Source organism: Aedes albopictus, unplaced genomic scaffold (genome assembly GCF_035046485.1).
Source record: "Aedes albopictus strain Foshan unplaced genomic scaffold, AalbF5 HiC_scaffold_6, whole genome shotgun sequence".
NCBI classification, from domain to species: domain Eukaryota; kingdom Metazoa; phylum Arthropoda; class Insecta; order Diptera; family Culicidae; genus Aedes; species Aedes albopictus.
In genome coordinates this window covers 5,657-77,745 of record NW_026917420.1, presented here as the reverse complement: position 1 = coordinate 77,745, position 72,089 = coordinate 5,657, and the positions used below count along the sequence as shown (strand labels likewise).

The window sequence follows — 72,089 nt, the reverse complement described above, 5'->3', positions numbered from 1 at the left end:
GAAGCTTTCCAAGCTTCTCGCTGGAAGCTTTCCAAGCTTTTCGCTGGAAGCTTTCCAAGCTTCTCGCTGGAAACTTTCCAGGCTTCTCGCTGGAAACTTTCCAGGCTTCTCGCTGGAAGCATTCCAGGCTTCTCGCTGTAAGCATTCCAAGCTTCTTGCTGGAAGCTTTACAAGCTTTTCGCTGGAAACTTTCCAAGCTTCTCGCTGGAAACTTTCCAAGCTTCTCGCTGGAAGCTTTCCAAGCTTCTCGCGCTCTTCTGGAGGGACTCAGGGACAATCCCTGGAGGGATTCCGGGAGAATCCCTGGAGGGATTCCGGGAGAATCCCTGGAGGGATTCCGGGAGAATCCCTGGAGGGATTCCGGGAGAATCCCTGGAGGGATTCCGGGAGAATCCCTGGAGGGATTCCGGGAGAATCCCTGGAGGGATTCCGGGAGAATCCCTGGAGGGATTCCGGGAGAATCCCTGGAGGGATTCCGGGAGAATCCCTGGAGGGATTCCGGGAGAATCCCTGGAGGGATTCCGGGAGAATCCCTGGAGGGATTCCGGGAGAATCCCTGGAGGGATTCCGGGAGAATCCCTGGAGGGATTCCGGGAGAATCCCTGGAGGGATTCCGGGAGAATCCCTGGAGGGATTCCGGGAGAATCCCTGGAGGGATTCCGGGAGAATCCCTGGAGGGATTCCGGGAGAATCCCTGGAGGGATTCCGGGAGAATCCCTGGAGGGATTCCGGGAGAATCCCTGGAGGGATTCCGGGAGAATCCCTGGAGGGATTCCGGGAGAATCCCTGGAGGGATTCCGGGAGAATCCCTGGAGGGATTCCGGGAGAATCCCTGGGGGGATTCCGGGAGAATCCCTGGAGGAATTCCGGGAGAATCCCTGGAGGGATTCCGGGAGAATCCCTGGAGGAATTCCGGGAGAATCCCTGGAGGGATTCCGGGAGAATCCCTGGAGGGATTCCGGGAGAATCCCTGGAGGGATTCCGGGAGAATCCCTGGAGGGATTCCGGGAGAATCCCTGGAGGGATTCTGGGAGAATCCCTGAAGGGATTCCGGGAGAATCCCTAGAGGGATTCCGGGAGAATCCCTGGAGGGATTTCAGGAAAATCCCTGGAGGGATTTCAGGAGAATCCCTGGAGGGATTCCAGAAGAATCCCTGGAGGGATTTCAGGAGAGTCTCTGGAGGGATTCCAGGAGAATCCCTGGATAGATTCCAGGAGAATCAATGGAGAATCGTTGAAACATCTTTCTGAAACCCTTCTGATGGGATTTTGTCATCGATCTAAGGACTTTTTTCTTTTTGATGTAGACACCTGTAAGACTTTCTTCTAGGATTCCTGCAGGACCTGCTTCCGACTTTTTATAGGGGTTTCTTCTGGGATTCATCCAGCAATTCATTCCATGATTCCTAATGAATTCTTTACATGATTCCTCCAGGAACTCATTCAGCGATTCTTTAAGGAATTTCTTGTGGACTTTATTCTACGAATCATGTTGGAGTCCCCGCAGATCTTTATTCTGTGATTACCCCAGGAGAACATTCTAGGTTTTCTCCTAGAATATTGTCCGGGATTCCTCCAAAAATTGCTTTCGAGATCTCTTCAATCAGGATTTTTTTTGGGAGTTTCTCCAGAAGTTCTCCCAAAGTAGCTCCCAGAACTCCCTCATGTTTTCCTTCAGCCGTTCCTTCCAGGATTTTCGTCTGAGATTCCTCTAGGAAAGCCTACCGAGAACCTTCCAAGAACTCTATAGAGAAATCTTTCAGGAGTTTTTATTTCGGCATTCATTCTGAAATTTCTCACTGGTTCCTTCATAAGTTTCTTTCGGATGAGCTTTCCGAACTTCTGTGTAAGTTCTAGCTCGAAACCAAAGTAAGATTCATTCCTGGATTCAATAAACCACGATCAGATGATGAACGGGAAATCTAATTCTTCAATTACTTGCGCTCTGAAACAGCGTCTTTATATCACCAGGTCTCAGTCAATTCTGCCTTCCAAGTAGGTCCCCGACTACTATGACCGTTTCTTCTCGTTGCCCCCAACCCCCCCCCCGTAACTTGACAGATGAGCTCAGTTTCGCGTACCTACTTGCAAATCGCAGATGTCGCTACTGTTCGTAAGCAACGGGTCCTTCCTTCACTGACGCAACAATTTTTGTCCATGCGAAAACATCTTTTTGTTTCGTGGTGAGTGGAAGCCAACAAAAGGCTTGCGCTTCGAATCAAAAGGACGTATTCAACAGACGTGCAAAAACTAATGTTCATTAAATTGAAATTATTTTGATTTTTCTTTTTGGTGTTGTAAAAAATGTTATAAAACACATGTTTAAACGGTCTTCCATATTAATTGGTGACTGTGCATGCTAGACTCGGAGTTTTCGAGCGACGGGTGCTAAGGACGATCTTCGGCGGTGTGCAGGAGAACGGTGTGTGGCGGAGAAGAATGAACCACGAGCTCGCTGCACTTTACGGCGAACCCAGCATCCAGAAGGTGGCCAAAGCCGGAAGGATACGGTGGGCAGGGCATGTTGCAAGAATGCCGGACAACAACCCTGCAAAGCTGGTGTTTGCAACTGATCCGGTTGGCACAAGAAGGCGTGGAGCGCAGAGAGCACGATGGGCGGACCAGGTGGAGCGTGATCTGGCGAGTGTTGGGCGTGACCGAGGATGGAGAGCTGCAGCTGCAAATCGAGTATTATGGCGGCAAATTGTTGGTTCAGTATTATCATGAATTTGATGTGAACTAAATAAATGAATGCATGCTAGACCAAACCGATGAAGATCAAACTCGAAAAAAAAATCTGCAAATGATTATTTTTAACTTCCATTTTGGATTGGCCACCAGATATGTAGCTGTAAAATGTTAGCACAAGTAACCTAATTTATTACTTGCTGGTGCTTAATAACCGCGCTAGAAGAAAACACGAGTTTCTTATTAATTTTATAAAAGCCGACCATTTTGCCTTTACTTGTTTTATAGATATAATTTTCGCTTCTAGTAAACAAATTCATCATGCCGCACTTAATTTGCATTCACCTACAACAAAAAAACGGAAACAACAAATGTTTAATGTTTTAATATTTTTTTTCGGTTTGTTATTGTCGGTTTTCGTCCTTATCAAAAGTAGCGCTTGCCGCTTTGAATCTGACAGTACCACCAGGACCAACATTTTTAGGTACGCTGACGTTGTTCGGCAGCTGTCAAGTAGCTCCCGGGTTGGTTGCCCCTAACAACGAGCACATGTCTCGGGACACCGAAGCAAATAATCTACTTATTATTTTAGAATAACATTATCAGTTTCCTACATTCTGCAGATACTTCTCTCATGACTTTTCCAGAAATTCCATCAATTATTCCTGGTCTCCTTCAGAGTATTCTTCTTAGTATCCTCCAAAAGATTTTTAAGGACTCTGCCAGGAATTTCTTCTTAAATTCCGAGACTTTTCAGAATAGAATAAAAATTGAATTCCTCAAAGCATCTTTTTAAAGTTTGCCCCTTCCGGATTTCTTGGAATCTTTTATGCATTCCTACTTTGTTTCCTCCTAGAATAACTCCAGAAATTCCTCCCAGGACTCCGCCGCAAATTCCTCCAGGAATTTTCTTCAGAGTTCCTCATGGAACTTGCCCCGGGAATCCTCCAAGAATTGCTCCCGGAGTTCTTCCAGGCATTTCTTCAGGGATTCCTGCAGAAATTCCTCACGGGATTCCTTCAAAAATTTCCTTTATTGATTGCTTCAGGGATTTCCCTAGGAATTCCTTCCAGGCAATATCGCCGAGATTCTCCAGGAGATCGTTTTGAGATTCTTCCAGAATTTACCTCTGAGATTTCTTCAGGAAACTCTTCCAAGAAATCGCTTCATGATTCCACCTGGTGTTCTTTGCTAGACTCTTTCAGAAATTCCATCAGTACTCTAACAGCTTCTTGCTTGATTCCTCCAGGAATGCCTTTCTGAATTTCTCTTAGAGTTTTCTCCAGAATTCCTTCAGCAAATCAGTTTCTGCCAAAATTTATTGAAAAAATCCTTCAAAAATTTCTCTATAAATTCTTTTATTTTTTTTTTCTAAAAAACCTGCATCAATATAAGAAGGATCTCACAGAGATGTTTTGGTTTAACTCCAGGATGAACTATAGATATCATTTTTTTCAAAATCCCGGAGGGTCTGGAGATTCGGTGACTCTGTGAGTAACTACGGAACGAGCTCTTGAAATAATGACGGAAGGAACTCTCGGCGGATTCAAAGAAGGAATTTCTGGAAGTATCTCTAAAGGCTTTTCTGTAGAAATCCAGGAAAGATTTTTTATGAGGAATCTTGGAAGGAGCTCTTGAGAAATTGCGGTACGAACTATTGGGGGAAAGCCTTCATAAACTCTTAAATGGGTCTCTTTATGGAAGCAGGGATTCCCGGGAGGAAATTCTGGAGAAATTCCGTCAGCAACTCCTGAAGAAATCCCACAAGAAATTCGTGGAGTCCTATACGAAACGCTTGGAAGAATCCACGAGTGAACGGCTGGAGGAATTCCGAGAATAGTTTTTGAAGGAATCTTGAAAGGAACTCGTGGAGAAATCTTGAATAGGAACTCTTGAAATACTGTCGGAGAGAATTCCGAGAAAGATCCATGAAGGCACTCCTGCTGGAATGTCGGAAACTCTTGGAAGATTCCTGGAAAGAAATCTGAAGGTACTTCCGTAGTAATTCCCGGTAGGAATTCCTGGAATTCTAAAGGAATTCCGGAAGAAATTCTTGGAGGAATCTAGCAATGAAAACTTATAAAAGTTCCGGAAGGAGCCAACCAGGGAGAATTACGGAAGGAGCTCCTGCAGAAATCTTGTTAAAAACTCCTAGAATAAACTTCCGAAAGAATCTTGTAAGAAACTCCTTGAACAATCCCGTGTAGAACTTCTGGGAAAATATCGAAAAAAAAATCTTTAAGAAATCCTAGAAGAAATTTGTGTGAATTATGGAAAGATTTGTTATTCCTTCATAGGATAAACTCAGAATCTCTAAAAAATATACTAATGCAGAGATTTTAGTTATAAGTCTGAAGTAGCCCTTCTGTGATACCTGGCTGGGGCCTGAACCACATGCTTTGTTGTCCTTTGTTTTCCTTTTGCTTCGGAGTTAACACTCGTGAGGACGTGCCATTGTAGTCGTATTCGGCGCTAATAATTCGCGAATTTCCACCTGCTATCGCCCATATCGTCTCGGAAATACAAAGGAAGTGGCGCGTGAACTCCAGGGGTGGTGAGCTCTTTCTATATTGTTTCATACCTAATTTTTTGCATGATTTTAGTTTAGAGTGGGTTTGAGTACGTGCTATTCGATTTCTACCCAAATTGATCAAGTGGTGAGTTCGTTTCATGCTATTTTTCTTTTATGTTTTTTATTATTCAGCAATCGGCATATTAATCGAAACATTACTTGCCCGAGTTTAATACATAGTAACAAATTCAATAATCGCAAGGTACAGATAAAGTAGATGGATCAGGTGCTTTTCCGTCCCAGACGCCACATTACCCAAGCCGAGCGCTCTTCAGGGACTTCACATTATTCAAACAATAAAACCTTCATAAAGCCCTTCTTCACGATCACGAGAAATGATAAGAAAAGTGCCAAAATTGAGAGCACTTCCGCTAATAAATTACCCTCTTTAAGGAACATCCGCTTCAATTTCCCTCCCTCTTCGGCTTCAAAGCATATTGAGAGAAGCGGATCTTCACCGCCTTCGACCCCTATCTATCAACTAAACCGCTCACCTTGGCAGAAAGATAGCTGTAGCTGGTAAAGTGAGGCCGCCGGCCGCCCCGTCTGAAGAAGATTCAAAAATTGCCAGAAATTGAAAAGTTTTCCATATTTCGCTGCATAGCGCTTCGCGCATCACTCTTGCAGAGTTCTTTCCTCCAGCCCGCAGGATAAGGATGATGAAATGGGAATCTATTATCAGCTCATTTTGTGCTTAACTGCCTCCAGCGCATTGTGCTCATGAAAAATTGAGCAGGTCAATTTGAGGGAAGATTATATCGGCATTATCTTGATTAGAGCTGGAAAATTATTGTGACAAAGGGTGTAAGCTCAAAGGATGTGTGTTGATTCACGCAAATTAACAGACAGCTACAAGCGCTAATCCAATTACTCGTACGAGTTATGTGCGGCTACTGTGGCAATGGCCATTGTAATTAAGTTGATCGCTCTTCAAAATCCACTTAAATGACACCGGCAGGCACACACACCCATCAGTCCAGTCCAGTCCAGTGCGGCGTCTGGGAGCGAGTGTTTAGCTCATTTACCTACCCGGGCACTATTCCAGCAAGCTGTCACCATCATTAATCCGGCATTTAATATGAGGGATGTACTTTAAATCGCTCTGCTGAGAACTTGAGTCGTCGGAAAGGTACTTTCCAACTCGAACCGACTCAACTCGACTCGACTCGGCTGCACTATCGGAGAAAGGGAAGTCTGAGAAACTGTCCTTAATTTATCAACCATGGCATAATTTATCATTTTCAACGTGGCACCGGCGGCGGTAGACAGGATGCCGCTTTTGTTGTCGGTTCGCAGTGGTTTAGAAAGCCTCTCTATCTGGTTTTCGTGTGCTGTTTTTTTTTCTTTATTGGAGAGATTTTCAGCCCGAGGACAGTTCATCTCTAAATCTTCTGTTTTATATCTTCAATCTTCAATCATCAATCATCAATCATCAATCATCAATCATCAATCATCAATCATCAATCATCAATCATCAATCATCAATCATCAATCATCAATCATCAATCATCAATCATCAATCATCAATCATCAATCATCAATCATCAATCATCAATCATCAATCATCAATCATCAATCATCAATCATCAATCATCAATCATCAATCATCAATCATCAATCATCAATCATCAATCATCAATCATCAATCATCAATCATCAATCATCAATCATCAATCATCAATCATCAATCATCAATCATCAATCATCAATCATCAATCATCAATCATCAATCATCAATCATCAATCATCAATCATCAATCATCAATCATCAATCATCAATCATCAATCATCAATCATCAATCATCAATCATCAATCATCAATCATCAATCATCAATCATCAATCATCAATCACCAATCATCAATCATCAATCATCAATCATCAATCATCAATCATTCAATCATCAATCATCAATCATCAATCATCAATCATCAATCATCAATCATCAATCATCAATCATCAATCATCAATCATCAATCATCAATCATCAATCATCAATCATCAATCATCAATCATCAATCATCAATCATCAATCATCAATCATCAATCATCAATCATCAATCATCAATCATCAATCATCAATCATCAATCATCAATCATCAATCATCAATCATCAATCATCAATCATCAATCATCAATCATCAATCATCAATCATCAATCATCAATCATCAATCATCAATCATCAATCATCAATCATCAATCATCAATCATCAATCATCAATCATCAATCATCAATCATCAATCATCAATCATCAATCATCAATCATCAACCATCAATCATCAATCATCAATCATCAATCATCAATCATCGGGAATAGGAAGCCATGAAAATTTCTCACTTATGAAATTTCCAAAGAATTTTCCTACAACTCCATACAGAATTCTTCTATAACTCCCAAGAACGCTCCTATATTTCCAAAATTTCGTCTCAGAGTTTTCCAATAATTTTCAGCGAATTCTCTACGAATATCTTACGGAATACTCCTCGAATCTCAACTGAAATTTCCAAGAGATCATTCCAGAGCTCTCCTGGTATTCCACATAAGATTCACAAAAAAATGCCACGAAAATCAGCTGTGAATAATTCTTCAAGAATATTCGACAATCTCCTGGAGCTCCCTTTGGAATTCTCTTGAAATTCTATATGGAATTCTACTTGAATTTCCCACGAAATCTTCTTTCACTCCCCAAGGGAATGCTGCCAGAATAACGTACGGAACTTTTACGATTATGGAACTGCGCTGGAATTTCCTTGGGATTTCTTTTCAGAACTCCTGAGAACTTCTATGCGCAACTATCCCATGAATGTTGAAGAAATTATCTCAGTTTCCCAGGCAGATTCCCCAAGAATAACAGGGAGGTTAAGCTCAGAACTCAACTAAAATTCTTTTAGAATTTCTTTGGGGAACACTCAAGGGAACACTCCAAACATTGCAGAGGAAGCTCTTTTAGAGAGTCATCTTAAAATTCGAAGAAGAAGAATCATCATTCAGAATGATCCACTGTTGATGTTCTGAAATTGGAGAATTTTTCACAGATTTCTAGAAGAAAGCATCTCAAAATTCCAAGAAGAATTTTCCCAGAATTCCATAGCGAATTCTTAAGAATACTAGAGAAAATTGTTCCGAGCTCCAGTAAGAATTCTATTAGAATTTCATAAAAGATTCTCCCACAAGTCCAACTGGTATTCTATTAGAACTTAAGATATGTATTTTCAGCGATTATTCTTCAAGAGTACCAGCAAAAATCTCTGTAAGGATTACAGCGGGAGTTGCTCCAGACTTCAATAGAAATTCTCTAAGAATTCCAATGCAAACTCCCTCAGAATTCTACGAAAAATCCTTCAAAACCTTATATGTTTAAAATTAAAGAAAAAAAATCTTTCAGGCTTCTAGATAAAATCGTCACAGTATTCAACGAGAAATCTTTCAGAATTTTAGCTGTAATAAATACTATAGGGTCATTAGAATTAGAAATTGTGGAAATTTTTTAATTGATCCCAGATTTCAACGGGAAATCTCTTTGAATCGCAGTGCAAGTTGTCTTAGAATGCTGGAGCAAATAATCAAAAAAGAAAAATCATTTTCCGATTTTTTTTTTCAAATTTCTGATGATTCTTTCAGAACTTGCTATTCTTAGAATCCTAAAATAAAACCTCTCAGAATTCTATAAATAAATATTTCAGAGATCCAACGAGAATTCTTTTAGAACTCACCAGTAAATTCTCACAGAATGCCGGAGCAAATTCTCTCATAACTTCCGAAAGAATACTATAAGAAATCCAGAAGGGATTTTCCCACAGCTCCAGAGGGATTTTCATTAAATTTTTAGAAGAAATTTTCTCGGAATTTCAGTGGATTTTTTTTTCAGAGTAGCAGCGCAAACTCTGTCAAGGTTCTACCGAGAATGGTCCAAAACCACAAAAAAAAAAATCTCTCAGAATTCAAGGTCAAGGTCTCTCAGAACTCAAGAGCAATTTGTCTCAGAATTCCAAGCCAAATATTTTTCCTGATTCATTTTTTGAAATTTCGGAAAATGTTTTAAGATCTTTCTAATCTTAGAATTCCAGAAAAAAGTCTCTCAGAATTCTAGACAAATTTCCACCGAGATTTGTTCAGGATCCCACAACTTATTATCACAGAATTCCAGAGAGAATTCTCTTACAATTCCAGAATTTTTTCTCTTGTAACTCCAGAAGGGTTTCTTCCACAATTCAAGAGGGTACTCAATCAGAACTTCGGAGGAAATTTTATCGGAATTTAAGAGAAACATCTTCCAGAATAGCTGTAAAAACTCAGTCGGGATTCCAGCGCAAATTATTTCAGATTTCGAAAGTAATCATGACAGTGCAAGTTCACTCAAAATTCTGGAGCTCATTAACTCAGAATTCCGAGAAGAATTCTCTTTCAGATTATATATTAAAAATTTCTAAAATTTCTATCCGATTCTTATATTCCTTGAGTTGTACAAGAGAAGCTCTTAGAACTCTAGAAAAAAAAATATCTCAGAATTCAAACGAAAATCGAATATTCTCTCAGAACTAAACAGCGAATTCTCAGAGGAATTCAAAGAATATTCTTTTGAAATTCTAGAAAGATTTTTTTAGAACTCTGGAAAGGATTTTCCCACAATTCCAGGGGGTATTCTGTTAGAATTTTAAAGTACATTTTCCCGGAATTTTAATGAAATTTCTTCCAGAGTAGCAGCGAAAACTTTCTCAGAATTCTAGCAGGAATTCTCTCAGAATAACAGTGGTTTTTCCCGAATTCCAGCGAGAATATTTGCATTATTCCAGCAGAAAATCTTTGAAAGATTCCAGTGAAAGTTCTCGCAAAACTCCAAGAAGAGTGTTGGAAGAATTTCTGAAAATTCTTTTGAAGCCTTGTATTTTTAAAATAACGAAACTATCTCGAAAATCTGGTGGAAATTATCTCAGAATATCAAGAACAAACTTCTCTTAATTCCAACAAAAAATCGCTCAGAGTTCCAGAGCAATTCTCTCAGAAATTCCGAAAGAATTCACTGAGAATTCCTGATGTGACTCTTTATCAATTACAGAAGGTATTCTGCTAGAATTTCAGAGATAATTTTGTCGGAATTTCTGTCGAAATTCTTCGAGAGTAGCAGTGGAAACGCTGTTATAGTTCCAGGAGAAATTGTACCAGAGTCAACGGGATTTCTCCAAAAATCCTAGTTCAAGCCCTGTATGAGTTCTAGGAAAATGAGAATCCCTATTAACATGGGACAACTATGCTGAACACAAGAGACGAACCAGTCAAGGGCTGAGACAAATCAATCAATCAATCGATATGCTGAACTCGGCCGATTGTAGACTTTCCGTTATTACTCTGACAACTTCATTGAGTTTTTTTTTTATTTCCTCTACTAATTCTTTGGAAATTCTTTCCACAATTTTTCGGCAATTCTATTGAGAATTTCTTTAGTATGTTTCTTTGAGTTTTTCTTCGGCAATTTCTTTGCAACCTTTCTTCGGCAATAGTTTTGATAGATTTTGATTGGTTGAACTTGCTCATGGATTTTCTACGAAAAGTCGTAATCAAATGTTTTGGAAATTGTATCCGCTGTTCTACTTTTTTTTTCTGGAAAAATTGATCAAACATTTTTTGAGAATTTTTGCGGTGTTTTGTTCGGATATTTCTTTAGAAGCTCCTCTGGGAAAAATTTCAGCATGTTTATCGGAAATTACCTTGGGATTGGTTGATTTTCGACCGTCTTGATAATTTATGGGATTTTTTTTGGCGCTATTTCGGTCTTCGGGTTTCTTTAAAAAACAATTATCTTGGGAATTAGTTTGGTAATTATCTACCAAATTTCCTAAAACTTCCTTCGATAACTTATCTGGCATTTTTTCATTCGTTTGGTTATTCCTTCATTAATTTATCAAAAACTCATTTTGAAACTTACCTGGCATTGTTTTGTTGAATCGATATGGTCAATCCCACTGGTAACGCTTTCGGAATTTCTTTAGAATTCTATTTGCAATTTGATGAGATGTTTTTTCGGCAATATCTTTAGAAATTCCCCTATGACTTTCTCCGGAAGTTCTTTCATCTTTTGGGAGTTATCTCAGTTTCATAAGAAAGAGTTTAAGAAATCGTTGAAGGGATACCTGAGGAATACATTGAAGGAATATGGGAATGAATTCTCGAACGAATAACTTGAGAAATTTTACACAAAATGGGCCATGAATTTCCAGAGGAGTTTCCAAATATATGTTTGTACCATGTTCAAAAGGAATTACTCTAGGATTTTCCAAAGGAATTGCCAGATCTGCAAGGGATTTTAAATTGAAATCCAAAGAAAATTTAACTAATTTGCCGAATAAATTACTAAAAAAGTTTCCTCAGGTAATGCTTTCGCAATTTCTTAAAAAAAAATAAAATAAAAAGGGTGTCTAATGCGGGAACCAATAAACTTTTCCGAGAAATTTCAGGGTGTGGGTTCTTGAGAAATCTGATTGACCTTTGAACAATCTGTTGAGCAGTTTTTAAGCAATTTCTTTTGAAATTCCTACGGCAATGTCTTCGAATGTTGTCAAGCAATTATGGAAATTTCTTCGGAAATTTCTTTTGTTACTGCATCGCAAATTGCTTTAACAATTCCGGTTGACTGAATTTCGAAAGAAATTGTCTGAAAAATTTCTTAAAGGATGACCAGTAAACTTTACTAAAATATTGTCGAAAGGATTTCTGAGAAGTACACCGAAGAAATTTGGGAAAGAACTCTCAAAAGAATGACTTCAGAAATTGCCAACCAAATTGCTTAAGGAATTTTCAGAGGAGTTGCCGAACAAGTTTCTTAAGATGTGTTTGTACCAAGTTCAAAAGGAATTTCTAAAGGATTTCTCGAAGGAAACGCTTTTAGAGTTTTTGAGTGAATTGCCAACGAAATTCTCGAAGAAATTGCCAAAAGCAATCCACAAAGGAATTGTGGTTTTCAATGGAATTTTCGATTGAAATACAAAAAAAAAATCAAAAAAAAAATATCAACTTATTTGCGAATCAATTTCCAAAAGAATTTCCTCCGGAAATGCTTTTGCAACTTCTTAAGAACTCTTTTGGACATTTAGAAATTCTGTTGAGCATTTTTTATGCAATTCCTTTTGAAACTCTTTCGGCAAAGCCTACGGAAATTTCTCAAGCACAAATTTCTTAATAAGTACGGCGATTCAAATTGGAAATTCCTAATTTTTATAATAAAATGTCTGAGTAATTCCCAAAAGAAAATACAATGTGATTAACAAAAAGATTCTTGAGGAACACGCTGAAGGAATTTGGTAAACTTCTAAAAAAAACATGAGAAAATTTCGACGGAATGACCCAAGGACTCTCCAGAGGAGCTGCCAAAGAAGGATACTTTTGTGCCAAGTTCAAAAGGAATTACCAAATGGTTTTCCAAAGCGAATGCCTAGAGAATTCTCAAATAAATTTCGACGAAATTTCAAAAAAAAATTGCCGAAGCAGTTTCTAAAAGAATTTTCATTTGAAATCATAGTTGAAATGAAAAGAAGTTACAAAAAAGGCAAATTCAAAAAAAAATGCAGAAAAATGGCAACCAATTTCCGAATTAACTCCCGTAACAATTTCCTAAGGATCTGCTTTTGCAATTTCTCAAGAACTATTTTTGACTCTTTGAAAATTCTGTTAAGCATTTGTTATGCAATTTCTTTCGAAATTCCTTCGACTACGCCTTCAGAAATTGCTTAAGCATTTTTTTTAATATTCCCTAAAGAGTTTCTTCGGAAATTTCTTCTGTAATTGCATCGCAAGTTCCTAACAAACAGTGTGAGAAAATTTCAAGAGAACGGCCGAAAGAATTTACAAAAGGGTATTTCTTAAGAGTTTCTGAATAAATTGCCGATGAAATGCTCAAAAGAGTTGCCGAAGCAGTTTCCAAAGGAGTTTTCTTTTGAAATACAAATAAATTGCTAAACCAATTTCAAATAAATTTTTGAATAAATTCCTGAAAGATTTTTTTTTCAGGAAATCCTTTCGCGATATCTTATAAAATCATTTGGATTTTTGGAAATCCTATGAAACATTTGTTATGCAATTTCTACTGAAATTCCGTCGGCAATGCTCTCGGAAATTTTTCGAGAAATTTTTGGAACCTTTTTTCGAAATACCTCAAACAGTTCCTTCTGTAACTGCATATTAAATTTTTTAGGTAAACCTGATTGGGAGTTCCTGAATTCCGAAGAAATTGTCTAAGAAATTTCTATAAAAATGACCGTAAGGATTTTCAAAGAGATTTCCGAATGAGTTCCTGAGGAATAATTTGGTGCCTTTATGGAAGGATTTCTCAAAAAAATGCATGAGAAATTTCCCAAAGAAGTGGGTAAAGAAGTTAATGAAAGAGTTGCTGAAAAAGTTTCTTTAGGCATATTTGAACTAAATTCAGAAGAAGGTACCAACAGATTTTTCAAAGGAAATGTCTAAATAATTCTCAAATAAATGCACTAGTAGATTGCCGAAAAAATTTCCAAAGAAATGGATTTACGATCAAAATGCTACATGCTCAATCATGAATTAAATATTCGGTATTATCAAAAAAAAAACATAAACGGTGACCTCGGTAGCTTAAGGCTTCGAACACCCACTGTCAAAAACGTATACAAAAGATAAACAATCAATTTTAACTGTTTTCAGATGTTCTAGTTTCGTCAGAAATTATCCTCCCTGGTTATTTAAAATTTAGTGTGTAAGAAATTACAGATGAAACTTCAATTAAATTTCTTAATAAACTCCCAAAGGCGTGACAAGAGGAACTCCTGAAGAAATTGCCACAGGAATTCGCAATATTTTTCAAGAATTTTAGGCGATCAATAACACAAATTAAAAAAAATCCAAGGGAATAAGAGATTAAAGTACACAAAAAGAAAATTGCCGAATAATATTAAGAGTACACATTTTTTTTAAACATTGGAATTCATTTCAAGATGCGATTTTTTTTTTTTTTGAAAATTTGTGTAGCTATGTAATCCACGCGAATAAAAAAGTCTGATAGCAATTCATTTTAATTGTTTTTTCGTGAATTTTGACTGGAAATTGATTTATTCTTCGAACTGGCTTCCCCAGTCTAGGCAAATTCAAAACGACTGGTTTTGTATTGCCCGACGTTTCGGCCTTGAAAAAGGCCAAATACACAAGGCCGGAATATCGGGCAATACAAAACCAGTCGTTTTGAATTTCCCTAGACTAAGAAAAGTCAGTTCAAAAATTAAATTTATTGTTTTTTTTTTCTCTTTTCCTTTTTATGACTTCTACCCAAATTCTTTTAACTCTGTTTTCAATCATTCCTATTTTGTATTCCATTTCGGCCGTCTCTATTATATTTTCTGTTTTCATTTTTTTTTATCTTCTGCTTTATGTTTTCTTTCTTCTGTCTTTTATCTTACATTTTCTGTCTTCAATTTCTTTTTCTTTTTTTTACCTTCTACCTTTAAATTTCTATGTTTTGTTCAATATACTCTGTCTTCTATATCCTGTTTAATTGTTTCATAATCTATTTTCTTATTCTCTACAATCCATCAACATTTTATTTTCAATCTTTTGTGTTACATGTTCTGCTAGGACAGCTCAGACTTTAAACATGTTAAAAATTCAAAGCTCCCATTTGATCATTACAATCCTTGGTGCCAAACTAGAGTCCTGTCAAATATGTTTATTGGGAATTACTGTGGAGAGAATTCTCCATAGTAATTCCCATATAAACCTATTTTGCTTTTGGGCCACCATTAGGGGCTGTCCATAAACCACGTGGTCATTAGGGGGGGGGGAAGGGTTCGGCCAATAACCATTTTGTATGGAGAAATTAAAATTTTTGTATGGACTAATGACCACGCGGGGGGGGGAGGTTGAAAAGTCCCAAAAAAATGACCACGTGGTTTATGGACAGCCCCTTAAATAACCACCGAAATGGCTGAAAATTTGACAGGACTCTAGTTTTGCATCAAGGATTGTAATAAGCATATTGGAGCTTTGAATTTTTAACAATTTTAAGGTCTGAACTGCCCTAATGTTCTACCCTCCGTCTGTTATTCATTTTCAGCTTCCATTCCCTGCTCTTCAACTTATTCCATGTCATCTCTCTTGGTGGTGACGTATGTGGCTGTCATATGGTCGGCCCAAAACAGTTATAGGTGATACAGGCGTGTAAATATCTCTATCTTCATCGTTTTGTCAACCATTTTTTTCCTGCTTTCTCAGATCTTTTTGTTATTTGGCCTCCATGTCTTCCTTTTCCCTGTCTGTTTTCCCTGTCCTTCCTGTCTTATTTGTCCTTTCTGTTTTCTGTCTTCACCGTTCGCTCCATATTCTCTGTGACTTATTTTTTTTCTGTATTTTCTATCGTCTTTGTTTTCTACTTTTTTGTGTATTCTGTCTTTCCTCTCTTTATTTTAATTAAACTTCTGAGTCAGTTATTTGTATATTTTATCATACTTGCTCAATGTTCTTTTTGTTTCTTATGTGTTCTTCGTTGTGTTCTCTGTTATTTTTACTTTATATTCTCAACCTCAACTTCAACTAGACCTCAACTCTATTTCCTCTATCTTCTCTGTTTTTTGCATTCTTTGTCTCTTCTGACTTCACTTGTCTTTTCTATCTTTTATTATTTTCTATGTTCTGATCTTCTATGATTTTTCTGTCTTCTTTATATTCTCTACCATCCCTTTGAGTTCTTTATTTTGACATTCACTATATTCACTTATCTCTCTCCTTTCTCCTATTCTGCTTGCTACTTCTGTTTTCTTTTTTCTTTTTTGTACACTGCCTTTCTAGACCACTGTCCCTATCTGCCGTGGAACCGGGATGCTACCGTTGAAGGGTTGGGGAAATTTTCGACTACCGTCACTGGGTCCGTCCCTTATCGATGATGCATACGCTAGGAAGCACCAGCACCGGTGCATTCACCACCACGCGTTTGTAACAGTTTAATGAAATTCTATAAACACCCCTTTCATGTGTGGAGAGCTGATGGTGGCGATGGTTCCCAGTAGCTATAGCTATGTATGGACGGATTTCCCTAGAAGTGTGCACACTCTATCCCAGGCATATGGATATACCAAAACACAAATTGGGGAAGTGCTCGCTTCGGGATTGGGACGTTCGTAGGATGTTCAAGTTTTGTAACAACTTCTAAAATAAGTGTTGAACGGGAAAAAGAACCTTAAGCCCTTTTAAAGGAATTATGTTTCAGTAGAGTTTTAGAATGTAAGCACCAGTTAAAATACTATCTTGAAATAAAATTGAAATAAAAAAATGAAATGAATAAAAGTTTTATGGGATTTCTATGCTAAATAGTGTAAGTGGTGAACTCTTTCCATGCAATTTTATTTTCATGGTTTTGTGTGAACTATGAATCATTTCAAAAACAGTACTTATGGATCTTTTTGCAACAAGATATTCCTCGTTTACAGGATTTTAATTAAACTTTAGCTTACTGAAAGTTACTAACTACATGTTTGCGTTTTTTGGCACTGCCGGCTCTGTTTGTCAGTCAATGGATGGGAGAATTCATACCGTCCATGTTCTGCGTAGTAGCAGTGAATGAATATTCTGAAAGAAGAGCTCTACCGATAAGCAACGGGTGGCGATGTGTACTCGTCACTCCAGATAATGGGGACGACACATTTCGAACAACAATAATAGCCATGGTACCTACCTAGAGATGATGAGGCACGATGAATTTTCAGTTGCTTCTTGGAATGGAAATTCCCGTTCAGCTCTTTTGCAGCGTGACTCGGTACTGAGTTTCCGATTGAGAAATGGATATTTTTGATGAATGGTCTACAATCATAATGAAATGAAAAAGCTGGAGAAAGAAATGTACCCTCGACCTACTTTTTTCTCAATATTAAATTAATATTATTAATTAATAAATAATAAATAATAATAAATAATAATAAATAATAATAAATAATAATAAATAATTAATAAAAAGAATGGACTTTACTCAAAACACATGTTTATTCAATATCATTACACAACTATAAAATCTGATACCCCGACCTATTCTTACTCATCCTCCACGGCATCTAATTTTGGACAAGGCGGTTCACGAAAATTTCTCGGATAAATCATCCCGTGCTGGTAAACAGCTCTCTTGGTCAAATAGGCAATAAACGCCTCAATGGTGTCCTCGTCCAGCTGAGATCCTATCCCGGGCAGCACCGGAAGCATGCAGCTGTATTCGACCATTACGTCTGCACTCCTTGTCAACGAGCGCCGGCGCATCAACTCCATACACTTCACATTCAGAGGATCCGTTTGGGTTGCAACTTCCGGAGCAGGCTCGTCTTCTTGCTCTGGTTCTGCTTCCTCAACAACTTCCACCAGCGTCTGAAGTTCTGGTTCTACTGCCGATGCTCCCTCTTCAGCTTCTTCGTCCTTTGCATCATCGTCGACCACTTCAACGGTTGGATTCGAAGGAGTTTGCTCCACTTGCGCTTCTGGGTCCTTGTGAACCAACCCCAGAATCATGTTCTCAGAAATGCGTGCATCCAGTAGGTTGTTATCTACCTCTATACCACTTGCTTCGAAGATCGATGTAATCTCCCGGCTACGATTCCGCTTCTGATCTTCGATATTCTCCCCGGCTGCCTTGAAACTCTCTCCCACAAAGAAGTGGTACAGTTCGTTCAAGTCCTTCACCTGCAACTCTTTCTTCTCCGCTTCCACCAGAAACTCTCTCAACGTTTCGAAATCCTGCGGGGCGATTTGTGTCTCTTCATGACTCTTCCTCTCAACAAAGCTGGAAATCGACTTAACCGAGAGTTCACACTCGCCGTCGATGATCGCTTCGTCCACCATGCAGATGATTCTGGACAGAACTTCGTTCGCAATGCGAGTCGACGACGAATAGATCGAGCTCATCCTCGAGCGCACCGAAGCCGGAATCGAATAGCTCGAACGACGTCGCCCGAGATCAGCTTTCAAGAACTCCGCCTCATCCTCACTCATATCCGGCTCTGGACTACGATCCAGTTTATGGGCTCCGTGTAACTCAAAGCTGTCGTTGGAGTATCCTGCCACAGAACCTTCATCCTCCAGAGACGTCTCCTCAATGTAGTTGTACGACCGATCCCGACTGGCAGTTTTCGAGAACAGGTAGAGCAGTAACCACGGAGGTCCCATGTCCTTCAACAGCTGCAATCGTTCAGCTTCCATCAACCTCTCGAAATCGTACTCCGGCAAGCTCTCCTTCAAATCTTCCAAACGCTGCGTACGCTCCTTCGCCCGCTCCAGCTTCTCCTCCGAAACACTCACCGAGCTCAGCTGCTGCTTCAACTTATCGTCGTGCAATTCGCCCAACAGCACAATCACGCTCTCGAAGTCCGGTGCCCGACGAAGCACCTCGTACGGATCCGTCTCATCCCCGACAAACTTAAAATCCGAATCCAGCCGGGATGGAACATCCGACTTTTCCGAGAAGCGGTCCTCCGTAAAAAGTCCTCCGTCGCCTTCGGTCAAGGTTGTGGCCGATGGAACATCCAGACCCTTCAAACGAAACGAAATGAAAAAAGAAGAAACCCGGTTATGACAACCGTCGACGTCGTCGTCGAATAAAAAGACAAACAATGACCCAAAACTTGCATTAAACTCGATTATTGTCGGTTGGGTGGCACTTACCATGATGCTCTTGTACCGGTCGATGATGGCGTTTTTAAATGAAATTGTTGATAAAACTTTTGGCAGCTCCATCATCGGGCGGATCGGTTCCAGTTGGCCGCCGTCTCTGCACCAGGAAGAGGGGCCGGTGAGTTCCATAAGTTGGGTTGGGCATAATAGGGAAACGAAAAGGAAAATCGAAAGCGCAAAATGAGGAAAATTGTAGTTATTCAACTTGTCTTGTGGGCTTGGCGCGAGAACAGTGGGTATCTATTTGTAGAAGAGGTGGTCAGGAAATATTTATTCTGATTTTATAGCATACACTTGAAGTCCCCATTCAGGTAATGGGTAGGATCTGCATAAATAGATTTTTTTACCTAAATGGATTTCAGGGTTGCAGAGAGATTTAAGGAAGGCGAGTGGCAAGGAGATTTAAAGGAGGGGGAGGTGTTCATGCAAGGTTCCAATGAGCTATCAAGGAAGTACCAGATGGAATTACAAGGTGATTAAAGGCATTTCAATGCGTTTCATGTGGTTTCAGAGGGTTTTATGGGGCTTCTCAGGTAATCTTAACGGAGATTTCAAGGAGAATAACAAAAAATGTCACATAAACCATTTGTAACATGTCACCTTGAAACCCACTGAACCCCCTGATATGGCTTCGAAAACCCTCTGAAACCGACTCAAAACTCCCAGTAACTTTGCTGAGATCCTTCGAAACCCCATAAAGTGTTCCTTGAAACCTCATAAAGCTTACTGAAACGCCTCTAAAACTTCCTGAAATGTCTCCGAAAACCTCCTGTAACCCCTTTGGATCCCTTGTAACGTACCTACGATCCTTCGAGCATGAGCAGGAGCATGATTGACCGTCCGCAGTTGCTCCTCTGTTGTTGCAAGTACAGCTGCACTTACACAGAGAACCAACAGATGGTGCTTAGGATTAGCCGCATACTCAATGCTGGTATCCTAATACTCTCTGAAACCGCCGAAAACTGAAAACCCTCTGAAACTACCTGAAATACCCCCAGAAACTGTCTGAATACCTCTGTAACGCACATGACGTCTCTGAAATCCACTGCAGATGCTCCGAAACTTTAAGAAATGCCCCAGAAACGCCCTGTAATGCACCTGAGGACAATCGAAATCCCCTATAACGCTCTAAAGCTACCTATAACGCCTCTAACACTTGCTGAAAATCCTTAGAAACTTATTGAAATGCCTCCCAAAACCCTCGGAAACCTGCTCTACGGTTGCTGGCCAGAAGCACTTCCGTTTTGTGATGGGCAATCTGAAGCTTAACCCCAGTCATTCATCTTTCAACAGTGACCATTGATTCCGTCGCCAGCATTTCCACTTCTTCAAGCGTCTCTCCCATTATCGTCAACACGACGTCGTCTGCGATGCCCACAATGACGACTCCTTTTGGAAGTTTTAACGACAGTACCCCGTTGTACATTGCATTCCAGAGCGTTGGGCCGAGGATGGATCCTTGTGGAACGCCTGCCGTTACTCCTTAGACCTCTGCCCTTCGTCGGTGTCATACACCAGTACCCTGTTCTGGAAGTAGCTCCGTAAAATGTGGCACTGATAATCGGGAACGCGCATACTGTGCAGCGCTATAGCGATAGCCTCCCAGCTGGCACTGTTAAATGAATTTTTGACGTCTATCGTTACCACAGCGCAGAATCGATCACCTCTCCTTTTTTTCTTGAACGCCTTCTGGGCATTCTCAATGACTACCCGAATCGCATCCACCGTCGGTTTTCCCTTACGGAATCCGAACTGCATCGCTGACAGCTCCCTCTCACTTTTGGCGTATCCTGTCAGTCTGTTGAGGATGACCTTCTCTAACAGACGTCCTTTACCTTCTTTTCTTTCTTCTTCTTATCTTCTTTCTCCCTTAGCTTATTCTTCTTCTTCTTCTTCGCCTGCTGGTTCTCCACAGTGCGCCATCCACCATCACTCCGATTGCTGGCACGCTCCTGTTCGCTTCTCTGTTTCTTCGGAACTTCCTCTTCACCTGGCGTGTCCCTGCCCCGTTTCTCTGAGCGAGTATTCCGGTGGCTCTTCGGCGTCTCCATGTTTTCAACCGTAGCTCGATCCGTGGCTTCCGCCAGAAACTTCTCGGCTGTTTCCACTCTTAGCTTGAGCGCCTTCTGATCGCGTTCCGCAACCGTAACGGCAGACTTGATGCTCGTCACTAGATGCTTGATCTTCAGATGAACGTTGTGCATGTCTTTGACAAACTCGTACAACTCGTTCACCCTTCTCCTCACTTCGAACAAGCTCGACTCTTGAGCTGTGCCGCTGTTCGAGTTCGGTGTGAGCACTCGCTGATTCAGAAATGCTAGCTCCCCTTGGAGCTCGCTCCGTATCACGCTACTACTCGTTCTCGCAGCTGTTTCCAGCGGCGTCACTGAAGATCGCTGCACCACTCCACTTCTTCTGAACGCGTCCGCGTTCTCTCCAACTGCTTCGGTATAATTTGATGTCTCCAGTACAGTGGCGTTTCGGTTTTATCACTAATCGTTTTAATCACTACTCGCCCGAATTCACGGTTTTCTATTCGATTTTATCACGATTTTCGTTTCGTTTTTATCACACTTGTTCTAAAACATTCCGAAATCAATATAAAACCAATACAGCATTGCCCAGTCCACCAAAACTGTTAAAAAATGTGAACTACGACTCATATATTTTACTAAATTCACGGTTTCGTTTATATCACGGTAATTTTTTTTTTGATCGTGATAAAACCGAAAAACCACTGCACTCCTACCTCACCCTCCATTCCATGTCTTCCATCAACGTCTGTCTGTCTGTCTGTCTGTCTGTCTGTCTGTCTGTCTGTCTGTCTGTCTGTCTGTCTGTCTGTCTGTCTGTCTGTCTGTCTGTCTGTCTGTCTGTCTGTCTGTCTGTCTGTCTGTCTGTCTGTCTGTCTGTCTGTCTGTCTGTCTGTCTGTCTGTCTGTCTGTCTGTCTGTCTGTCTGTCTGTCTGTCTGTCTGTCTGTCTGTCTGTCTGTCTGTCTGTCTGTCTGTCTGTCTGTCTGTCTGTCTGTCTGTCTGTCTGTCTGTCTGTCTGTCTGTCTGTCTGTCTGTCTGTCTGTCTGTCTGTCTGTCTGTCTGTCTGTCTGTCTGTCTGTCTGTCTGTCTGTCTGTCTGTCTGTCTGTCTGTCTGTCTGTCTGTCTGTCTGTCTGTCTGTCTGTCTGTCTGTCTGTCTGTCTGTCTGTCTGTCTGTCTGTCTGTCTGTCTGTCTGTCTGTCTGTCTGTCTGTCTGTCTGTCTGTCTGTCTGTCTGTCTGTCTGTCTGTCTGTCTGTCTGTCTGTCTGTCTGTCTGTCTGTCTGTCTGTCTGTCTGTCTGTCTGTCTGTCTGTCTGTCTGTCTGTCTGTCTGTCTGTCTGTCTGTCTGTCTGTCTGTCTGTCTGTCTGTCTGTCTGTCTGTCTGTCTGTCTGTCTGTCTGTCTGTCTGTCTGTCTGTCTGTCTGTCTGTCTGTCTGTCTGTCTGTCTGTCTGTCTGTCTGTCTGTCTGTCTGTCTGTCTGTCTGTCTGTCTGTCTGTCTGTCTGTCTGTCTGTCTGTCTGTCTGTCTGTCTGTCTGTCTGTCTGTCTGTCTGTCTGTCTGTCTGTCTGTCTGTCTGTCTGTCTGTCTGTCTGTCTGTCTGTCTGTCTGTCTGTCTGTCTGTCTGTCTGTCTGTCTGTCTGTCTGTCTGTCTGTCTGTCTGTCTGTCTGTCTGTCTGTCTGTCTGTCTGTCTGTCTGTCTGTCTGTCTGTCTGTCTGTCTGTCTGTCTGTCTGTCTGTCTGTCTGTCTGTCTGTCTGTCTGTCTGTCTGTCTGTCTGTCTGTCTGTCTGTCTGTCTGTCTGTCTGTCTGTCTGTCTGTCTGTCTGTCTGTCTGTCTGTCTGTCTGTCTGTCTGTCTGTCTGTCTGTCTGTCTGTCTGTCTGTCTGTCTGTCTGTCTGTCTGTCTGTCTGTCTGTCTGTCTGTCTGTCTGTCTGTCTGTCTGTCTGTCTGTCTGTCTGTCTGTCTGTCTGTCTGTCTGTCTGTCTGTCTGTCTGTCTGTCTGTCTGTCTGTCTGTCTGTCTGTCTGTCTGTCTGTCTGTCTGTCTGTCTGTCTGTCTGTCTGTCTGTCTGTCTGTCTGTCTGTCTGTCTGTCTGTCTGTCTGTCTGTCTGTCTGTCTGTCTGTCTGTCTGTCTGTCTGTCTGTCTGTCTGTCTGTCTGTCTGTCTGTCTGTCTGTCTGTCTGTCTGTCTGTCTGTCTGTCTGTCTGTCTGTCTGTCTGTCTGTCTGTCTGTCTGTCTGTCTGTCTGTCTGTCTGTTTTTTTTTTTCCTCCCAACCTCCCCAGCAGAGAAAACCGATTGGAAAAACTCTGCTACACCTTGATGCCTCGATCCCCCTGGTACCACTGATATGCGACTGCTTCAGGGGGGGCAATGCGCTCATGCGCTCTTCTGCTACTGTGCTCATGCACTTTTTGTCGCTCCTAATCTATACTCATACACGTCTCGTATTTTGCTTACTCCGGTTGGTGTTGGCTCGCCATTAAGCGGACAACATGCTTAGTTTCAAATTTGTTATTCTACACGTTCTAATGTTAGTACCTAACATCGCCATTCAGCGACACATAGGTACAACATACACACAATTTGTTATTCTAATACCACGCAAGGCATTCGGATCCTACTAACTTGCTCCGAAAGGTGTCCTCCCCGTGCCGCCGTTGCGCCATTAAGCACTCCAGCTTTCCGCGCACGACTCGTGTAGTCCCCGACGGTGGATCTACCCTACGCCGACAAAGAGTTCCCCGGCAGTGGAACATCTTCCGAAACCGTTTCTTCCCAGACAGGTGCCGAGGTCTCTCCTGCGATTCCGGTTGGAGACTGGCTTCCGGTTCACAGGCGCCCCGACGACCAAATTCCGGTGCTTCTTCGCGATAGACTCGGTCTAGTCCCCGGCGGTGGCCCTAGCCTACTCCGACGGAGAAAAACCCCGGCGGTGGAAGTTCTCCCGATACCGATGTTTCTATCCCGACCAGTAAGGTGCCGAAGTCGGTCCGGCGATTCCGGTTGGTGGTGGACTTCCGGTTCACCGGCGCTCCGACGACCAAAAACCGGTGCCACGTTACGGACGACTCAGTCATGTCCCCGGCGGTGGATCATGCCTACCCGGATCGCGTTCCGCCGCTCTCTGGTCTTCGCGCCACTTCCTCTGCAGCGCGGACAGCATCCTCGTTACTGCTCTGTCGACAGCGTTCCACGTGTTTTCATCGCGACACATCTCTTCGACAATGTTGTCGACTGTCACTCCGCCCAGCAAGACGCGAATTTCTTCGAACCTGGGGCATTCGAAAACGACATGTTCCGGTGACTCCTCCACGTTAACACACTCCGGGCAAAAGGGCGAAAGAGCATGCCCAAACCGGTGCAGGTACTTCCTGAAGCAGCCATGGCCGGACAGGAACTGCGTCAGATGGAAGTTCACCTCCCCATGCTTCCTATTCACCCACGCTGACACGCTAGGGATAAGCCGGTGAGTCCACCTGCCATTCGCCGAATTGTCCCACTCTTGCTGCCATTTAGCCAACGAGTTCGCTCTGACGATATCTCTTACGCTCCTGGTACTTCTGCGTTGGTAGCATTCCACGTCTTCGGCGATGGTGATGCAAATGGGCATCATTCCCGCGATAACACATACTGCCTCCGTCGAAATGGTTCTGTACGCGCTGGCGACCCGAGTGGCCATGAGTCGGAATGCGCTGTCTAGCGCTCTTCGATTCCGCTTCGTACTCAGTGCTTCAGCCCATGCTGGGGCACCATACCTGAGTATTGAGCCTGCTACGCTCGCCAGAAGACGCCTCTTACTACTTCGTGGTCCCCCGACGTTCGGCATGATCGTCGCTATAGCATTGACAGCCTTCGCTGCCTTTCCGCAGGCGTAGTCAACGTGCTCCTTGAAGTTAAGTCGATCATCGACCATCACTCCTAGATGCTTCAAAGCTCGTTTCGATGTGATAACATGCTCTCCGACTACGATCTCCATCGTTTGGACTGCTTTACAGTTGCTGACCAGAAGCACCTCCGTTTTGTGATGGGCAATCTGTAGCTTGACCCCAGTCATCCATCTTTCAACAGTGGACATTGATTCCGTCGCCAGCATTTCAACTTCTTCAAGAGTCTCTCCCATTACCGTCAACACGACGTCGTCTGCGAAGCCCACAATGACGACTCCTTTGGGAAGTTTTAACGACAGTACGCCGTTGTACATGGCATTCCAGAGTGTTGGGCCTAGTATGGACCCTTGTGGAACACCTGCCGTTACTTCTATAGACCTCTGCCCTTCGTTGGTCTCGTACACCAGTACCCTGTTCTGGAAGTAGCTCCGTAAAATCTGGCACAGATAATCGGGAACCCGCATACTGTGTAGCGCTACGGCGATAGCCTCCCAGCTGGCACTATTAAACGCATTTTTGACGTCTATCGTTACCACAGCGCAGAATCGATCACCTCTCCGTTTTTTCTTGGACGCCTTCTGGGCATTCTCGATGACTACCCGAATCGCATCCACCGTCGATTTTCCCTTACGGAATCCGAATTGCATCGCTGACAGTCCCCTCTCACTTTCGACGTATTCTGTCAACCTGTTAAGGATGACCTTCTCTAACAGTTTTCCTAGGGTATCCAGCAGGCAGATCGGTCTATACGATCCTGGGTCCCCCGGCGGCTTTCCTGGTTTCGGTAGAAGCACCAACTTTTGAACCTTCCAACCGTTTGGGAAGTAGCCTTCATCCAGGCATTTTTGGAGCACCATCCTGATCATGTCCGGAAACGCCAATATCGCCCTTCTAACTGCTACGTTCGGGATCCCATCCGGACCGAGAGCTTTCCCGATCTTGAGCCCCTTCGCAATTACCAGCAACTCTGCATTGGATATCCGAGCACCTTCGTTGGGTTCTTCTGCATTCTCTGCGTATGGTGTGGGAGGCCAAAACGTTGGGCCATGGTGCGGAAAAAGACCTTCCACGATCCTCCTTAGTTTGTCCGGGCACATTTCCACGGGTACTGCTGGACCTTTGAGCTTCGATACCACGATTCGGTACGCGTTGCCCCAGGGGTTGGCGTCGGCTTCTCGACACAACTCTTTGTAGCAGTTCGACTTACTCAGCCTTATCTCGCGTTTAAGAGCGGCTCGAGCTCCCCGAAAAACGGTTCGCCTTGCTTCTCTCTCAGCTTCATTTCTGGCCCTCTGGAAGCGTCTCCTAGCACGGAGGCAAGCAGCACGGAGGGTACTGATCGTCGCGTTCCACCAATACGCTGGCCGTCTTCTGTTTCTGGGCTCTATCTTCCTCGGCATTGCTATGTCGCATGCCGTAACAATCGCTTCCGTTAGTTCACCTGCATCAAGGGTTGCACCGCCGTATGGCCGCAGCGCCTCGACAAAGACTTCCTTGTCGAACTCTTTTGTCTTCCACCTTCGTTCGCATGTTCGCGTTCTCCTCGTCGAAGTAGAGGCTCGCCGGCCAATACTGTAGAGGATCGCCTGGTGATCACTGTTGGAATATTCCTCGCTGACTCTCCAGTTCATGTCTTCCGTAAGCGACGGACTACAGAACGTAACATCGATGATGGATTCACGGCCGTCTCTGCGGAATGTGCTGGCCATACCATCGTTGCAAAGCCTCACATCCAGCTTCGCCAGGGCTTCCAGTAGGCTGTACCCCCTAGCATTGGTGAGCCTACTACCCCATTCCACGGCCCAGGCGTTGAAATCTCCTCCGATGACTACCGGCTTCCGCCCGACCAGCGTGTCCGTGAGTGCATCCAACATCCTGTTGTACTCTTCATCTGACCACCTTGGAGGTGCATAGCAACTGCAAACGAAGACTCCATTAATTTTGGCAACCACAAAGCCTTCGTACGAACACTCGATCACTTCTTCAATGGGGAATCTACCCATCACCTGTATGGCCGCTATCTGGGATCTGTCCGTCACCCAATTGCCGTTCTCAGGGGGCACCCGATACGGCTCTGCGATGATTGCAACATCGCACTTAGTCTCTGTTGTCGACTGCCACAACAGTTGCTGTGCGACGTCGCAGTGATTGAGGTTGATTTGGGTTATCTCAATCATTGTTGACCTGCCATCGCCTTTTTATAGGCCGGGCACTTAAAGCCTCCCGTCTTATGGTCGTTTCCGTCCTCCGGCTTACACAGCATGCACTTGGGTTGGCTCGTGCAGTCCCGAGCAACGTGGCCGTTTCCACCGCAACTCCAGCATCGTCCGGACCTGTCGGGGCCCTTGCAATTTCTCGCCTGATGACCAAACTCCATGCATTTAAAGCATCGCTCCATTTGTTTGGTGGCTCGGGGAGCCAGTCGCAACGAGCACTCCGCCCATCGAATTTTCACCTTGCCAGTTGCTACCAGCTTATTGGCAATATCCACAGGCAATCGGATTGCCGCCGTCTGAGTGCCTCCATACGACTTCCTTATCCGAATCACCATCGGTCCTTCGACGTTGCACTGCTCCTTCAATGCGCGTTTCAGATCATCTTCTGTCGTGATCTCGTCCAGATCCTTGACTTCAACCACCGCTTCCTGTGATAAGGCTCTCACATTGGCCTCATTCTCCAGCGATTTGGCAACGAGCTCCCTGAACGCCGAGCTCTTAACCGTCGGATCCTTCTTGAGCTCGAACAGCATCTCTCCTTTTTGGGTGCGTCTGGTCTTCACTACGTTTTCGCCCAACACCTTCAACTCCGGGTCCTCCTGCAGTTTCCTAAGCAGAGCAGCGTACGTCGTCTTGTCCTTCGCCTCGACGATCAATGCATCGCCCTTCTTCCTCTCCCTAGGAGGCCGCTGGGTTTCTTTCTTCTTCTGTTCCTTCTTCTTTTCTTCCTTCTTCTTATCTTCTTCCTCCTTTCGCTTTTTCTTCTTCTTCGCCTGCTGGTTCTCCACAGTGCGCCATCCATCATCACTCCGATTTCTGGCACGCTCCCGTTCGCTTCTCTGTTTCTTCGGGACTTCCTCTTCTCCTGGCGTGTCCCTGCCTCGTTTCTCTGAGCGAGTACTCCGGTGGCTCCTCGGCGTCTCCATGTTTTCAGCCGTAGGTCTATCCGTGGCTTCCGCCAGAGACTTCTCGGCTGTTTCCACTCTCAGCTTGAGCGCCTTCTGATCGCGTTCCGCAACTGTCACGGCAGACTTGATGCTCGTCACTAGTTGCTTGATCTTCAGGTGAACGTTGTGCTTGTCTTTGACAAACTCGTACAACTCGTTCACCCTTCTCCTCACTTCGAACAAGCTCGACTCTTGAGCTGTGCCGCTGTTCGAGTTCGGTGTAAGCACTCGCTGATTCAGGAATGCTAGCTCCCGTTGGCTTCCTTGAGGCTCGCTCCGTATCGCGCTACTACTCGTTCTCGCAGCAGTTTCCAGCGGCGTCACTGGTGATCGCTGCATCATTCCACTTCTTCTGAACGCGTCCGCGTTCTCTCCAACTACTTCGGTATAATTTGATGTCTCCATTCTATTGGGTCCCCCCTCCGAGCCGCTATCTCCACCTGCTGTACGTAGTCGCTTTCGTGATCTCTTGGTTGTCTATGAATCAGGGAGGCCAAGCGAGGGTTGAACACGTACCTTCATGGGGTCCGTGTCCAGAGCCAGATCAGCGCAAGTCGGGAGTGTTACATCCGAGCCTAGTACCCATCAAAAATGATGGACAGATGAAGAACGTATCCGGAGGCCTGCCAAGGTTTTACCGGGACGGAGGCAGACGCCCCATTAGCCCGCTCGCCGTTTCAAGTAGGTGTCACCCTTCCTTACTCAGGGAGCAGAATGGCACGAATGTCAGCCCATCGTCGTCATCCTATCCGTAATCCGTAGTCCGTTGTCGTTTGCGTTGACCAGTATGCCATAATCAGAATGTTACTGGCATCGATCCTGATGTGCCGGTTGGCACTCCGAGTATTTGGGCTAAGGCACTTTGGAAGCGGTACCAGGTCGCTTGTACAGAGTTGCTTGCGGATGTGTGGCTTTTTATGGAGATCCAACAGAGCCCACTGTTGAAACCCCGCCACATCCTAGGCATCCTCTGCTTGAGCTATCTGGAAACCAGAAGCTCGGTCACTCCCCGAAGGAAGAGCCAAAGGTGGTAATCCACACGGATGTGTGAACGATTTTCGCTTAGGATGAATTCCCAAGCTGCCACCCGACTCGCAGAAGGGGGGGTTCGTCAAGCCCCTGGACTCCTGTCCCTGCTGCCCCCTGTCTGTCTGTCTGTCTGTCTGTCTGTCTGTCTGTCTGTCTGTCTGTCTGTCTGTTTTACGATTCTTGTGGTTTTTATCTCTCAGTTTTTGAAAATCTCCTAGATTGCTCGTTTGGAAGTTTTTTTTTAATTCTTTTGAATTTCTTATGCAAGATTTTGCAAATTTCTTCGGAAATTTGTTTATAAGTAACTTTTTTCTCTTAAGAATTCCAACTGCGATTTCCTCCAAGATTTTTGGGAATTTCACACGTTATGGTGGCTCTTTGGGGCTGTTCATAAACCACGTAGACTAAAATTTGGCCATCTCAGACCCCCCCCTCCCCCCTCGTAGACTTTTGTCCATACAAAAATTTTGAAATTTGTATGGAGCGTAGACTTTGGTCAGACCCCCCCTCCCCCCAAAAAGTCTACGTGGTTTATGAACGGCCCCTTTATGGTATTACAACCAAATGTCTTTCAAAAGTTTCTCCGGGAATTCAACACTTTTATTGAAAAGTGACATTATAAACTATTCAAATTCCCTTGCTGTAATCAAAAAGTTATAAATAACAAAATAAAACTGGCTTTGGACATCTTTTGGCCATCATATCCTCACAGTACACACTACTGGGTCACCAAACGACGCGACTGTAAAACACAAGCCAACTATCCAACACACCCATGTATCATCCCAAGCACTTCGCACCCTTCCAACAGGACAACAGAAAACAAACTTTTCATGTCCCGCCGAGGAGGCATTGGAAACAAACCCGGCATCTAAAACTAGGGAAATCAAACTGCTATTCTACTGGTGGTAGGTGTAGCAGCTAGCTGCTCCGTAACTATACTCACAAAACTTTCCGCCCGTCGACGAACGTTTGCACCGAGCCGCAATCGAGCCGGGCCACCGCCAGGAAGCATTCCTTGAACATCCACAGCGGAATCGGAGCCGGACCACCTTCCGGTTCCTCCGTCAGCAGTTCGCAGATCATTTCGGCCGTCCGGGGTAAGCTCTGGGGAGGGGCGAGCATGGAAAAAGCGAGAAGAAGACATTTAGAGTAGAAGTTTAAATTGCGGTCCGCCGGATGACCAGCCAGAAGCCGCCTTACGTCACTCAACAGCCCGATGAAGACGGCCACAATCTTGAGCCAGTGCAAGTGGGTCCAATCGAGCATCCGCAGCAGCGACAGGATGTTCAATAGATCGTCCTGCGTGAGGAAAGGGAAAGAGAAAAAAGACGATGAAATGAAATGAATAGGACGATGACGATGGCAAACAATTTGCTGCCGGACGGAGATAAAAGTTTTGCTTTCGACAGACAGCCGCCAGAAAGGGTTGGTTGGCGAGTTCTACGAATCGCATCGACACCTACTTCCGGTAGGCACAGCCCTTGCCACTTTTCCTGGAGGACTCGCTTCTGCACGAAGAAGCCTTTGCCGAGCTGTAAGGGAATGCGGAAAGAAAAATAAAGCGTTTAGTTGGAGAATGAAGTGTGATTCGATTTTATTGAAATGGGGAAGTGGGAAATTGCATTATAACGAATTTAATCCAGTCTTAATAATTACTTGCTTTTCTTGAGAAATGGAATCATTAAAACTTGAACCACGAATACATCAGGGCAAAAAACTACAAAAAGAATAGGGAGACAAAAGTCCGTTTGCTTGTCATATGATGTACGAATACGAATGGCACAAAACGCCTTCAATTGGTAACAGTGAAGTTCTCATATAATAATCCAAAAAATAGGTTAAATAGTGTAAAAATAAATGCAAAAAAAAAAAAGAAAATGCACAAAAGAAATCAAGAAGGAAGTTTGCAGAAAAAAATGAAAAGAAGAAAGGGCAAAGACAAAATAGAATAACTAATAAAAAAAAACAACAAGGACTTGCAAACATTTTGTCAACACACTGCATACACAGCATGCTACAGTCAGTATTAAAGATATACAAATCAATGCACACCAACAAGTATGAAACAAACAAACTAAAGGATCGAGCCACCCAATCTTACCTAAGAAAACACACTTAAATCAAACACCCAAGAATAACACAGACGCGCACAGCACGACTCTTCGGTACTTGTACTTTTCCGTGGAAGACTAACGCGTCCACGTTCCCATGACTCCCACAGAAAAGGGCGGCGACGGCGCGATGAGACCAACTAGCGACATCCTAGCTAGCGACGAGCTGGTCGGACACGGACCGTAAATAATTACCTGATCGATTAGCACCCGCAGGGCCCCGGTCGACAGACGGCCTCGCTTCAGCTCCGGCTCGTACCGTGGTTTTACCGGTGGCGTCCGTTCCAGGTCCAGGCAGCGGAAGTACGCCGCCGACCAGCGCAATAAATCAAACGGCTGTGTACGGATGACAGCTGAAAAGAGAGGAAGAAACGCGCAGGTGAAAGGGATGAAATTCGGTGAAAGTGGAGAAACTTTCATTGGTATAGTTAGACATGAGACTAGTGAAATTTGAATAATTCGATTGAATTATTAAGGACTCGTTGGATAAATGTACGACTCGTGCATCTCTTTGCAACTATAGAATGTAACTCGTTGCAAAACTCGATGTTTTCAGCACTCTTCGTATTTATCCAACTCGGTAAGCATCAGTAGGTATGCGGAGCGCGAGAGTAAGTCTCGGCTTCATATAAACAATTCGCTCTGACTTGTAATTGATAGGCACAAACGCGAGTGTGTTGTGGATTGGCATCTATGACGAAAGAAAGGTAGATTTGTGAAAAAAGGCATGTTGATGGTGTGGACACTGGGTAAGTTTGGCTTACTATTTCGCGGAATCGTTACCTGTTCTGTGGCTGAGTTTGTTAAAGCGTCGGTCTAGCGAATACGGAGTCGTGGGTTCGAATCACAAAAGAATGATATTTTTTTTCACAAATCCATCTCTCAATTTGTCAATTTGCAATACTCTGTGCCTTCTTATTAATTACAAGTTTTTTTTCCAGTCGGTAAGCCGCGTTGGAAAAATGTACGACTCGTGCAGATAAAACAACTTTTTGCAACTCGTTGCATGAATAACTATTTTTGAATCTTGCATGGATTGTTCCTGAATTTCCTCCAAGAATTTCTTCAGAAACTCCTCAGGTATTTATTTTATCCTTTCTCTAAGGATTCCTTTAGAAAATGGTTCAGAAACATTTCCAAGGGTTTTCAGAGAACCTTCCGATAATTATTTTAGAAATCCCTCTGGAACTTCCTCCAACGATTTATTCAGAGAATCCCAAAGACACTTTTGAACGATTTTCTTCCTTATTTATTTTCCTTCCTGATATTTATCGAGAGATTTCATCAAACATTTCACTAGGGATTCTCTGGAGGAAGCTTCTCCAAAAAAAATCTTGCATGCTCGGCTTCCTGTAGAAATTCCATTAGAAGAAATTCAAGAATTTCAGAAAGTTCCCCAGAGCTTTCTCCAAAGTATAGATCTCTCGAGAAGTTTATCCAAAATATATCATTACTACCGATCCCTGCAAAGATTCAAAGGATCCATTCGAAAATTTTCTCCAAAGATCCAAGGAAATCTTTAAAAAAAATCTTCCATGCGTTTTTGTTTTCAGAAATTATGAAAATTTCTTTAGATTCTCATAAAATCCTCTAAGGAAATTTCTTCAGATACTCATAAAATCCTCTAGAGTTCTTCAGAAATCTCTTTAATGATTCCCTCAGATATCGCACTTCTGCAGTGGTATCATCGAGGTAGCTTCAAGTTACTCACTTAGTATCCAGGTCACTAGAGCAAAAAAAAAATCCCTTCATGAGCGTCATCGCAAATTATAAGAAAAACAATTTGTGCAACAATTGGGTAGCCCAACAGAAATTCTTCGGAAGTTTCCGTCAGAAATCGTTCTAGGGGTTCTTTCAGAAATTTTCCTGAATATTTCTTACTCCTCCATACATTCGATCAAGGATTTCAAGTCTAAAGAAATCTTTTATGGATTTCTTCCCAAAGTTATGGAAACCTTCAAAACCCAAAATTCAGGGATTACTTCAGAAATGACTCCAGGAATTTTGTTTTAAATTCTACCTAGGTTTCTTGTAGGAACTCCGCCTGTGGTATTTCAGAATTTTTTCCTGGGATTCTTCAAGAAATTTCTTCCTTCACATCTTTCCTTGTGAATTTCTCAAAAAAAATCTTTTAGATAGAATTCTATGTATTCCTTCTGAAATTCCACCAGGAATTACTTCAGAAACTCATCCAGGGATTCTTAGGAAATTGCTTCAGGGATTCCTCAGAATTTTCCACAGACTAGCTGTTCCCGGCAAACTTTGTCTTGCCCACTGCGTTTTTGACGTTTCAAGTCCCTAGCCAAGCCTCCCAAAATGTATGAAAACCCGATTTTCGAAAACTTACCATTTTCCCATGTTTTTTGTCTCATAAACCTTTCTTGGGTGAAAACTAACAGAGCAAAACTTTGACGACCAAAATCGGACCATCCGTTGGCAAGTTATGCGTGGTCCCACGTATGCCACTGCATTTTTATATAAATAGATAGATTATTCAATAAATTCTTCCAGTTTTTGAGAAAATTTTCCAAAGATTCCTTGGGTTTTCAGTTTTTAGTCTAAAATAATTTGCATCGATTGATTTTCAAAATGAAAACTGCCAGCTCCAAAGGATCACGCTGTCTGCTATTCCTTTGTGCGTTCCGTTAGCTTTCTAGCACGAAAAAATACCTCCCGGACTAACCACCTCTTCAACTGATTGTGTTATGCAGCGTTTGGAATTTTCGCTCATTCTCAAAAAAATAGTTTCAAATTCCTCCAATGTTTTCTTTAGAAGTTTTCCGAGAGAATCCCCAACAAGATTCTTCAGTTTTTTTAAGCTATATTCCCCCAGCGAAATAATATGTCGACCCTATTACACACTCTAGGCAATGCATGTTTCACCAATTGAAAGTAAACTAACGTAAATATTCAAGAATTTACTTAATTAAGTTCAAAAGATTCGATGCGATGGTATGCAACGTTGGTCTATGGTACACAAATTGGCCTATTAGTGGATACAACGTTGGCCTATTGCTTTCCATGCACTAGTACCACTAATTATCTCATTTTTTTAATATTTCTGCTGAAGTATTATCTCTGTTTGTTCACCAATCTTACTTTTAAATTATATTTTCAGAGCCAAATTTTCAAAAAACTATAAATAAATCACTTAAACTAAAGTTCTTTCTTAATTAAGTAACGAAAACAACGCAACCCTATTATTGTGTTATATTTTTACAGTCACCGCACACAAAATCTTTCTTCCTGTTCGTTCTTTCTGGTTCTTACGCAAGAAATGTTGTTGACGCCTTTTTATCGTTGTTTTTGACGTCACTTTACTGATGGGCCAAGATTTGGGTACATAGTGAAAAAAATGTCCTCAATATTCGGCCCACATTCAATTTGTAAAATAGTTATTATTCGTTGAAAACAAATACACAAGTTCAAAATAGCGTCTTTGACCGTCGCATCAAATGTTCAGTTATTGAAAAGTCATTTCGAAATGTTCCAAAATCATGCCATTTATGATCATGTGTATAGACTACCCACTAAGCCGAAGAATCATGGCGTCTACAAAAGCTAAACAAAGTGACATTTTCATTCAATTTTAATGTTCCAAAGTGCTAAAATTGAAACAAAATGTTACGGTTGTTTTGCGCATAGCTCTTCCGATATCCAGTTATGCGTGTTTGTTTGAGTTTTTGGTTTACATTGAGATAGGCCGAACGAGGGGACTATGCCAACGAAGCATCCCGATACCCTACCACTCATTTTCATATTTTGCGCTAACGTTAGAACAAACTGACATTCACAAGACGCGACGCGAGACAAGACATAACACTTATCGTTCTTACAATCGTCAAGGATTTAAAAAAATTCTTCGATCTGGCTGACACCACCATCAAATAAACCATTTCTCTTCTGCGGACGAGTACGAACATCGTACGACAGCGTAACCAGTCGGACATTGTCCCGAAGATGGGCAACATCGCGCCCAAAACCGGTCGACAGAAAAGGTAATTTTTTAAATCCTTGACGATTGTAAGAACGATAAGTGTTATGTCTTGTCTCGCGTCGCGTCTTGTGAATAGCATATACCAATCGACCCAGTACGATGATTTGGCATGATGTCTGTCTGTATGTATGTATGTATGTATGTATGTATGTATGTATGTATGTCTGTGTGTAAAATTAGTTCACTCACTTTTGAGATACTTCCCATTGGTCGATTGGCGGCTCAAACATCAAAAGCCAGATAAACGATATGATTATTGGTGCCATGAAATATTTTTTTTGTTAAACGTATGGAAGTGCGATATTAATCAACATTCATTTGAGTTTTGTTGAAACTGTTTTGTGAAGGCTCGAGAAAGTCGCCATCACCGCTACGTGGATTAATTAGGGTTTTTTAACTTAAAAATTATCATAATTCCTAAACAATATGTGAACATTTTAATAGTTTTGTAGCATATTAATTTTGTATCATGCGTGCATTCAAACTGTTCAACAACAAGTTTTTATATGCTTGATAACATAAAACATTCTCAACATATCAATATTTTGCTGTTTTCGAATGATCCATAATTAAATTTTATGTCCTAGGTCACTTTGGAAGTAAAAATTTCATTTAAATTCAAAAGTTAATGTATTAAAAATGTCAACGATCATAAAAGTACAATACATCAACTTCATCTTAAGGTGAAAATAGTTTAATAATGCCAAATTCGTTTTTGCGAGTTTTGTCCGTCCCATTGTATGGAGCCCGGCCAATGTGGCAACGGAGCAAACATTTACCGTGCGGCCAATCTTTCAAAAATGCCGCGAACTCCATGTCTCAACGAATCACTTCAAAACGGCATACGAAAGTGTCAACCGAATCATGGACGAGAACGATCTGTTTAGTTCGATCAAATCTCGCCAGAGACTGCCACAATGTGCTGTACAACATCACCCTGAAAAGTGTTATACAACGAACCGGGCTCAACACAATATCCGGCTAATTTATCTATTTTGTGGACATGTCACGATAGACGGGGGCACAAGCGGGGACACTTTCGAGGTGGTGAAGGACTATTAAGGACAAACGTCTTGAAATCCCGCTACAACAGTGCATCAGAACTTCAGACGCACAAATCTCAAGAAGCAAGTTTCAAACAACAGTGCATTTTATTATTCTGTTCTTGCTCACCTGTAATAAGCCACAAATAAGAGGCCCAGCTCCAAAGTATCACAGATGGCTCTTTTTTGTGTGGTAGTAAAATCAAATTTTCTCGGTGAAGAAACTGTTCCGGAATGTGAAGTAAACACAAACGTTGCCTTTGCCACAAAACTTAAACAATAGATTGATTTCTGTGTACATTTTTTATTGATTGCTCTCAGTTGGCGCAAGAAGTGAAAATAGCATGCAAGAACTTTTATAGCATCTAGTTTCCAGCGCTGACAGCCCGGTGGCGACACCATCACTTGTATTCATTGCATCTTCTGTGCGACTCTCGGTTGTCAACTTTCTCAAATTCTCACCTCAAGCTCACGGAAGCGTGGTAATCAAGAACTGTCAAATCGTATGGAAAAATCGCGAGAAACGTTAATTGTTAGAAAACGGGATAGTTTTGTGAAAAGTTAGTGAATAGAAATCAAGAATGGTTTAGAAAGACAACTTTTTGTGTTTACTTCATGTTCCGGAACAGTTTCTTCACCGAGAAAATTCGATTTTACTACCACACAGAAAAGAGTCATCTCTTATATTTTTAGTTGGAGTGTCGATCTATTTCGCAAAGAAGTTTTCCGCCATGTTCCCGCAAAATGGAATTTCGGATTGACCCGTTTTTCTTGCCTTCCTGGTCACTTTCCGAACTATTTTTTTCACATGAACACGTCGGAGCCAGGTACGAATGCAACAGTAAAATTTTGTAAATCCGATGACCCGTTCTCATGACAAATCGTGACACACAAACATCATCCCATTTTTACTGCAAACCGCCGTTGTTAAGGTAAATTTATCTTAGTCTGTAACGTTTGGTGGTATTGTTGTTTGCGATTCGGACTTTTGCGGTGTCCGGCCATTTGGTCGAATGCCGTTTGGCCGAATGGCGATTTGGCCGAACGCTATTTGGCCGAACGCCATATGCCCGGATAAAAAGGTCGTTTGACCGAATGTCGTTTAGCCGAATAATGATTAAAAGAATAGAATGACATTCCAACTGCCAATAACATTAATGGTGTTAATTAGTAACAGTGGGACTGAATGTTTTAACGTCTTTATTCAGTGTGTAACAGTAACAAAATCACAGTGTAATGAAATCTTCTTCTTCGCTAAATCTTTGACTACTATGATCGGTTTCCGTCTTGAACTTCAACATAGCATCATCTGAAATATTTTCTTCTTTTAATCATACCTAAGCTATTCTTTCTGGTTTTGCCATTCGGGGATGAGTTGCCGTTGAATCTGCCGATATTTTATCAAAAAAAATCCTTATTTTATCCATAGACTGTTCTTTCGAGTTATACTGATGCGGAGAGCAGTGGCATGGTTACTTGAGTTCATCATCAATTTTGTTGAGGCCAAATGGCATTCGGCCGAATGACCCGGAACCACATTTTGCAAGCTTTCCATGGGTAGTTGGATTTACTTCATAATGTGGGGTTCGCGTGCGTGGGTAGTGTGCTTATGATGTGATGACAGCACTGTGCCACCCCTTCAGGAGGAACTTCTGAGATTTTACAGAAATTCCATCCGGAATTCATCCAATAAATTCATCGCGATTTCCCTACAAACTTGTTCCAGGACTCCTCCAGGAGTTTCTTCTGGAGTCCTCGGGGAGCTCTTGCTGAGATTCTTCCGGGATCTTACTAAGGATTCTTTTTACTGTTCCCTCTGGGGTTCTTCCAGGAAGTTCCATCTCGGATTCCTTCAAGAGCGCTTGCCCAGATTTTTTCTAGGAAGTATTTCCGGATTTTTTCAGCTATTCAGTATTGCAAATTTAAACGGTACTGTCCGACGTTTCGGCTGTGTGAGGAAATTAGGTCTATCGTTTACGTTTGGGTACATATTTGGCGTACATATTTTGCGTAAATATAACTTATTTTATACGTTTTCACCACTGACCACGGACATTGTTTCATTCCCGTGATTCTTCTAGAGATTCTATCCCAGATGTCTTGAAAAAAAAATGCTTTCTGAGATTACTTCTTGAATTCCTGTATTTCTTCAAAATAGCTTCCGAAATTTCTCTTGAACTTAATACCGAGATTATTCCAGGAATTCGGTGTCGAAATTCCAGGTTGTCACCGCTGCCAGTCTGAGCATTGCAGCAAAGCATGCCATGGAAACAGTGAGGTAACTCTTAAAACCCTCACTGAGATCCGTCGGCTTTATTGCTGTTGCTGCTGATGCTGCCATGGCGACGCGGTTGGGATGAGCATGTCGCTCAGCTGCTGCTGTTGGGGGGAGAAAACTCGACCCACTGATGTACCGCTCCAGCGGAGGAAGGGCAGAAGCCTCGACCCGATTGCTGCTGCTCTCCATCCGATGATGCGTCCGTCACGTCGTCCGATACTAGAATGAATCCGAACCCGATAGGCAGGCTCTTTTATATCCCACAATTAGGAATTCAACCCCTTGCCACGGCACTCACACACGCTAAAAGTTAGCTAGTTGATGCTTAGTAGGCTGTGGCTTGTTTCTCGCAGTGATTTTGGGTGCTCGTCATCCGATGTGTGATTTGTCTTCATTTTTTTTTCTCTTTTCCGCGTGCTACTTCTGCGCGCCTCATCCCCGCGAGCTTGCTCTCGCGCATATGTTTTAAGCATTTCTGAAGTTTTTTTTTTTAAGTATTGAGCTCAAACTGAATAAGAAATGAATGATGTTTTTTTTTTGTTTAGATAATTTGAAGAATTATCAATTTTGCGGTAATACTTAAGTTTATTTTATTTATTATCTTCTCGCTGTTCTCTACATTCGGTATCTCTACAAATTTATTCTAGGATCCCCTCTAGTATTTTTTTTCTGTGATTCCTGACGAAGCTTCCAGGACATACTTCTGAGATGCCTTAATGGCTCTGTCCGAGAATCCTTCAGGAACCCCTGCCAGGATTCCTCCTGAGATGCCTTCTGAGATTTCAAGGGATTTCTTCCGGGATTTCTCAGGGAGTTCAGGGAATCCTCCAGGAATTCCATCTGAAATTCTTCTGATAGCTTTTTTTTTAATTTTTTTCATTTGATAGCTACGTTTTACAGAAATGTTTCGACTTCCAGAAGATATTCCTGGAAAAATAGAATCTCGGAAGAACCTGATGGGGGAAAATGTGTAGGACATGCTCTAGAAATTCCTGTAGGAACTTCATAAGGTTTCCTAGAAGGATTTCCCGACCGAATCCTGGAGGTTGTTGCTGGAGAAATGCCGGAAGAATTTATTGGAGGATTTTCGGAAGCAGTTCTCGGTGGAATTACCGTAGGAATCGCAGAAGAAATTGCTGAAGGAATCCCAGAAGCAGTTCTTGTTAGAATATCGGATGAAGCCTGGAATGATTTCAGAATAAGAAATTCTGTAGAAATCCCAGAAAGTACTCAAGGAGGATTTTTGCTTGGAATCCCTGGATTTTGGAATGAATTTCTGAAGGAATCTCGGAAGAAATACCAGTAGCAATCGGCGAGAGAACTCCCGGAGGAATTCCGGAAGAAACCCTGTGTGAAATTGCTGAAATTTTCATGAATATTTTCCAGGGATATTCTGGAAGCCAAAAATACTTCTGAAGACATTCAAACATATATATAAAGAGAGGAGAATCCAGGATGGAATTTCTGGAGCATTCCCAGAACACCTTAAGAAACCCCAAAAGGAATCTCTCGAATTCTGAGAAGGAATCCTGAAGGAATCCTGAAAGACATTCCTGGAGAAACCTTTCAGGAGTTTCACAAGGGATCCCAGAGGAAACATCTGAAGGAACCACAAAATGAATGCTTTTGAGGAATCGCAGAAGGAAATCTTAGGATAAATTTGTGGAGCAACCACTAAAAAAAGCCGGGAAGCCGGGGCCCGTGGCGTAGTGGCTACACGTTTGCTTCATAAGCAGATGGTCATGGATTCGATCCCAGCCCCGGCACTTTCGTCAGTTGCTCTTTCCCCCTGAGAGCAGCTGACACTGACCCTCTTCTGAGCCCATGGTTTAAATGAACCCGGATACTTGGACATCGGCGAACGGCAACCCATAATGGACCCCCAATCGGACTGGAAACAGGAACAACCAACAGTCACACATTAACATCCTCGTGCTCTACCATGATAGGGTAGAAAGTGAAAGCATCCCAATGGCAACCAGTCCAGTAACTAGACTAGTGGACAATAGAGCTGTAAATTAGGTTAAGTGATTGAAGAACAAAAAAGAAATGTCAGGAAAAATTGCTTGAGTAATTCTAGAAGGAATTTCTGCAGCAATCTCGGAATTAATTTTTGGAGAAATTTCTTAAAGAATTTCAACCTTCCAAAAACCTCGCTCGTCGTAAACAACGCGAGTGCGGTGCCGTTTCGGTTGATTAATGACGCGCGTTCTGATAGGCTGAAAAAAACCGTAAACTCCTGAAGTACTCTCAGCAGGTTTTCCTCAGTAAATCCCAGGAAAAAAATCTGAAAGAATTATGTAAGAGATTTCGAAAAGAAATGCTTAAGCAATTAAAAAGTAATTAACGAACGGTTTTTTCTTCAAAGTCAAAGACAAGGATACTTCCAAAGGAACCGTTGAAGAACTCTTCGAATGAATTACTGAAGGAATTTCCAAAGGAATTCTCAAATGATTTTTGGATGGCATTTCCAAAGCTATTAAATCTTAGTTTCTGCGAAGAAACTGCCAAAGCAAGGCTGAAAGAATGGCCTTAGAATTTTGTCTATAACAGTTCCCGAAAAAACCTCAAGGATATTTTCTTGGATAAGCCGAAGACATTATCTAAGATACTGCCGCAGAAATTTCCAACTACTTTTTTGAAGAAGTCACGTAGAAATTGTCTTAAGAAATCATATAAAAATTTTAAAAGGAATTCACAAAATAATGTTTAAAGGGATTATCGAAAGATTCCTTAATGAAACTGTTGATGAAATTCCAAAAGGCACTGACGTAGAAATACCCAAAGGGTTTCAAGACACTGCCCGGAATTGCTGTAGCAACTCCAAGGGATTTGCTAACAAAGTTTCCCAAGAAATTTGTGAAGTAATTCATGTTAGCATTGCAGAATTAATATCTAAAACGTTTATTTATTTATTTATTTATTTATTTATTTATTTTTTTCATTTCGTCAACCGACGTAGACTAGTACATTATACATATACATATTTTTTTCTTATTTCTTAGTAATATAATTATGAAATACATTGAAAAATATATTTAAAAAAAAAAAAAAATTTAGTAGTGTTTTGTTTTTTAAGTGTTCCTATTTCTAATGGTACGAAAATATGTTTTCAAATTTTGCCTAGACATGGTAAAGTCAATCGATTCGCAATGTTTATTATAAGCAACCATCATACGATTTGTAGGCCCAAATTTGGCGTAGTTTGTTCGGTGGTGGTTACTTGCGAAAATATTCCGACTTCTTAATTGCCGAGTAGGTATATAAAAATTTAGTTTTGATAAGATTTCAGGCGAGTCTATACGATGCGAAACTATATCGTTTACGAATGAAATCATTGCGATTTCACGCCGCTCTTGCAGAGTTTGTATGTCAATAAGCATGCAGCGTGCTTTGTAAGACGGAAGTGGAAATGATGTTCAGCCTAATTTACGAAGAGCAAACAGTAGAAATTGTTTTTGCACTGATTCTAATCTTTCTTCGTGCGTGGTTGAAAAAGGAGACCATACAGTGCTGCAGTATTCTAAAATAGATCTAACATAGGCAATATAAAGTGTTTTAATTGTACATGGGTCATGAAAATTATAGCAGAAGCGCTTAATGAACCCTAGCATATTATTAGCCCTGTGAATGATTGTGTTGTAGTGGTCAACGAATGTAAGTTTAGAATCTAAGATTACTCCTAAATCCCTAACCCTTCCACATTTTTCCACATTCTTATTTCCTAATGCAATTGGGACATTCGGTGTTGTTCTTTTTCTGCTAAATGATATTAAATTGCATTTTTTAACATTCAGTTCTAATAGGCTTTTGTTGCACCATGTGTAGAATATTTCTATTTCATTGCGGAATACATTGATGTCTTCATCATTTCTTATTTCCAAAAAGAGCTTCATGTCGTCGGCATAAATTAACACTTAATTTCTTGAGAATGAAGGAAATGTCGTTTACATCTATATATATATAAATGAGTTTGAAGTCCCTTTGAGGCAACAAAACTCACGAACGGCTGAACTGATCAGAATTACTCTTGCATGTTTCGATTCGTATTCATGGTGGCTGTGTTTATATGTTAAAAAAAGTTAGGAAAATGAACTAAAAATGTAAGGAAATAGACAAAATGCTGATTTTTTATGACCTGGGAAGAAAGTCAACACGATCGAAATGAAATCCATCTAGAGTGCCAAGAGTGGCAAGACAAAGTTTGCCGGGACAGCTAGTAAATGATAAAAAGAAGAGGTCCCAAATGAGAACCTTGTGGTACACCGGAAGTGACTTGAATTGATTTTGATTTGTATCCATCAAATTTAATTATTTGTTGGCGGTCAGTCAGATATGATTCAAGCCATTTCAGGTGACCTGGTTCAATTCCAATTTTGTGCAATTTGAAAAGCAGCATTGGTATGTCGATGCGATCAAATGCCTTACTAAAGTCCGTATAAAGAGCTTCCACGTGGTTTCCATTATCCATTGCATTCAATATATAGTCAACAAATTGAAGCAAGTTTGTTGAAGTTGATCGGCCTTTAAAAAAGCCGTGCTGCATGTTAGTTATTCTGTTTTTGATTTGTAGAAATAACTTTTTGTTGACAATTGCCTCAAATAGTTTTGGAATGCAGGAGATGTGAATGCCGGGCAACTCACTGGAAACAATCCGTTCCTAGCCATCTTAGCAAACTGCAGTAGAATCACTTGGCATAATACGGAACCTCACGGTGATGGCGACTTGCTCCGCCAACAGTCCACTCGTCGAAGAGGCAGCATCACACTGACGACGACCCCGTCATGGTGCTGGCTGTCACTGATGCTTGCTAGGGGAAATACACGCATGGGGAATGTTACTCAGCTTTGTTCATACCCCACAGGAGATATTGGCTATTCCGCGATAATTACGTACGTCTGATTTACGACCTGAACTGAAGGCATTACCGAAGGCATTCTCAAAGGGATTAGCGGAGAGATTGCTGGGTGAATTAAAATAAAATAAAATGAAAACAAAAAGAATTTGTGAAATATTTTTTCATTTTCATTTTGCAGCAGTTGGTGGGGCAATAAGAGCGCAAGTCAATCCAATGCCGAAGATCAAGGAGGGGTAATGGCCGTAATAGTCCGTGCGGACCACATGAACACCATCGGAAGGGTAATGGTATAGGTTAGGGAAAGGTATTGGACTAGACTTGAGACACAATAATGCAAATACGGTAGAAAGTGTGAAATTGGTTTCTGTAGTAAGGTTCATGTTGTATGTTAGGTCCTTGTCAATTTGTCAGTTAGTTGCCTTATATTCCCAAACTTAAGTAGCGTTACTGTTTTGCCCCATATCAAATATGTAGTCTCTACTCTATTGAAGTGTTATATCAAGTAGTTATGTTCATTATGTCAGTAATTGCTGGTCACAATATTTTTGCGTCATTTATTGCAGGTTATTATTTATGATAAGTAGTAATTTTCGTTCAAAATGTCCAGACTAATTGGTCTTATTGATAACGCATTAGCTTCAAAACTAATAAACATTTGCACTTAACAGGATTTGCTCCTAGATCCTGGCAATATACGGCTAAATCTTCGAATTGTTTTGTCAGTCATACTAGTTTTTCTTGTAGAAACCATGTCATACTCCCTCACTTTTCATATAATACGAACATTTAAAAACGTAAAAATACCTTCCTTATCATACATAAGAAATGTTGTCCAGCTTAGTCAAAGAAATAGATAATCAGTTTTCGTCGAGTCGAGACGCATTGACCTCAACAAAGCATCTTAAGTTATTGATCATGCGTTAGCTTCGGAACTATAAGCACAATTAAGTGTTGCAATTCGGGCCGGGAGTTAGTACGGACTTGACAATATCAATGCTATTCCACAAATTTGCAAAAAAGAGAATTAGAGCTTTTGAAAAGAAGAAAACTACTTGAAAACTAGTTATTCATTCGTACGCTTAACGTTACTTAAATTTTCATTTACAATGCGAAAAAACGAAGTACAATTTCCCATCCACTTAGTTTCCTGATAAATTCTTGTTTCCCGCCGTATGTTAGTTATTTACCTTTGCACGATTAGAATTCAGGTTCCACGGAGAGTATTTTACATTTGTTTTCTTACTATGTCGATGATACTTCCCCCATAGATTGTGTTTGTTAACTTCTGGTTGTCTTTCGAAGGGCTCCACCCCATTACCCCGAACGCCATTACCCCGAACGCCACTACCCCGAATGCCATTACCCCGAAAGCCATTACCCCGAATCGTTCAGGAGATCACCAAAAAAGTGGTGACCGATTAGAAGTTGATGAAGGTGGTTATAAGTTAGAAAAGGGTAATCAGTTACTAGTGTAGGTATGAATACTCTTCTCCATCCTATGCCCCTATGTTAATTCTATTCTTAAACAGACGATTTAGGTACCGATTTTTTCCGTTTTCTTTTTGTAACGAGTAAAAAATATAAAAATTAAACACAAATCAAATAGCTCTTATTTACTTCGTTTTAGATAGCATGACAATGGGAGCACATTGTTTAAGATAGGTTCCGTTTCCCTTAGGTTTCCGTATGTTATGCTTCATGCAAAAGTAAGGTTCGTAAAAACGAAAGCAGCAAACGTAATGAAATTAAGAAGACAAGTAAAGACAAATTTTCCATATTTTAAACTAGCTGCTCTTTTGAACTTATAGCTATGGCTATAAAAATTACAAGTATTTCAAACTGACATTTTCCCTTCTTTTAAAAGTTGGTTGGCCTCAAGCACGATTGTAACTGGTGGCAAACGATTATGCTGGTTATCAAACTACACTTCTTCAAATATTTGCCTTCTTTTAAAAATAGGCTGTTTTTTTGAGTTTGCAGTTTCCAACCGTGTACTATTGCAGAGTTGTTTGGTAGCCAAACTGTTAATTTCTTTATAGAAATGTTTCCTTCTTTTCATCAGAAGCTGTTCTTTCGAGTTTGAGTGTTACGTAGTTTATTTGCAAACGAATAACTAACTCCATAGCGGATTTGTTCTTCTTTGAATAATAGGCTGTTCTTTCAAGTAAAATTTTTCAGAACTAACTTGCGGCCAAACTGGCAACTAGATTTCTTTTGATTTTCTTTTGATTTTGATGATCAGTTTCCAGAACATCAAGCCCTAAAATTGTTCTCTGAATATTTTTTTCAAGATTGTAGTACTGGACTGGATTTTAGATATTCAGTTCAGTTCACTTAGCAAGGTAGATCCAGCATCGTTGGACCAAATTAACTATTTTTTTTTCTGGCGACTAAACTATAGCTTTTCTTTTCAGCTTCAGCTGCACTTATATAGTTTACTGGGAGTGAAAGCTGCTTACTGTATATGAGATTTGCCCTTCTTTAATTTATAGGCTGTTCTTTCTAGTCACGTCGTTACCGTGTTGATTGGCGACATATCTCTATTAATTACATCTAGTGTTTTTCCTTCTTTTAAAGTTGGGCTGTTCTTTCGACTTATATTGTTACAGAGTTGTTTGGTAGCCATGTTGCCCTTTGCAGATTTATGTATAGGGGCCGTGCATAAACTAGTAGTAGTAGGAGAGGGTCTATCCAAATTCTAAGTTCTATACAAATTTACAAATTTTTTTATGAACAAATCGTGGACTTCGTGGCCGAGCGGTTAGCGGCGTTAGTCGTTTAGGTATCTCGCATGCCTCGGAGTGTGGGTTCGAATCCCGCTCCGGTCGAGGAAAACTTTTCGTCAAAACAGAAAATACTCCACTGGGCCACTGAGTGTTATACGTGTTGTCCATTGTCTAATGTTAGTAATGTACAGTCTGTGCGGCCTCTGGCCGAAGACGGTGTAATTGTCTTTTAAAAATCTACGATGAGGAGGGGGAGAGGACCAAGGTGACCAAAATTCGGTCTACGTAATTTATGAATGGTCCCATAGGAGATTTGCCCTTTAATTTATATGCTGTTCTTTCTAGTTATATCCTTGCAGACCTTATCGGCGGCCAACCTATCAATCACATTTTTTCACATTTTAGGAATGTTTTTTTTAAGTTACACTGTTATTGAGTTTTATTACCAAATTGTCTATTCCTCCTTAAAAGATTTTTTCTTTTTCTACACACCTAAAAAAAATCATGCAATTTTAGGTGTCCTGAACCTGACATATACGAGCTTCTTCAAAGACACAAATTTAGAGGTCAAAACATGTAAATTTACGTCTCCCAGGACTTATATTTTCTTAGCGTCTAGCAATCGCTAGAACCGAACTGATAAATAAAACATATAAAAGTATAATATCAACATGCCTGGACTCGAACTTAGGATCTGCTGATTGTGAGCCACATCTCTTACCTCTCGGCTATTTCACCGAGTTGGAAGGTGGCAGATGAATGTGATACAGTAGACGTTCGATAACTGCAACATGTTTACGTTTCACTTAGCGAATAAAATTCGATAACTGCAACGACTGACAGACGTCAAAGAACTGTCAGTTGCTGCAGAATGGAGCCAATGTGCATACGAAAAACATCGCACTGCAACAAAAGTACATGCGAAAAACATCGCATCGCTGTTGACGTTTCGTTTTGAAGGATAGCGGTGCGATAACTGCAAAACTGTTGCACTTAGCGGACTTGCAGTTAAAAAGCATTGCAGTTAAAGCGTTTGCACCGAGCGAAAGTCTACTGTACTGATTGTACGTTTCTGGTGAAGTGGATTTGTTGACATCTAACGCAACCAACCATGCGCGTAAAATTGAGTCCAATTTGTGATTCAGTCTTGAAAATGTTTACGTTCATTGATGTTTCTGTCTCGTGCAAATTTCAGAATTTTTAAGTGTGTAACTATAAAATGTTCTTTCCGGGCCAATTTTGCAATTTGTATTATTTGATCTCGCCTAATGATCAGTAGGCTTATTAGTGATACTTTGGCCAAATGTCTTTTCGGCCTAATGAGCCAATATCGATAGCCAGTATTTGAAGGACCTTTGCTGACAGCTCTATCTCATACAAGATCATCTCTAATACGTATTATTCCATTATTATGTTTTAAGGTTATTCTTTACAATAATATCTTCTGGTATTAAAGCTGTCAGTAATGTTATTAAAATAATAAAAATATAAATTACCCATCATCAGAATAACCCATCTAAAAATATGCTTTCGGGGTAATGGCGTTCGGGGTAGTGGCCCATTCGGGGTAGTGGCGTTCGGGGTAATGGCCCATTCGGGGTAACGGCTTTCGGGGTAATGGCCTATTCGGGGTAATGACTATCGGGGTAGTGGCGTTCGGGGTAATGGCGTTCGGGGTAGTGGCATTCGGGGTAATGGGGTAGAACCCTTTCGAAGATCTTCCATATGTTAATCTGAAAAAGCTTGTGCTCATGCACCGTTCATGTTCCGCAAGGATGCGAACCATGCAACATTTTATAGAGAAAAACAAAGAAGGAAAAATTGATTAGTAATTATAATGTGTATATTGTGTAATAGCAGTAGTGAATAATAGCAGTAGCTGTATTAGTATTGGTGTGTTAATGTTAATTGAATGTATTTGAAGAATAATATTAATAATATTTCCAAGAAAATAAAATATTTTGTATTTGCAGCATTAGCTGGGCCTTTAAAAATTTCAACATTTGATTAAGATGCCGAACTATCAGGGCAGTGGTAATCATCTCAGCCATCCCCCTGTCACAACCCAAGCAACATCGAACCAACTGACCCAAATTCCCGTGCTCGGGTAGATAATGCAAGTACCTCACCGCGCAAAAGAAATATGGTCAACCAGTCGAGCCAGCCGAGCAACAGCAGAAAAATGCCCAAAATAGAGGCCCCTCCCTAATGGTCCAACTACCCTATATCGACTAATTATTTCCTCAATTATTTCCTCAATGTGGTCCACGTCGTCTCGCAGTCATGTGTAGCTATACTTTTAATTAAACTTTATGACTAAATATTGAAACTAATAAATACAGTAATGAAAACAATGTTTAGAGTTGAGATGAGCACAATTTTGTATTACAAATGATAAATATTTAAGTTTTTTTCAACATTTATTCGCTTTATTAACATTAATTTTGACTGCGAGACGATGGAAGGTGATTCATACAAGAACGCTTATCGGATGGCACTTTATCCGATGAAGTCAGTCGAAGTATAATTCTCCTTCCTTTGCTTAAATCCGCCACCCAAAGCACGCACCCAGTCGGCCATTGAGGAAGCCGTTGGCTATTGGATCGAATTATCCTGGGACATAAGTGGCTTTGATGGCCACTCCTGTCGCACCCATTAATCTAATGTTGTTATATCAGAAAAAAATACAATAAAGTAATAAAGAAATATGTTTTAACAACACTAGCAACAACTGAAACAAGAGAGCCCTCAGAAGACACTCTTCCCTAGACATTATTGATCCAAAGCCCAGGGAAAAAGAATTTGTGAAATAATTAGCAAAAAAAACTGCTGAACCAATTGACGAAAAAAATGCTTGCATTCCCAAAATGTTAAGCAAAAAAACTTCCATAACAACCTTTAAATGGTTTGCTGATGACATTGCCAAAATATACCGAAGCAACTTTTAAAGAAATTGTGGAAGTAGTATTCAATGATGATTTTGTAGAGATGCTCTCAAGATTTTTGTACAATTGAATCCAATTCAGGAGTATGTACTGGTACTGTTCATCTTCATATGCGGGGCCTCAGAATGAATAAGAGTATCATCGACTATTGCCCTTTAGACCTGATCAAGTTTGCCGAATTCTTTCATTTCCTCAAAATGTTGCAACTTTTATCGATAAACTATATTAACCTACCATGCAAGTTCAAAATTTTGCTGAAATTTTTAAATTCTGTAACTTGATAGCATTGCCTAGTGAATAATCAACTAGGTTATCATAGGAAAGCCTTTATGACAAGCTTGTAAGAATCCCAAGATGGCTGCCTCAATGACCCACTTTTACACGTTTGCATCTTGAGAATTATGCATGTGAGGTTCTGGTGCCATGTTGAACTCAGATCCTAAGATGTTTGTCCTTAATGGCCAGATAAACTAGACTGAAGACCAGATTTCTTCTTAGTAAAGTGTTTTAAAATGTTCCAGAGAAAATAGGTAGAGAAGCAAAGAGTGAACAGCCGTCTGAACGGTGACACTTTTCCTGTTTTGATTTCATCACACGGATGTTGGCAACTGTCGCAAAACAGATAAATCCACCTATCAGGGGTAGTATCTTTTTCGTATACTGCATTGAAAAATGATTTATGCTGGTGATTTATTAATCAGAAATTATCTAAATTGTATCCCAAAATGGAACAATTTTCATCTGTTTAAAGGGTCAATGTTATTTACATTGATATTCTTTATATTTGAAAATTTTGGTGAAAAATGTTTGAAATGATTGCAATACTTATCTTTGATAATGAGGCAATCGTCAAGGCTTGTTGATTTTGTTCGATAGAATACCAGTTTGACGGTTCGATAAGGTATTTTTGGCTTCACACTCTTCGCTGTTCTACCTATTTTCTCTGAAATGTTCAAGATTGACTGGCGTCACCTAGCGGAAAAGCCTTGAATCAAAAAGTTCGTCTTCGGATAGTTCTTGCTGTTCTCAGCAACTTTGTCGAGGACGAAATTCCTGGATATTAGAAATTTCTGGAACTGCGTTTATGGGGCGTGCCAATTTTGATATATACTAAGAGTATGGAAAAATCACCTCTAATGCAATGGTTTTTATTACACAACTCATTTGAGTTGTATAGCGTTCATAAGATATGAAAAATATAAATATAATAACAAATATGAATGAGTTTTATAAAGTAGAAATTAAGTTACTGAATTACATGAAAAACACAGACAGTAACGTTGACACCCCCAAAATCCTCCTTCTCCTAGCTACACCAATCGAAAAGGAAATGTAAAGGTACGAAAAATTCGTTGAAAGCAGCAAAACCCTTGCCGCGACAGATTGAAGGTGGGAAAACTGTTCCCCGCACTATGTTCGCGCTTTCCTCGTTACAACACCCCGTGTTCCACCTTACCTTTGGCGTAAACTTTGAGCACGTTGTTAAAGTTTTCCGGTATCACAATCTGCTCCGGGCAGTAGATTTCCGACAGCAGGACCATGTCGACCGGCGTGACCAGGTGACCAGGCGGACGGGTGGTCAGGCAAAGGAAAACTTATTCGACTCCACACGGATCAGAACGTGGTAGAAGTGAGCTAGTGATCTGGCACAATCTGCACAGTGCTCTGTTGTGCTTGAATTCGTAGGAACTTCTAATTGTACTGGGCTCGATTGGATCGGATTCGATACTGACGTCCCGTCCCGGGCTGTTATCGATACATCGCCGCGCCGGTCCGGTTAGCATGGATTGCTAGGGGTTTGTTTTTCGTGGTGTTTTTTTTTTGCATTCAACAAGGACGACGATAGGACGGCGAATGCGCGTGGGCGGTTTTGCTATGATACGGTTGCCGTTGGTTACGAATCGTTTGCCGTTGGCGGCAGGTTGTTGACATTAGTCCTTGCATTAGACAAAGAATAAACTGCATTTAGTTTGTTCCGGAAAACAGACTCATTTGATAACTTTATTTGGCCATGTCACGGGATAAGTCAAGCAAAATAAGGATATGTGTTTAAAATAGTTGTTAATCTATTTACTTCTTCTTCTTCTGCTTGGCTTAACATCCTAACTCAGACTTGATGCACTGGAATATGAAGTGAATCAGACCTGAACCTCTTGAATATGAAGTGAATCAGACATTAATGGCTTGAGTATGAAGTGAATCAGAGCTGAAACACTTGAATATGAAGTGAATCAGACCTGAATCACAAGAAATTTGAAGTGAAGCTGACCTGAATCACTTGAATTTGATGTGAATCAGACTTGAATGACATGAATTGGAAGTGAAGCAGACCTGAACCTCTTGAATATGAAGTGAATCAGACATTAATGACTTGAGTATGAAGTGAATCAGAGCGGAAACACTTGGATATGAAGTGAATCAGACCTGAACCTCTTGAATATGAAGTGAATCAGACCTGAATGACTTGAGTATGAAGTGAATCAGAGCTGAAACACTTGAATATGAAGTGAATCAGACCTGAATCACAAGAAATTTGAAGTGAAGCAGACCTGAATCACTTGAATTTTATGTGAATCAGACTTGAATGACATGAATATGAAGTGAATCAGACCTGCACCTCTTGAATATGAAGTGAATCAGACCTAATGACTTGAGTATGAAGTGAATCAGAGCTGAAACACTTGAATATGAAGTGAATCAGACCTGAATCACAAGAAATTTGAAGTGAAGCAGACCTGAATCAATTGAATTTGATGTGAATCAGACTTGAATGACATGAATATGAAGTGAATCAGACCTGAACCTCTTGAATATGAAGTGAATCAGACATTAATGACTTGAGTATGAAGTGAATCAGAGCTGAAACACTAGGATATGAAGTAAATCAGACCTGAACCTCTTAAAAATGAAGTGAATCAGACCTGAATGACTTGAGTATGAAATGAATCAGAGCTGAAACACTTGAATATGAAGTGAATCAGACCTGAATCACAAGAAATTTGAAGTGAAGCAAACCTGATTCACTTGAATTTGATGTGAATCAGACTTGAATGACATGAATATGAAGTGAATCACACCAGAAACTCTTCAAAATGAAGTGAATCAGACCTGAACCACTTGAATATGAAGTGAATCAGACCTTAATGATTTGAGTATGAAGTGAATCAGACCTTAATCACTTGAATTAAGAGTGAATCAGATCTGAATATCATGAATACGCAGTGAATCTGACCTGAGCACTTGAATATGAATATGAATATAAATATGAATATTCAGATTCAGACCTGAATCACTTGACATGAACATGAAGTGAATCAGCCCTGAATGATGTAAATATGAAGTGAATCAGACCTGAATCACTTGAATATGAAGTGTATCAGACCTGAAACAATTTAATATGAAGTAAAACAGACCTGAATCACTTAAATTTGAAGTGAATCAAACCTGAATGACATGAATATGATGTGAATCAGACCCGAATTACTTGAATATGAAGTGAATCAAACCTGAAAAACTTAAATATGAAGTGAATCAGACCTGAACCTCTCGAATATGAAGTGAATCAGACCTGAATGACTTGAATATGAAGTGAATCAGACCTAAATGACATGAATATGAAGTGAATCAGACCAGAAACAGTTTAATATGAAGTGAATCAGACCTGAACCACTAGATATGGAGTGAATCAGACCTGAAACACTTTAATATGAAGTTAAACAGACCTGAACCACTTGAATTTGAAGTGAATCATCCCTGAACCATGAGGTGAATTAGACCTGAAATTTTCGAATATGAAGTGAGTTAGAGCTGAAACACTTGAATATGAAGTGAATCAGACCTGAATCACTTGAATATGAAATGAATCAGACCTGAATCACTTGAATCAGATCTAAATGACATGAATGTAAAGTGAATCAGACCAGAAACAATTCAATATTAAGTGAATCAGACCTGAACCACTTGAATATGAAGAGAAACGGACTTGAATAACTTGAAAATGTTTCTATTATTATTGTTCGAAATTGAATGTCTGTTTTCGGTGGTTGAAGGAAGGTTCACTGGAAAGAGTCAGAGGATGGAGGTTAGCGACGTTTAAAGGGAGTTTACACACTAAGATGAGCTCGGCAAACGCCGGCACCACCGTGTCTCAGCTAATATTTATACCGTATCTCGGTAAAAATTTACGTTTGTTAGCTGAATTTCGGCAAAACTTTTCCTGGACCTCAGCAAACAAACAGCACGATTGCTGAGATCTCGTTGAAAAACAAGTTTGCTGAGCGCTCGGCGGTGCCAATCTCGGTGAAAAGCAAGAAAAATTGCCGAGATTCAGCGAAAAAAGTTAAGTGTGTAAGTTAGAGCGGGAGGATGTTTAAGGATATGCAAGAATTCTCTGGAGAATGGGTCATCCAATTTACAAGCTAGTGGTCTTTCACTGTATCACCTAAAAAGTTGTACTAACATACGCTCATACATATATGATTGACAATTTTTCTGTTGAACCCCCTCAATCGCACTGAAATTCCCTAAAATTTACTGAAACACCTTGAAATACCTAGAAAATATGTGCAAAAATTGACAAAAAAGATAACATGCTATGTAAACTGTCTCCGTTTTTTTTCATGCCTAAGCAAATATTTTCAAGAAATTCTAAATCAACGGTCTACATACAATCTACATAGCGTCGGTGGATAGCACCGACCTCAGTTCAATTATCGACACCCACCACATCGCACCGTAAATACACCGGGAGAAATAAGCAAAGAAAAAAAGGAATACCAATTAAAACAATATCCTTTCTCATCACCTGTTTTTCCCATGTTCTCTCTTCCGCAGAACTCCCGCACTCGCCGCCCACTTTGTGGACGGAACACACCAAGTACGACCCGGGGGACATCCTGCGGGCCAACTGTTCAACACCGCCCTCGAAGCCGGGTGCCACCATCACTTTCCTGCTGAACACTATGACGGTAAGTTTTGCGGTGTCCTATACCTACCCCCGTTTGTCATCCGGCAGCGAACAGCTAGAGTGTTACATGTCTCCGCATCGGAATGAGACCCTAGTAGGTAGATTCTTTGACCTTTGGGAGAGGGGAGAAGTAGGGTCTCGACAGGGGGTTCATTTGCAGTTACGCGCGGGTGATTAATAATGAAGTAGGTACATTTGCTGCTTGCGCTTTCCTTGCTCGTCGGAAGGGGACAGGGCTGCCTTTCCACCGGAATGTGCCCTGAAGAAACTCCGACCAGCCAGCGTGCGCTGGCTGGTTGATCGAGAAAGAATAACACCGGGGAGCTCTGTGGTGGTAATCAAGTAACCGCCATGCTGTGTGCCCACTGCTCAGAGAAAGTAGTTAGTTATTGGAGTAGGTACTCCGGGAGATGGACGAGCAGTCTCATCAGCATAGGTGTGGTAAGGATGTGTTCTGGAAGAGGGGTAGAAGATCCGGCTAATGTAACGTCTTATATTTTCGATGCTGAATATCATAACAAAAAGAAGGTCATCCATATCAACTTAGAATTTGAAAATGGTATACAGTAATGTTCCGATTTTATCACGCCCTTCGCATGTCAGTCCTTCATTTTTCATTAATTTGCTGTTACATTTGAGAGCAAGTGCTTCCCCTCTTCTTCAAGATGAATGTTGAAGGCGCGTTTTACGACGATAAAAATATTTAAAATGCAAATAGATTTTATAGAATATTTGAAAGCAGTTTTGAAAAGGGGCGTGATAAAGTCGGAACAATACTGTATTTTCAAGTAACGCAGTTAATGAACGATTCCTTACCCTTATCTGTAAAATCCCGTATGCTGTGTTCAATCTCATCTCATGAAATGATTCTCCTTATGTCACCCTCTAAGCTCGTACCATTCTTTTCTTGTTTAGCTATCATTTCTCTTCTTTTTTTTTTTAATATTTGATTTGCTAGGATTCAATAGTACATGTAAGCAAGTAGTCAGTGACGTAAACTACACTTCAGATTTCTTCACTCAGTGTGAATTTTTACTAATTCACTTCATTTCAATTCACTTTACTTCACTTTACTTGGCCTTGACCTTTACTTTACCTTTACTTTACCTTTACTTTACCTTCACTTTACCTTCACTTTACCTTTACTTTACCTTTACTTTACCTTGACTTTCCCTTTACTTTACCTTCACTAAACCTTTACTTTACCTTTACTTTACATTTACTTTACCTTTACTTAACCTTTACTTTACTTTTACTTTACCTTTACTTTACCTTTATTTTACCTTTACTTTACCTTTACTTTACCTTTACTTTACTTTCACTTTACCTTTACTTTACCTTTACTTTACCTTTATTTTACCTTTACTTTCCCTTTACTTTACCTTCACTTAACCTTTACTTTACCTTTACTTTACCTTTACTTTACCTTTACTTAACCTTTACTTTACCTTCACTTAACCTTTACTTTACCTTTACTTTACATTTACTTAAACTTTACTTAACCTTTACTTTACTTTTACTTTACCTTTACTTTACCTTTACTTTACCTTTACTTTACCTTTACTTTACCTTTACTTTACCTTTACTTTACATTTACTTTACCTTTACTTAACCTTTACTTTACCTTTACTTTACCTTTACTTTACCTTTATTTTACCTTTACTTTACCTTTACTTAACCTTTACTTTACCTTTACTTTACCTTTACTTTACTTTCACTTTACCTTTACTTTACCTTTACTTTACCTTTACTTCACTTCTAGTTTACCTTTACTTTACCTTCACTTTACCTTTACTTTACCTTTATTTTACCTTTACTTTCCCTTTACTTTACCTTCACTTAACCTTTACTTTACCTTTACTTTACCTTTACTTTACCTTTACTTTACCTTTACTTAACCTTTACTTTACCTTCACTTAACCTTTACTTTACCTTTACTTTACATTTACTTAACCTTTACTTAACCTTTACTTTTCCTTTACTTTACCTTTACTTTACCTTTACTTTACCTTTGCTTTACCTTTACTTTACCTTTACTTTACCTTTACTTTACCTTTACTTTACCTTTACTTTACCTTTACTTTACCTTTACTTTATCTTTACTTTACCTTTACTTTACCTTTATTTTACCAAACTGATGATAAATCGACTGATTTGGTGGAATTGATTATGTTTGGCTACGCAGAGAAAGATTGCGCCATTGAGCAGTACAAGTTGTGCGGGAAAAAATTAGAAATTTCAAAGTCATGTACCAAAATTCGCTAAACCCGACAGTTATAGTTCGACTAAACATAGGACAAATAACGACACAAATATTTACCCCCTGAAGAAGACACAATCCCCGTGTCGAAACGTCGGGCAAATAAAGAACGTCGTTTGTTCAATAAATGACTGCGTAGCCAAACATAATCAACTTTATTTTACCTTTACTTTACCTTTACTTTACCTTTACTTTACCTTTACTTTACCTTTACTTCACTTCTACTTTACCTTTACTTTACCTTCACTTTACCTTTACTTTACCTTTATTTTACCTTTACTTTCCCTTTACTTTACCTTCACTTAACCTTTACTTTACCTTTACTTTACCTTTACTTTACCTTTACTTAACCTTTACTTTACCTTCACTTAACCTTTACTTTACCTTTACTTTACGTTTACTTAACCTTTACTTAACCTTTACTTTACTTTTACTTTACCTTTACTTTACCTTTACTTTACCTTTACTTTACCTTTACTTTACCTTTACTTTACCTTTACTTTACCTTTACTTTACCTTTACTTTACCTTTACTTTACCTTTACTTTACCTTTACTTTATCTTTACTTTACCTTTACTTTACCTTATCTTTACCATTATTTCATCTTTACTTCACCATTACTTCACCTTTGGTTTGCTTTATTCTTATAGGCCAAGCTCATAAGACATTATAAGGAATTTTTAGGATATCCAAAGTCCAAACCCTTGAATTTGTAGAAGATATTGCTGTAACAGTAGCTTTCACATTGAAAACAGTAACAGTAGGGTTCATGAAATTCTTTATTCTAGTTCACTACAGTGGAACAGTGGATCGATTTTCGTGTTACGCTAAAGAGCAGTAGGAGATCTGTTTGAGCACTCAACTGCCAACAGATAAATTATCGTATACTGTGTTTAATCACGTGAAGATTTCTCTAATTTTACTCTCCACGCCACACTCTTACCATATCGGACTTGTTATTGTTCTTGAGAAATGTTCCTGTGCCTTCTTAGTGAAATCTCTTAGGAACTCTCTCTGGCATTTCTCCAGGAAATGTTTCTAAAACGACCCTAGGAATTACTTGAGAATTTTCACCAGGAATTGCCTTAGAAATTTATTGGAATTTCCTGCTTCTGACAATTGTTTCAAGAACGCTCCTGCTAACTTCCATGGAAGTTCCTGTCTTTAATGACCCGGAAATTCCCTTCGAAACTCTCCCAGATTTGTTTCTCATGTTTCTTCCTAAAAACATTTCAAGATTTCAAGATTTGAAAGAAATTATCCTCAAATTTCGCGTAATAGCAACAACCGGAAGCTCTTCTAGGAGGCTGCAGAAATTTTATGAGCAATATTCCTAAAAATGTCACAAGGAATTCCACGTTTTTACCAGCATTTTCTTCTAGGAATTTCGCCTTGGCATTACTCTAGAAATTCCTCGAACAATTAATCCAGTAACATCGAAAGCCATTTCTGGAATTCGTTTTCAACATTTTTTATTTTCAAATACTACTTAAAAGGTATCCCTTATAATAATCACATGAATTTCCATGTATTATTTAAGCGTATGTTTGCAATAAGGACTTACATAGAGTAAGGTGGGGCAAAAGTTCGACCTTAGTTGATAATTCAACCTATTTCAAAAAATCGAAGCAAATAAAATTAAATAAATACCGTGTGGTGATTCTACCATCCATGAGCTAAAATTTTGCTGAACAAAGTTAAGCCAAATGTCTTTTCAATTTTGAGTTACAACACTTTTTGTATGTGTGTGTTTTATTCGAACTCTTGCCCCACCACTGGGGCAAAAGTTCGAATCTAGTGTTTGTGGAATTTCGCTAGCCGTAGCAAACTATTTTGACACTTTGGTAATAGGAACGCCTGAAACCACTTAATATTTGATGTTAGAACTGGAATACACTTTAAAATTCGATTTGGATTTTACCCAAATCAGGGTTAAATTTACTACACCAAAAATTAGTAGTTTTCCGCCAAATTCAGATAAAACAACATTTTTTTTCAACTTTAATCGAATTTTCTCACTAATTCCATCACTCTTAGAGATATTATGTACATTTTGCAGAATTTTAGGTTTCTACCTAAAGTTGCCACATGACTCGAACTTTTGCCCCACTATGTGTAAAATACGATTTCCAAATCTTTTTTGCAAAAAGTTATACATGCTAGAGCATCTTCAAAATATACCTAGTTACGCCCCAAAATAAAATATCGAATTCGATTTCATTAAAATTTCATTCCATGCGTTGGAAGGGCCATCGCATGTTACAATTTTATCATCAAAAACCAACATTTTGTCATAACTTCTCGAAATATTGATCAATTTTCATAATTTTTGGAGTGAAAGACTCTTTTTCAAAAAGGTTTCGAACAACCTTGACACCCGAAAGAAATAATTTGAATTGAGCTTAAAAACTTTAAAAGAAACTCTTGCCCCACTCGAAATTTTGCCCCACTTTACTCTATTAACATTTTTTCAAGAAAATAAATTCCACGAAGAATAACAAACCAGTAACATTCTGTGAATAATTGCTCATGAATTCTTTGGACTTCCCCTAGAAATTCCCATACAAATTCTTCAAATGTTACCGTCATTTCACCCAGTAATTTCCCTGCGATTTTTCCAATAAATAACCTGATATATCTTCCGTGAATTCTCCGCAGAAATTTCGCAGTAATTGACCTAGTAACTTCTCCAGTAATTTCCCCAAAAATGCTCCAAGGAATTCCTCAAAAAAGAAATCGTCAGGAAATGCTATGAACATTTCTTTTAAGAATTTTCTAAAGATTTCATGAGGAAATTCTTCAGTAATTATCCCAAAAATGTCTATGAAATGTTCTGGTCCTTTCACCCAAGTATTATTCTACGGTTTCTGAGAGGAATGATTCCGATATTTATCTCAGGAATCGCCAATGAAACTCCTCCAGAAGTTTTTTTAGTTTTTATCAAATGATTTCAATAAGGAATTCTTCAGACATTTCCTCAAATTTCTTTTAAAAAATCTACCAAAAAACTTCCACCAGAGCATACGACTTCTGACTGGATTTCTTATATAATGTCCTCCAGGAGTTCACCAGAAATTTCCCCAGTAAACTTCCCAGAAATATCCCTAGAAAATTTCCCAGAAATTTTCCCCGAAAATTTCCCATAATAATTTTCCCCGAAAATTTCCCGGAAATTTCCTCAGAAATTTGCCAAAAATTTCCACAGAAATTTTTTCAGAAATTTCCATAGAAATTTTCCCAGAAATTTTCCGAGAAATTTCGCCAGAAATTTCCCCAGAAATCTCCTCAGAAATTTCCCTAAAAAATTTCCCCAGAAATTTTCACATAAATTTTCCCAAAAATTTCCTCAGAAATTTCCCCAGAAATTTCCCCGGAAATTTCCACAGAAATTTCCACAGAAATTTTCACAGATATTTCCCCAGATATTTCCCCAGAAATTCTTTAGTAGTTTCCTCGGATATTTTTAGTGAAATTTCATAACAAACTATTCCTAGAAATGTTCCAATAATTTATCAAAAAATCCCGAAATTCCTCCGAGAAAACTCTTTTTAAGAATTCTCCTACAAACCTTTTAGAATTCTTGCAGGAATTTCACCAGGAAGTTCCTTCAAATTTCTACAGGAATTCCTTTCGAAATTTTCCAGAAATTCCTCCGATAATCCTTAAGAAATTCTTGTAGGTTTACCTAAAAATTATTTTCAGGCATTTCAACTGCAATTTCCTCAGGAATAATGTCAATTCCTGTAGAAATTCCTTCAAGAGTTATTAAAAACATCCTTCTCCAAACTTCTCTAAGAATCCCCTTGAGTATTTTCCCCGAAATCATCCCAGTAGTTCACCCAGGAATTCCCCATGGATATCTACTAAAAATTCCCTTTGTGATTTTTTTTCGTAATTTCTTCGTAATTGTTTTGTAATTTCTACCCGAAATGACTCATGGAATTTCCTTAGAAATTCCTCCAGTAATCCCTTCAGGAATGTCTTCAAAAGTCCTCACGAATAACTGCAAGGATTGCCACAGAAATACCTCTTTGAATAATAATCATGAAAATCTGTGAATTCTCCAAAAAAGTCCAAACGAGCTTTCCTAAGAGTTTCCTAAGGAATTAACCCAACATTTTTCCCAGGAATTCCACCAAAAATTGCGAAAAATTCCTCCTATAAATGAAATTTCGCCAACTCTTTTAAAAATAACCAGAATATCTTCCAAAAATTGGCCCACATTCCATTTAAAAAAAAAAAAGAAGTTTCCCTAGAAACTCCCCTAGAATTTACCTAGAAATTGCTCCAAAAATTTCTTAAGAAAAGTCTTTGGTAGGTTCCTCTGGGAATTCCTCTAGGAATTCCCTAGAAATTCCTCCAGGAATTCCTCTAGGAATTCCTCCAGGAATTCCTCTGGGAATTCCTCCAGGAATTCCTCTGGGAATTCCACCAGGAATTCCTCCAGGAATTCCTCCAAGAATTCCTCTGGGAATTCCTCCAGGAATTCCTCTAGGAATTCCTCCAGGAATTCCTCTAGGAATTCCTCCAGGAATTCCTCTAGGAATTCCTCAAGGAATTGCTCTAGGAATTCCTCCAGGAATTCCTCTAGGAATTCCTCCAGGAATTCCTCTAGGATTTCCTCCAGGAATTCCTCTAGGAATGCCTCCAGGAATTCCTCTAGGAATTCCTCCAGGAATTTCTCTAGGAATTCCTCCAGGAATTCCTCTTGGAATTCCTCCAGGAATTCCTCTTGGAATTCCTCCAGGAATTCCTCTTGGAATTCCTCCAGGAGTTTCACTGGAAATTCCTCCAGGAATTCTTCTGGGAATTCCTCCAGGAATTCCTCTGGGAACTCCTCCAGGAATTCTTCTGAAAATTCTTCCAGGAATTCCTCTGGAAATTCCTCCAGGAATTCCTCTGGGACTCCTCCAGAAATTCCTCTGGGAGTTCCTCCAGAAATTCCTCTGGGAATTCCTCCAGAAATTCCTCTGGGAATTCCTCCAGAAATTCCTCCGGGAATTCCTCCAGGAATTCCTCTGGGAATTCATCCAGGAATTCCTCTGGGAATTCCTCCAGGAAATCCTCTGGGAATTCCTCCAGGAATTCCTCTGGGAATTCCTCCAGGAATTCCTCTGGGAATTCCTCCAGGAATTCCTCTGGGAATTCCTCCAGGCATTCCTCTGAGAATGCCTCTGGGAATTCCTCTGAGAATTCCTCTGGGAATTCCTCTGAGATTTTTTTCTGGGAATTCATATAGGAATTCCTCTGGGAATGTCTCTTGGAATTCCTCTGAGAATTCCTCTGGGAATTCCTCAAGGAATTCCACTTGGAATTCCTCCAGGAATTCCACTGGGAATACCTCCACGAACTCCACTGGGAATTCCTCTATGAATTCCTCTGGGAATCCCTCTAGGAATTCCTCTGAGAATTCCTCTAGGAATTCCTCTGAGAATTCCTCTAGGAATTCCTCTGACAATTCCTCTAGGAATTCCGCTGGGAATTCCTCCAGCATGTCCTCTGGGAATTCGTCCAGGAACTCCTCTGGGAATTCCTCTAGAAATTCCTCTGAGAATTCCTCTAGGAAGTCCTCTGAGAATTCCTCTAGGAATTCCACTGGGAATTCCTCCAGCAATTTTTCTGGGAATACGTCCAGGAATTCCTCAGGCAATTCCTCCAGGAATTCCTCTGAGAATGCCTCTGGGAATTCCTCTGAGAATTCCTCTGGGAATTCCTCTGAGAATTTCTCTGGGAATTTATCTGGGAATTCCTCTGGGAATTTCTCTGGGAATTCATCTAGGAATTCCTCTGGGAATGTCTCTTGGAATTCTTCTGAGAATTCAACTGGGAATTCATCTGGGAATTCCTCTGTGAATTCCTCCAGGAATTCCTCTGGGAATTCCTCCAGGAATCTGGGAATTTCTCCAGGAATTCCTCCTGCAATTCCTCCAGGAATTCCTCAGGCAATTCCTCCAGGAATTCCTCTGAGAATGCCTCTGGGAATTCCTCTGAAAATTTCTCTGGGAATTCATCTAGGAATGCCTCTGGGAATGTCTCTTGGAATTCCTCTGAGAATTCCTCTGGGAATTCCTCTGGGAATTCCTCCGTGAGTTCCTCTGGGAATTCCTCCAGCAATTCCTCTAGGAATTCCTCCAGCAATTCCTCTGAGAATTCTTCCAGCAATTCTTCTGGAAATTCCTCCAGGAATTCCTCTGGGAATTCCTCAAGGAATTCCACTTGGAATTCCTCCAGGAATTCCACTGGGAATACCTCCAGGAATTCCACTGGGAATTTCTCTATGAATTCCTCTGGGAATCCCTCTAGGAGTTCCTCTGAAAATTCCTCCATGAATTCCTCTGAGAATTCCTCTAGGAATTCCTCTGACAATTCCTCTAGGAATTCCGCTGGGAATTCCTCCAGCAATTCCTCTGGGAATTCGTCCAGGAATTCCTCTGGGAATTCCTCTACGAATTCCTCTGAGAATTCCTCTATTAAGTCCTCTGAGAATTCCTCTAGGAATTCCACTGGGAATTCCTCCAGGAATTCCTCTGGGAATTCCTCCAGGAATTCCTCTGGGAATTCCTCCAGGAATTCCTCTGGGAATTCCTCCAGGAATTCCTCTGGGAATTCCTCCAGGAATTCCTCTGAGAATTCCTCCAGGAATTCCTCTGGGAATTCCTCCAGGAATTCCTCTGGAAATTCCTCCATGAACATCCAGGGATTCCTCTTGGAATTCCTCCATGAACATCCAGGAATTCCTCTAGGAATTCCTCCAGGAATTCCGCTGGAAATTCCTCCAGGAATTCCTCTGGAAATTCCTCCAGGAATTCCGCCAGGAATTCCTCCATGAATTCATCCAGGAATTCCTCGGGTAATTCTTCCAGGAATTCCTCTGAGAATTCCTCCATGAACATCCAGGGATTCCTCTGGGAATTCCTCCATGAACATCCAGGAATTCCTCTAGGAATTGCTTCAGGAATTCCGCTGGGAATTCCTCCAGGAATTCCTCTGGAAATTCCTCCAGGAATTCCGCCTGGGATTCCTCCAGGAATTTCTCCAAGAATTCCGCCAGCAATTCCTCCAGGAATTCCTCCAGGAATTCCTCTGCGAATTCCTCTTGGAATTCCTCTGGGAATTCCTCTGAGAATTCTTCTGGGAAATCCTCTGGGAATTCCTCCAAGAATTTGTCTGGAAATTCCTCCAGCAATTTCATTGGGCATTCCTCCAGGAGTCCCTCCAGGACTTTCTCCAAGAATTTGTCAAGGAATTTCTCCAGAAATTCCTATTGGAGTTTTTCCAGGAATTCTTCCTAAAACACCTTTGGGAATTTTTCCAGAATTTCTTTTGACAATTCCTCCAGAAATGTTTTGGGGTTTTTTTTTCAGAAATGCTTCTTAGAATTCCTCCAGAAATTCCTTCGGTCCGTAATCCTTTCAAGAATTTCTGCGGTATTTCTTCCAGGAAAAGCTTCCGGAAATTCCTCCAGGAAATCCTGCAGGGATTTCCTCCAGTAATCTTTTTGGGAATTCCTCCAGTAATCTTTTTGGGAATTCCTCTGAGGATTTCTTCGGGAATCTCTCAGGAAATTTTTCCGGGAATTTCTCTAGGAGTTTCTCGGGAGCTCTGTTGGGATTTCTTTCTTGCAATCAGCCAGGAATTCATCCAAAAAATGCTTCCGAATTCACTTCGGAATTTTTTTTTCCCTGCAAAATCTCGTACAGCCCTTGTTCTAAGAAATTTTTTCTCAATTATATTCTAGAACATCCCGGGAATTCATCAAGATTTTAAGCAGAAATTATCCCAAGAATTTCTTCAAGAAATTCCCATAGAAATACCACAAGGAATTGCCTCGTATTCGTCTCAAAAATTCCTTTGAAATTCTTCCCGACGTTCGCACAGAATAGAAGACTCTCTAAATTTACTAGGAATTTCTCCAGGTTTCTCTAGGATTTCCCCATAAACTACTCCGGATTTTTTTTTTCCAGAAATGCTGTCAGCGATTCTCCAAAATTGATGCAAGGGCTTTCCCCAAACGTACCCAAATAATTCACCTAAAAATCTTCAGGAATTTTTCTAAGAATTTTTGGGAAATTTTCCAAATTTCCCCCATGAACTTTTCTGATATTTGTCCAAGGAATTCTTCCATAAATTACACAAACTAAACCAGGAAATCGTCTACAATGTTTTTCTTGATATATCCCAAGACATTCTTTCAAACATCCTGTGGAGTTCTTTCAAAAATGTTTCACGAAATTCTCAAAATTATCACACGTTCGCCATTTTAAAAGAATATCTCTGGAAATTTCGCCATGAAAATACTCAATGAATATTGTTGAGAATGTGTGCCGCTATTTCTCCATGAATTCGCCCAGAAATTCTTCCAAGAATTTTTAGAAAATGCTAAAGAGCTTTTCTTGGAATTGCTTTTGAAATTTCGCTATGAAATCCTCAAAGTACTTTTTCCTTTGGAAATTCTCTGAGGAGTTTCCCAGAATAAGAGCAGACATTTACTGATATTCCTGGTAACATCCTTGATCGAACCTACCCTTCAACGACACCACTGAGTGAGCTTCGCTAGTCATTACACTCCATCGCTGAATCAGGGTACCCATCTACCACCTAAGGTGTGGTGTGAACTACTTGCTGGCTAGGTATGTGCATGGTTATTTATTATGGTCATTAGTACCGGACATAATTCCTTTTTAATTAACACATGGACCTTGGCGGCGCGAGTGAGTGGCTCCTGGCTCGTGGCTCTTGGCTGAGGAAGAACACCCCGACCCGTGTACTATGTAGTTAAGAAGCATGTGAGTAACGACGATGACACGAGCGGTGGTCTTGTTACCCCGTGTGTCCCTTCCACGACGAAAGTGAATCCCCGGTCGGAGCTTCGGAGCAGGACGTGCTGACGCTGCGCTGGCTTGGTTGCTTCTTTTGCGATGTGTTCCGGTTCACCTAGTGGTTGGCGATGGAGACCGACGACGACGACGACAATGTTTGCACGCAGAAGCTGCCGCTTGTCCGCGTGAATTGATACTTCACGTGTAGAAGCTTTTGCATCGTGTGTTTACTCACCGCCTCACAGCTAATTCTAGGAACATAACCCGAAGAAGTTCCGGTGTAGTAGACGATACTCTCGCACACACCAAGTTCGGAGGTATCAGACCGTGATTAATTACGAAACAATTTTAGCAGAAATAGGCACACGCCACTTCTGGGAGCTGCGGCGACGTTGTCTTGGGAATGATTCGGAGAAAGTGCTAGGCTACCACCACAAAGGATGACCGACCGGTCAGCGAGCACTGTCGATTGGACTACGGAACGGGGAACGTGTGGTTGTTAATTATTCAATTATACTAAGGCGTGTGCTCTTGTGTGCTTTTGCTTCTTGCTGGGGGTTAAGTTTTCTGTTTGATTTATTCGGTTACGTACATTATTGAGGTCATCAATTATGATTACCCAGAAGATTTACGCTCGGGGGAATTGGCGAGGTGGTCGTGGAGTGCGTAAATAGGCATCGCCAGTAATTATTGGATCATGAAAATTACTAACTTAAGACTGATAAATAGTAAATTTCTATTGCAATATTTCTTAGCTTAATTAGATTTATTTACTATCTACATGATTATTAAATATTTTACTTCTTCTCTTAATAATTCTTGACTAACATTAGAAAAGGACGTAACAACAATTCCTCCTGAATGTCATTTTATTCTTAAATCTCTGACCAGTAACAGGTAGAGCAGACTGCTCTCTATCTGTTAACGGGGAAAGTTTTATTATTCAATTGAAATAGGCCTAGGAGGGGCGTAAGAAGCTGAGGCGTGCAATAATTGTTCCACCATTTTCACATGCTGGACTAGAATTAATCAAGGAAGCAAGCCCGTGAACAAAGAAGGAAGGGATTTAAGGGGGTTCAATCCCTCCATTTGGCATAATTTTAAACACTAGGCGCTCCTCCGTCTTTTACTGTGAATATGCAAATTCCCTCCCTTTCCGCCTTGTTACCATGTACACAACAGAAAAATAAGAAACCGTATCTACAAAAGATCAACATCAATTAATTAATCCGAAAACTAAACATTTGTTTCCAACTTTCCAGTTCAAAATCCAACTAATGTAGTGGATCATTTATTGGTATCGAACCAACCAGCATAAGCCTGTCGTGTTAGTTACACGTGTATTTTAACTTAAAGCTAATTCTACACTCCAACAAAAATGTCTTTGATGAACAAATCACAACTCACGTGGCTCATCGTATTGTCGTTGTGCGTCCATGTCCATATATCTTCATTTTAGCACCTGAATCTGAAGTAGGATGCGAGAGATGGAAAATTCAGTAACTGTAGTAAAAGGGAAATTCGAATCGCCTTTCGGTTTTCCTCTATTGTGGCGGTCCGTTGTACCGTCGGTACCATGGTGTGGAGCAAATCAATCATCACATGACGATATTTGGTAACATTAGATCCATTTTGGTTTTCATCAGAGTGAAGAGATTAAATGATCGAGGCAAGCAAAATAAAATGTAATTTTTCAAAGAAATATTTGACATGATGTAATTTTTTGAAATTAAATTAAAATAAAAATAACAAAAAAAATCTCATTTTTTTCAATTTAAGTAACTAGTTTTATGTAAAAATACTTTATTTGTGTAATTTGGTTCAACTCAAAACCATTATTCGTTAAAATTATACGAAACACCAATGAAATGGCGTGCGTGCCTGCTGAAATGGACTTACGACACATAAGCGATCAGCACAGAAGGAATAACACCTATGCGCCTGAGCCTCATTTTGCACCTAATTTCAAAACTTCAAAAATCTGATTTCCAGCCGTTTCTCAACGGAAGTCAATGACATTTTGACAGTTGATCACAAAATCCTTCTAGTTTATGTAACCGGTATCATGGTTCCGGATTTTTCCGTTGTTCCGAATTTATGGCCGGGGGTACTGGGGTAACGTCCTTATCAGATAGAGGTGCAACCTATAATTTGCCTTCGAAAACTAGCTTGCGACATATCAAACTTCATGATTTTGCAAAACAAAACTATTGGATCATGTTTCCAGAAATTTCGGATGTACTGGCCACTTTGTAACGATACATTTTGAGTCGCACGCCTTTTCACCTTAATTTGGCTGATCGCAGAAGCAACCCTGCTCTGTGCAAGTTCTGAAACCGTAAATACGGCAACACCAATAATTCTCTCCATTCAACGCTCTCACGATCGAGCGATCGAAAATTAGCGATCTGCTAGAAGCAAGAAACTCCGCCATTGGTTTGCTGCTGTCCGCGTGTGTAGTCGCCCGTATCGCCAGCTACCCAACGAGATACGTGGAGGTGTACTGTTGGCAAAACCGGCAAATAAAATAATTTGGAATATCGAACCTAACAATCGGATGTCGGCACGCTATAGGGAAAGCCCCGGAAGGTAAATTGAACATCACAGCCTTTCGAATAGTTCAAAATTGATATTCCTTCTGCAGAACCGACGGTCAAGATCACGTCAGGTCTCATCAGCCAACAGCACAAATCGCCACTGCCATTACGTCACGCATCGTGCAACATCTCGGCTAATACGAAGGTAAAATGTCCCTAAAGGTACCAAGAAGTCATCAATAACTGATTTCTTCCTCATCCAGACAGCAGCAACGATCGAGCAAATAGCAAGATCGCAGCGATCGAATCTCCACCACAGCGATAAAAAGGGAACACAAAAGGCTCTCTACGGAGGTAAATTGCCAATTAGAAATTCTTATTAGAATTTATCTAATATAATCCAATTCCCTAGGGCCTTTCATTGAGATCGCTACAAGATCGTCATCCACACCTATACGATCGCAAAGTGTGCGCATGCCGTTTCTCGATCAATGAATCGGGATACGAACACCGATACCCAAGATCAATACCTCACCGATTACCATCAGGTGCACCACCGCGCGTCGAAGCGGTACAGGGAAACGTTCACGGCCACTCGACTCGGAATGATCGGTGCATGAGATCGTGGTGAAAGTATCATCAGCTAAACGTGAGAGTGTGATGAGAGATTGTGCACGCCGTGGTGAAGGAAGATATTGCCAATTGGCGTACTGATAGTACGCTTTCTGCATGATATGCGCTCGAATCGCGCGTTCTGAATCTGGATCGTCTATGTGGTTCATCGAAGCGGGGCCCCGCCAACGCATCAACATTGGCCGGAATCACCGTCAGCGAGAAATTACCGTCAAAGAGATATGAGAGATAGGGTAGTCATAAGGCCAGCGTATGTAATATAGAGATCATATGATGAAGCGATTCGTTAGTTGCTAAATTATTCTTTATCCTTGAATGCTATCATGCGAGTTGAGTCCATTTGGGTTTGTTTTCACTACCGTTCTTTGGGGTGATATGCTTTTGGGAATAACTTCTCCGGATGTTCCAGATATTGGTGCCCCCAGGAAAGTAGCCACTTTCTGACCGGTTCTGAAACCTAGCTTGCAACATATCAAACTTCATGATTTTGCAAAACAAGAGTATTGGACCATGTTTCCAGAAATTTCGGATACAGTGACCACTTCTCTGGATGTTCCGGAAACCTGGTGCCCTCAGTGAAGTGGCCACTTTCTGACCGGTTCTGAAACCTAGCTTGCAACATATCAAATTTAATTATTTTTGATCTCGGTTACATAAACTAGAAGAATTTTGTGATCAACTGTCAAAATTTCATTAACTTTCGCTGAGAAACGGCTGAGAATCAGATTTTTGAAGTTTTGAGATTGGGTGCGAAATGAGGCTCAGACACATAGGTGTTAAAGATAGTCAATTCCAAAACATATGATGTAGTTTGTCAGTTTTAGATGGCCTTTCAATAAATTAATTTACTTTGAAAATCCTAATCAGAGATGTAAAATCAATTTAATTTGAATTTGTATTAGAACTTATTGGACACGGTTTTATTCAAAATTTACATACTTCATTGTGTCCAAAATAGGTCAAAAGTGTCTTTAGCTAAGTAACTCTAAATTACAAGTTCTATAACTTTGCTAAAGGTACTGTTGAGAAACTTTTTGTAGTCCTTTCGTGTGGTGTGAGAGAGACTCAACTGAAGTATAGATTTATTACCAGAAATTCCAACTAACATATAGAATTCTACTTACAAATTAGTTCTCATTACCCTGCCGATGCTTCGCATACGAACCCAGGCCGTGTGAGGTTAGGATCTAGTTATAGTATGATTCATTTAGGGTTTTGCAAATTCATGGACAAATTCATAGAATACCTACGTGCTACTAAGTCAAACGTACTACCTAATTCACCTCCTATGCTAGTAGCAGATTCTATGAATGTATGTATTAGCTAAAATATATAGAACAAAGCATATGAGCGACATATGGGAAAATCTTTCGTAGAAGCTAGCTAACTCACAGTTCTGTTCAGGAAAACACACTAAGATATCATAGGCAACGAGTGCTAGCACTACTTAGCATTAATATTAAGCATAGAGACTGCAATTATCATAATATTTTAATATAAATGTGGCACCAGTTCAACGTGTAGTTATCTTTCACAAAATGACAATCAGTATTTCCATTCTTCTTTTCTCCTTATCTGCTACCTAAACGTCATCGCAATAATGTCCCAATGCAGAGTGCGGCGGCGACGTACCGTCGCTGTCCCAATAACCGTCACAGGTACCTACCCATCAGGTTTTACCTATCAATTTTTCCATACGGATAGTTAATGGGAATGATTTTTCTTAACATATCTTCCAAAGACGAGATGCCATCTAAAACGGTTACAAGAGGTTTTGATCGTCTTTTTCCAAAATGGTCCCACTGTACCCCCTGGAATTCACATGAAACCCCATGGAACTCCCTTGAAATGACCCGCTGAGACCATCCGGTATCCCATGGAACCCGATGGAACACCTATGAAGCGCCCCTGAGATCTCCAGGTACCCCCCTGAAGCCACCATAAAGCCGCTAAAATATCCCTGAAACTACCTGTAACGACCCTGAGATCACTTGGAACCCCCTGAGACGCCACTGAGACTCCTTTAAGCGCCCCCGAGAGCCTGTGATGGGACGACCTGCTCATTGCGGACATCACTGTTACTCAATCTTTCGTTTTCACCGACATTCATTTCCGTTTGTTTGAAAAGATGGCTCGGTGTATATCAACGACTGACGCGAGCCTTACCATACTGTTCCGCAAGGAATCCAATTAACCCTCCTTGTGCATTTGGGTCATTTTTTTACCCAAATCGTACACAACGTTAGCGAGCGGTTCCCAACGTGAATTATGAGGAACATAGAAACGCCAAACTACCCAAATTTGAGTTCTTCTGACGTAATCCCGTTGTTTGGTCCATTAACCCTCTAATACCCATATTTTTGATTTTGATCTAAATATCATTTTTCGTCATCCAAAATAGATTTGAACATGTTTTGGAAGATGATGCTCTTCAATTCTCGATTTCGTGATATTCAGATTTTGATTTTTCTAATTTTTATTTTGGAACATCCCCACACTTTTATATTTTTCCTGGAAGCCAATTTGGGGAACGGATTTTTTGAGATGAAAACATTTTGAGATTTTATGATTGTTGTTGAAATATTATTATTTTAATTTTTTTTCACAGAAAATTTTATTTTCCGTGTAATTTTAAGGAAAATAATTTTAGAGTGAATTCGATTCCCTTAAACAAGGATAGAATGATTTGGGAAAAATTTAAAATATGTTAATTGTAGCGATTCAATACAAAATAAACAATGACTTCTAAAAGGCGAGTACAACATCAATTGTTTATTGATTATCAAAAAATGTTAATACGCTTTAAAATACACCAAAAACTATATTGAGATATACAGAACAGTCCTAAAAATCAGCCAAAAATATAAAAAAAAAAATGATTTTCTACGAAACAAAAATTACAAAAATGCTCAAACTATACCCCGTCTTAAGGCGGGATTGGGTATTAGAGGGTTAACTCCAATTTGAGCAAATCGATTAAACTCACACTAGATAGTATGCCTTTAACTCCAGCAAAAAATATACTCAAGAGTAGATAAATTCAACCAAAACGTGAGTTTTTTTCAACCTAATTTTGACCACAAACGGCATTTACTCAAAATTGGTTTATTGGTTCAAATTACCACCGTTGAGTCGATGCAGCTCGCTTCATTTTTGATTACATCGGTGGGAGAGAAAGGGGAAACAAGCTAATTTTATGTAGTAAATATATTCGATATACCTATTGTTGAGTGAAATAAACCAAAAATTGGACAGTTTTAGTTTTCCGTGAAGGTTATGGAAAAAAAAGTAACGAGAGCGTGAAGATGTCTTTTGTATCCTGGTGTCGCGAGGTTATGAATGGGCTCGCATGCGGAGAATTGTTCTGCTGTCTTCTTCTTTTCTTTCTGTGTTCTTAATCGTCGTACCGTAGAATCGCGCATGGTAGAGTGGTTGACCATGAACATGTTAAAGAGGATAAATAACAGTGTGTAAATAAGTTATAAGCTTGGAGTAGTTTAGTGGAAATAAAAGTGGTTAAGCAGGAGACTGTGGGTTTGATCCCGCTGAAAAAAAAACACTGCCATTCACCACTCGTCTCGTTCACTGAAATGCCCCTAAGACTCATGCAACTACCCTGACGCACTTGAGATCCCCTGCAATATAACTGAGACCCACTGAAGCGGTCCAGAAATCTCTTGAAACACCAAAAGGCTCCTAAGACTTCCAGAAAACCCCCTGGGGCTCCGCTTGGACCCCCAAAAACACAAATGAGAACCTCTGAAGCGCTCCCTAGACTCCCTACGATCCATCTGAAGCCTCTTGAGACATCCTGAAACACCCCTGAGCCTTCCTGATACTCTTCGAACGCCCCCAAGTTTCCTCTAAGTGCCCCTGAGTTTC

General features: G+C 40.5%; 1 protein-coding gene across 1 annotated transcript; it reads right to left on the bottom strand.

Moving 5' to 3' along the window:
- Window positions 1-17,233: 17,233 nt before the first annotated feature.
- LOC134284710 (uncharacterized) lies at window positions 17,234-50,835 on the bottom strand. Its single transcript, XM_062843865.1, has 7 exons — window positions 50,449-50,835; window positions 31,340-31,497; window positions 30,497-30,565; window positions 30,234-30,332; window positions 29,977-30,137; window positions 18,913-19,018; window positions 17,234-18,780 (listed from the first exon to the last, which is right to left on the bottom strand). Exons 1-7 carry the CDS (start codon window positions 50,531-50,533, stop codon window positions 17,299-17,301), a joined length of 2,160 nt encoding a protein of 719 aa, XP_062699849.1. The 5' UTR covers window positions 50,534-50,835; the 3' UTR covers window positions 17,234-17,298.
- Window positions 50,836-72,089: the final 21,254 nt, after the last annotated feature.

Bases quoted from the DNA above. Each gene is read 5' to 3' on its own strand.
- LOC134284710 (XM_062843865.1), bottom strand. From the start codon at position 50,533: ATGGTCCTGCTGTCGGAAATCTACTGCCCGGAGCAGATTGTGATACCG. The intron at 19,019-29,976 runs GTGAGTATAGTT...TTCCTGGTGCAG, and splicing joins GTCGACGGGCGGAAAGTTTT to AGACGGCGGCCAACTGGAAC. The intron at 18,781-18,912 runs GTAAGTGCCACC...TTTCGTTTGAAG, and splicing joins ACCGGTACAAGAGCATCATG to GGTCTGGATGTTCCATCGGC.